The 54,130-nt window shown below is 39.2% G+C and overlaps 3 protein-coding genes across 3 annotated transcripts; 1 reads left to right on the top strand and 2 right to left on the bottom strand.

Moving 5' to 3' along the window:
• Positions 1-9,309: 9,309 nt before the first annotated feature.
• Positions 9,310-10,503, bottom strand: LOC116029768. The gene has a single exon (XM_031271809.1). The coding sequence runs from the start codon at positions 10,501-10,503 to the stop codon at positions 9,310-9,312; it is 1,194 nt and encodes a 397-aa protein (XP_031127669.1).
• A 4,274-nt stretch (positions 10,504-14,777) lies between these two features.
• On the top strand, positions 14,778-22,728 carry LOC116029767. The gene is made up of 4 exons (XM_031271807.1): positions 14,778-15,069; positions 17,700-18,444; positions 18,672-21,791; positions 21,870-22,728. Exons 1-4 carry the CDS (start codon positions 14,778-14,780, stop codon positions 22,726-22,728), a joined length of 5,016 nt encoding a protein of 1,671 aa, XP_031127667.1.
• A 20,159-nt stretch (positions 22,729-42,887) lies between these two features.
• On the bottom strand, positions 42,888-46,930 carry LOC116028555 (putative late blight resistance protein homolog R1A-3). The gene is made up of 4 exons (XM_031270289.1): positions 44,100-46,930; positions 43,841-43,951; positions 43,543-43,696; positions 42,888-43,442 (listed from the first exon to the last, which is right to left on the bottom strand). Exons 1-4 carry the CDS (start codon positions 46,765-46,767, stop codon positions 43,073-43,075), a joined length of 3,303 nt encoding a protein of 1,100 aa, XP_031126149.1. The 5' UTR covers positions 46,768-46,930; the 3' UTR covers positions 42,888-43,072.
• Positions 46,931-54,130: the final 7,200 nt, after the last annotated feature.

Genomic DNA, 54,130 nt, shown 5'->3' with positions numbered 1-54,130 from the left:
TCTCACTTTGATCCTCTCATCTAAATAAAGTTGATAAACATCTCTTGTGATTGTTGTTCTTGAAGGAATGTGAAACATAGGACAAGCCACTTGAACAAATTCCTTCAAACCTTCACTCTCCACAAATCTAAAGGGTAGTTCACACTTCACAATCATATTTGCTAGGGCCTTTCTAATTGCTTCTTGATCGAATTTCCAACTTGAAATAGCCCCTTCCCCTTCATTACCCTTTTTTTGCACAACAATTTGAGATTGTGACTTGTCAACATTATTAGGATTTTGATTACATGCATTCATGTGATATTTTAATGATGTAGTTCCATTTCTCTTGGTATCACAAGCATATTCTTTCCCACAGTGCACACATTTACATGAAGTAACACCAGAAGATGAAGTAACTTTTTTAAAATGAGACCAAACTTCTGACCTAGATTTTGTTACTTTTCTCTTTTTTGAAATTTGACTTGCACCTCCAGTCTCACTTGTTGAAATAGCAACTTCATCTGACGAAGGATCCGTATACAACGGAGAAATTTCTTCCATTGACATCTACAAGCAGCATTAAATCCATTAATGCATCATTTAAAATAGAACATTTGTAGTTAGCATTTGCCATTAACATTTGCAGTGAACATTTGCAATTAACACTCTCAAAACCTAACTAATCACATCTTAGCATATACAATAAAAACGATAACTTCAAAATGCTAATAAAAATAACATATTAGCATATACAATACATACTGCACACTGGAATATGGATCACTGGAAAATGTAAGATTCAAAAATATAAATTTAATTTAACACTCTCAAAACCTAACTAATCAACTAACTGAAAACAAATTTATAAATAAATTCAAAGTAAAAATTGATTATTACCGTATCTTGTCGATGGTGGCCTACTGGCGGTGGCGGACTGAGTGCAGAGATAGTGAGGGCTGGGGTGGCTGACGGAGTGACGGGAAATGGGCGGTGGGATGGTGGCGGACTTGGGCGGTGACCTTTGAGTGAGACAGAGTTGCGCTCGGCGGTAAGGGCTGAGGGGCGGTGGCGGTCTGACCGTGCGAGAGAAACACTGAAGGCTGAGGGGCGGTGGCTCTCTTGCGGTGGCCGGTAGGCGTCTCACGTCTGACGTCTGGGGCTGAGACACAGAGAGGCAAGAGCTGACGAGTTGCGATGGACTGAGTCTGAGAGCGAGAGAAATTAGGGATTAGGGATTTAGGGCTGAGACACAAAGAGGCAGAGAGTGGCTGCTAAGTGCTAAATGCTAATAATCCTAAATTCCTAATATGTTACTCCGTATAAGTGTATAACTTAATATTATATATATATATATTAAAATTTTCGGTTAACCATTTGGTTAATTCGGTTAACCGGCTCTACCGAACCGAATTAACCGTTAACCGAAATTATAGGAATCCTTTAACCGTTCACCGAACCGAATTTTTCGGTTCGGTTACGGTTAACCGAAATTCAGCGGTTCGGTCGGTTAACCGCCAATTGTCCGTGTTTTGCACACCCCTAGCGATGTACGATCAAAAATAAATTTTTGCTGCTATGGGCTAATTTAATTAAATAGGAAATTCAAGAATAATAGTATGGTGCCTAATAATCCATTTCCTAGGAAATCCGAGCTGAAAATTCGTCCTTAAAAATTTTACGGTTCGTGACTGGTACGTAGGTTCGCAGCTTAATAACAACTATACTCACTTATAAAAATCCTTTTGAATTATCGGGAGATCATAACTCATGTATGTCAATACCTTAGGATAAAATAATAATGTTAATAAAATACGGGGTATTACAAGGTCGTTTATGTTTTTTTATTTGATGGCTAGGATTAGTCCTCATAGTCCTCTATAATATATAGTCCTCACGTGAACAAGGGCCTATATATATATATATATATATACACACACACACACACACATATAGTGCAGTGTGCACAACTTCTTATGTGATAAGGAGGATTTTGGTCTAAATGTAGAGTTAGAGATTACCACGGTTCGGTTCCAACCGAACCATGCACTGTTGGAACCAGACCGGAACCAAAACCGTACGAACGGTTCCAGTTAAGAACTGGAACCTATAAGGTTCCGATTTGGAATCGTGTATATATATATATATATATATATATATATATATATATTACTACCTCCGTCCCAAAATGGTTGTCTGGTTCGTTTAACGATGCTTGACTAAAGTAATTTTTAATCCAATTTTTCATAATATTAAGTTTAGCATTAATATATAAAATTTATATATTTAGAAACTACATTAAAAGTACTATTAAACACAAAAAATTAAATTTAAAAATAATAAAAAATTACTAAAAAAAATAAGTAAAGAAGAAAGAGTTGGTTTGACCAATGAATAGTAAATAGGACAGGTAAAATGGGACAGAGGGAGTATATTATATTACATACTTCATAATATGTTAGAGCCTAAAGGACTAGTGCATCAACCCAAATTTAATTAGCTGACGCAACAGTGTATTTTGCGCTGCTGCGTCAGCTCAATTTGCATTATTTGCGCTAATGCGCAAAATAATAACAAGTCCGGTTAGAATCGACGGTTCCAATCAGAACCGCCGATTCTGGAACCGGACTGAAACCGTCCTTTTAAGGTTCCGATTCCGGTTCCGGCTATCTTGGAACCGCGAATCGGAGGTCCAAACCGGAACCGAACTGTGGACGCCTCTTCGTAGAGTGCCCAAAAGCTTTAAGCTGGTCTATTTTACATTTAGAAAATTTATATATGATGTAGTATTTGTATTATGTAACGTTGAATTATAAATATCAAACTGAGTAAATGGAGTAATAAAAACTAGGTAACTAGCATGCATAATATTAATGCCAAACGTTTTCTAAATATAACATGCATAATAATATTGTATTATTTTTTCATTTAAAATTAATAATTGTATTAACTAATTTTAGATATACTAGGTGATGCTATTAAAAAATTATGCAAAGTTGTGTGACACTTTATGCCTGTGTATGTTTGGCAACAATAAGCTATGCAATTGAGTTTTGGCATTGGTTTGGTTTATTTCATTATGTTTTGTTTTGGTTGTTTAGTTGAAGGTTTCTGGTTTTTAAATCGTGATTGGTAGGGCAGTAAGTTAGAGCATATCAAATTTAGGATCAGAACATATCAGAGTATTTAGTTGTGAATCTATTTTATCAGAGCATATCACAGTTGGGCCTTTGCAAGGAAAACCCACTCCCTCTTTCTCTTCCATGTGGCACAAAAGCTTGGAAAAATCATCTAATGGGATGGTTCTACTATTTTTTCAACGAAATTTCGCTAGTTCCGCCAATCCCTCACATACCTATCACTTTCCATACACACTCCACAAGTTCAAAACCATACGTTACTTTCTTTTATATATACTTACAGATTCCTCTAGAAGTAGTGACGAAGCCACTGTGGGAGCAGTGGGGGCTGCTGCCCGCACTCACCCCACCCTCACCCTCACCCCATATATAGCTTTATATGTATATATGTATATATGTATATATAGTACATGTTTTCGATATAAATATATGAAAACAAATATTATAGACAATGGATTAGCTAGATAAGATGGTAATGTTACATTTTGCCGTATGAAAGGTCATGCGTTCGAATCTTGTGTGCAAAGCTATATTGATTATTTAATATATATATAATTTTTTTATATATTAATAATGAGATGTAATTTATAATGTGTTTTCTATTTGAATTAATTTATCAAATTAATTATGTTTCATATTTTGTTATGAATATTTTTATAAAATTTTGATGTGTTTTATTTATCACATAGATTCAATAATATTTATGATTATATTTCTTAAGTATTTCTTTTTTTTTTAACTATCTATTTTATTTTAATACTTCGCCCTCGCTAGAAGAAATTTCTAGCTTCGTCCCTGTTTAGAAGTGCCTACTACTACACCACACTTCACAGTGCTCTACACAGTTACAAACACGACAATAAGAAGCAAACTCGCCTTTCTTTTTTATATGATTTTACTCGTGTTTAATATATATGAAAATTTTATTTGATATATTGAAAAGAAAACTTTTTAATTTTTTGTTTTTGTATTTTAGGGACAAATCGTGTTATATATATTACTTGTTTGTAATAGTGTTTCCTTTCTTTTCTTTTATGAGGTACTCATACATATATATATATATATATATATATATATATATATATATATATATATTATATAGAGAGTGTTATAATAATAATAATAATATTATTATTATAATGTTAAACCAAGTAGTTAGTTAATTTGTTAGGAAAATAATGGGGCAGTATCATGCTTAATAATAGGAATGAGAGGTGTACGTGAGGTGTGTGCTAGGTGGAGTTATGGAGCATTAGTGGTTTGATTCCCTAATTTCTAGCCTTATCATTTACAATAAGTATGTGTGTTTCAAAGCTTTTCATCATCAATTGGAAATCATTTCTATTCCTCTTTCTCTCTTATATATACGTGTATGTATATGTATATATATATATATATATATATATATATATATATATTGATGGTTTCCCGATCTTCAGGCGATCGGCCGGCGGGCCAACACTACCGGAAAATTACAAGAACAATAGGTGTATTTGATATAAATTCTCAAGTTGCTTAGTCTTTCTCACTCCTTCTCCTCAACCTTTTTCAAGGGTAGATAGTCTGCCAGACTCACAAGGATCCGAGGATCGAAATGAGGCTTAGGTTATCTCAACCTAACTCGCTCAAAGGCAGATAGACTGCCCGACTCATAAGGATCCAAGGATCGAAATGAGACTTAGATTATCTCACCCTAACTTACTCAAAGGCAGACAGATCGCCAGACTCATAAGGATCCGAGGATCGAAATGAGATTTAGGTTATCTCAACCTAACTCACTCAAAGGCAGACAGACTGCCAGACTCATAAGGATCCGAGGACCGAAATGAGATTTAGGTTATCTCAACCTAACTCACTCAAAGGCAGACAGACTGCCAGACTCATAAGGATCCAAAGACCGAAATGAGACTTAGGTTATCTCAACCTAACTCACTCAAAGGCAGACAGACTACCAGACTCATAAGGATCCAAGGATCGAAATGAGACTTAGGTTATCTCAACCTAACTCACTCAAAGGCAAACAGACTGCCAGACTCATAAGGATCCGAGGATCGAAATGAGACTTAGGTTATCTCAACCTAACTCACTCAAAGGCAGACAGACTGCCAGACTCATATAACCTAACTCACTCAAAGGCAGACAGACTGCCAGACTCATATGACCTAACTCACTCAAAGGCAGACAGACTGCCAGACTCATATGTCCCCTCAAAACAAGATGTCGTAAAAAAGTGATCACTCTATTAAAATTCATGACTTTCATTACAATCTTTTAAAAGCCTAACCTTCTACTGAAAGAATTCATTACAATCTTTTAAAAGCCTAACCTTCTACTGAAAGAATTTCTTCAGGTGCACCGCATTCCATTTTCTTTCCACAAAGAATTTCTTCAGGTGCACCGCATTCCATTTTCTTTCCACAGCCCGCCTTTCCGGGGTCTCCAAACGGTATGTTCCCGGGCGAATGACTTCTCTGATTCGGTAAGGACCTTCCCATTTGATTGTAAATTTCCCCCTTTGATTAGGTTGACTGGTGTCCCGGTCTCTTAAGACCAGATCTCCCTCCTGAAACTTCTTCTCCTTTACTCTCTTATCATAATAGCGTTTGACCGACTGCTGATATTCGGCCATTCGTCCATACGCCGCGTCCCTCCTTTCTTCAAGGAAGTTCTTCTCTATTTGCAGATTTTCTTCATTTTCATCGTCGTTGTACTGTAACACCCGAAGGGTTGGGGTGGTAATCTCGGTAGGTACCTTGGCCTCGAAGCCATAAGTAAGGGAGAATGGAGTCTCCCCGGTTGCTCTCCGAGGAGTCGTTCGATACGCCCATAGGACTCGATCTAACTCATCAACCCAGGTTCCTCCCAGGTCATTTAACTTTCTTTGGATTCCATCCACAATGGTTCGATTAACATTCTCGACCTGACCATTGGCCTGGGGGTAAGCTACAGAGACCCTGGTGTATCGGATTCCGTACTGTTGGCAAAAGTCTCTAAAGGGTCGGCAATCGAACTGTCTTCCATTGTCACTAACTAGGTGCTCCGGGAGCCCGAATCGACAAATGACCTTCCTCCAAAGGAACTTGCGACATTGAAATTCAGTGATAGTTGCCAAGGGCTCAACTTCTACCCATTTGGTGAAATAATCCACAGCCACCACACAAAATCGTAGCTGTCCAGGTACCTGGGGCAACGGCCCAACGATATCAATTCCCCATTTGGCAAAGGGAATAGCTACCGTAATCGGAGTATAAAAAGAGGTCGGCCGAGTGTCTTTCTTGGCGAAAGACTGACATATCGCACATCTAGCGACTCGGTTGATACAGTCCTTGACCATAGTGGGCCAATAATATCCTTGTAACACTATCTTGCGGGCTAGCGTATGGGCCCCTTGATGAGCTGAACAAATTCCTCGATGCGCCTCCTCCATAACTTGGTTTGCCTCAGAAGGGAACAAACACCTTAGCAACGGTCCCCCGAAGGGCTTCTTGTACATGTGACCGTCTATCAACACATACGCAGGGGATCGTCTATGGATTTTCGCTGCTTCGGCCGGATCGTCAGGGAGGTCCCCTATTTCCTTATAGCTACGAATTTCCTCCATCCAGAATACTTCCGGATGTTCCTCAGAGTCCAGTTCCTCAGTGATACAAACGTCTTCTGGAACGAATTTCGGTTCTATGCTGGGTAGCGAGACTCGTTCATTCTGACAGATTCTGATGAGATGATCCGGTATTCCTCCTAAGGCCATTTTGGACAGAATATCGGCCTCTGTGTTCTCAGCGCAGGGCACGTGCTCTAACTCATAAGCTTCAAATTCACCCAGAAGTCCCTCAGTGACTTTTTTATATCGTCCGAGTCTTTCATTCTTCGCCTCACATGTTCCGGTTACTTGTCCGACCACTAAGCGGGGATCGGTCTTTATCTGGATCTTCTGAACTTTAAGGGCCTTGGCCATCCGCAATCCTCCGATCACGGCCTCATACTCAACTTCATTATTCGAGGCTCTGAACTCATACGCTAATGAATAGTATAAACGGAAACCTTCAGGAGTCGTCAATATGATTCCACCTCCGCAATGGTGTTGACTGGCGGCTCCATCGGCGTGCATTTCCCACCAATCCCCTTCCTCAGGGCCCTTGGCGTTGGGTTCAGGACTCTGAGCGGTGCATTCTACTATAAAATCGGCTAAGGCCTGACCTTTCACCGAGGGGCGAGGGTGATACTCAATCCCATATTGTGTGAGCTCTACGACCCACTTTACCAAACGCCCTGACGAGTTGGGATTTCGCAGAACACCTGCCAGAAGCTGGTCGGTTAAGACTCGGATGGGATGAGCCTGGAGGTACGGTACCAGCTTCCTAGCGGTGATCACCAGAGCGTACACCACCTTTTCCAAGGGGGTATAACGAATCTCCGAGGCCTTTAAGGCTCGACTAACATAATAGACCGGATGCTGTACTCGCTCCTCCTCTCGGATTAACACAGAACTAACAGCCTTTTGGGAGGCGGCTAGATAGAGGAATAACACTTCCCCTTCCTTCGGAGTAGATAGCAGTGGCGGAGTCTGTAAGTATTCTTTTAACTCGTCAAACGACTTCTGGCATTCTTCTGTCCAGCGAAACCCTTCCCTCTTCTTCATAGCTTCGAAAAAAGGTAAGGCCCGGTCTGCTGATTTAGACAGGAATTTGTTTAAGGCTGCGAGTCGCCCCGTTAACCTTTGTAATTCCTTCAAGGTCCCGGGAGGCTGCATATCAAGTATAGCCTTCACCTTTTCAGGGTTGGGCTCGATTCCTTTCCGGGTGACCATATAACCAAGGAACTTTCCTCCTCGTACCGCAAAGGCGCACTTTTTTGGGTTCAATCACAGATTGTATTTTTCCATTATGGCAAAGGTAGCCGCCAAATCCCTCGCGTGAGTTCCTTCATCTTTGCTTTTCACAAGCATGTCATCCACATAGGCTGCCATGGACTTTCCTAGCAAATCTCTGAACAATCGTCCTACCATTCGGGTATAAGTGGCCCCGACATTTTTTAGACCAAAAGGCATTACCCGATAGCAGTATACCCCATCTGGAGTAATAAAAGCAGTCTTCTCTTCGTCAGCGGGGTGCATGAAGATTTGATGATAGCCCCGGAAGGCGTCCATGAAACTCAATAAATCACAGCCAGCCGTCTCGTCCACCAACTGATCGATCCTTGGTAAAGGGAAAGGATCTTTTGGGCAAGCTTGATTAAGATCTGTGTAATCCATGCACATTCGCCAAGCGGGAGGCTTCGGCACAAGCACTACGTTGGCAAGCCAGTCCGGGTACTTTACCTCACGGATATGATGCGCAGCCATCAAGGTTTCCACCTCCTTCTTAACGAATTCTCGTCGATCCGCCAAGAGGTATCTTGTCTTCTGAATTACGAGTTTGTGGTTAGGGTTGACGGCCAGTCGGTGGCAAATGACCGACCGGTCAACTCCCGGCATGTCTTCAGGGCCCCATGCAAATACCTTCTGATATTTTTGCAATTCCTGGATGATTTCTTGTTTGACTTTCTCAGCCAAACCCACTCCGATCTTTACCCGTCTCTCAGGGCGCGAAGGGTCAATCTCAATTTCTTCTAGTTCTACAGCCGGCTCGGGTCGGTCAAGACTCTTTAACTGTTCCTCCCGACTAGTGATAGCGTGAATCCTCAGGTCCTTTTTCCCAATCTCTCGGCAGGACTGTAAATAACAATCCCGAGCTGCCTTCTGGTCGCACCGAGCGACTCCGATCCCATTGGGAGTCTGGAATTTCAGACAAAGATGTTCGAGGGAGATGAGAGCACCCAAATCTTCTAATCCAGGTCGCCCTAGAATCATATTATGGGAGCAGGATAGGTCGACTACCACAAATTCCATGTCTATGCTTCGAAGGTTGGGAAAGGTCCCGATTTCAACCGGCAAACGTATGGATCCCTCTGACTCGATTGAGTCCCCGGTAAAACCGGCCAAAGGTGTTTTCACAGGTTTTAGCTTGTTACGTTGTAACCCCAATCTCTCAAACACCTCTAGATACAAGATGTTCACGCTACTCCCTGTGTCCACTAGGACTCTTCGGACTACCGGGCCATGGACGTCCATGGCGATAACCAAAGCATCCCGATGGGGGTGTTAGCTTCGGGGTACGTCCTCATCGGTAAACAAAATGGGTTCTCGACATACCTATTTTAGACTGTCGTCCCGACCGTAGATGGTCCCCTCATATAGTTGTCGAGCCCAAGCTTTCCGAGAACCGGATGAGTCCCCTCCTTCCGGTCCTCCTACTATCATGTTGATAACAGGTTTGTGCTTCCAATTAGTCTCCTCTTCCTTAGAGGCGGGTTGTTTTCCTCGATCGGAGCGCGAATCTGTTTTATCGGAACGCGGATGTCGCCTCCATTGATTAGGTGGAGGTGGAGCACCCTTCTGTATCATGGCCTCTATTTCTTTGCGCAGGTAAAAACATTCCTCCGTGGTATGTGTAGTCGATCGGTGATATCGACAGTATTTCGACGGGGCCCCTCCCGGAGGTAAGATCTCGGGCTGATCTCCAGGTTTCAGAGGCGGAGGGGGAGGTAAGGTATCTTTTACCTCATGCACGGGTTGGGCCACGGTAAGGCGAGGGGGCGGAGCCCCCACCCTCTCAGCTCCTCGTCGAACCTTAGTGCGACTAGGGCGCTCAGGTTCCGCTCGACTCCTGGACTCAGGTCGTGATCGCTTAGCGCTGGACCCGGCAGCTTCTCGCTGCCGTTTCTGTCTCACAGCCTCTTTTGTGTCTACCTGGCGACTGGCTCTTTGGATAGCCTCCACATACGTCTTTGGGCGATCATTGTGAAGATCAATAAACAATTTGCCCGCTCGGAGCGACTCCATGAAAAAGGTGATAGCTACTTGCTCGTCTAACCCCTCGATAGTTTGTACTTCCTTTTGCCAGCTAGCCAGATACGTGTTCAGAGCTTCTCCCTCATCTTGACTGATTCTGCTCAAGTGGGTAAGATTGCGCTGCAGCTTGATGTTTACGGCGTAATGAGTAAGGAATCGGTCGGCTAAATCATTGAAGCACCGAATGGAACGGCTTGGCAGTGCCAAAAACCATTTTTGGGCGAGTCCCTTGAGAGTAGGGAGGAAAGCCTTGCACATAAGTGGCTCTTCTACCCCTAAGACTTGCATTTTGGCCTGATAACTGACCAGATGTTCTTGGGGATCCCCCGTCCCATCGGAAGTAGCATGTTCCGGGATTTTTAGGTCCGCGGGAGCCCGATAATCCATAATTTCGTCCATGAAGGGTGAGGAGGTTAATAGATTCTCAGCGGAAGGCCTCACCTTGCCTTCAAATTGATCCTGTAGGTTTTGTAACCTGCGCTCGAAGCCTTCCATTTGACTTCGGCGGTACTTAGGTTCCGGGGGAGATTCCGCGCTACTTTCCGATATAGCGGCCTATACCCTCCGCTAAGCCGCCGCGGCTTGACGTTCTTGGTGATTGCCGTTCGGTCGATCCGGGTTCCCGCGGGGTGGGTTTCGCAACGGATTTCCCTGGGGGTCACTTAGACGATCCATAACGGACCGGGCTACCTCCCGACGCCTGCCGTCTTCTCGACGGGGGGCCAGGTGATCCTCCCTGTGATGCCCTTCCTGCTCAATAACTTGATGGTTCGCGGTCCCCTCTCCCGCTGGTCGAACGGGATCGGTCTGATTGTTTGTGCCGAGGTTCTCAAGCCTTCGTCTTTCGACCTCATTGATGACTTGAACTACAATTTGTTCCAACTCCCCGGGTGGAGGTCGGTTACTTATCGTACCTTGACGGGACTCCCTGGTGTGCCGGGAAGTCTGCCGGTTCAAACGCTCCCTCAAGTCTTGGCCGTTTTGTCGTCCCAGTTGTTCTCTTAAATCGGCTCCGCCAGAGGGCGCTCCATTGAGATGCCCTGATATCTGTTCTCTTAAGTCTTGACTGTTAGGTCAAGCTAGTTGTTCTCGCAAATCGCGGCCATTAGACCGGCCCAACTGCTCTCGTAAGTCGTTGGAACGAGGTCGTCCCCCCGCACTGATTGCCTTACTTGCCTCTCTCATTGCTTCACCGGAGATGCTGCACTTTTATTCGATCCCCACAGACGGCGCCAGTGATGGTTTCCCGATCTTCAGGCGATCGGCCGGCGGGCCAACACTACCGAAAAATTACAAGAACAATAGGTGTATTTGATATAAATTCTCAAGTTGCTTAGTCTTTCTCACTCCTTCTCCTCCCCACTCAAAGGGTCCCGTATAGCTATATATCTCACGCACCTGGGCGGTTACACACTTAATCTCCTAATCAATGATATAAATAATAGCTCATAAAAGACATTAAATGCTCATAATGATAGTCGTTCTCTCATGATCGTCCGTTGGTTCTCTCGATCCTTCGTCTTCACCGAGTGTCCTTAGGAGTCCGCCGAAGACCAGCCGACAGCCTTATACACTCAGTCAGCCAGTTCCTCTTCCGACCGACCCCAAAGAGTCGGGACGGACCTCGCATGTTTCAGGGTATTGACGCTTTATGGGCTTTCTTCTCCTACCAACCGACCTCTGAAGGAGTCAAAGCGAGCCTTGCATATCAGTGTTCTATTAGCTTTCTCTTCCTACCGACCGACTCATCTACCCAGTCGCCTTTATATACCATCATATATATATATATATATATATATATATATATATATATATATGTATATCTTACATTTGGTATTAGAGCCTGCTAACCTTCCAACCCCGAGATATTTTCCGTAGTCAAATATGGCCAAAAATTTCAATATTTTATGGTCGGGTCCCAAATTAGATGGGAAACTCGATTACAATTATTGGCAAATTATGATGACCACACATTTTAAAGCTCATAATCTTTGGAGCTATGTTGATCCCGGTCTACAAGAAGGAGCTGATGCAACCGCTATACGGCTAGATCAATTAGCCTTGGGAAAGACTCACTAAGGTGTTGATTACTCAATTTTTGGGCAATTAGCTCGTGCTCAAAAAGCAAAGCAAGCTTGGGACATCCTAATGGTGTCACACAAAGGAGTTGATCGAGCACATAAGTCGAAGTTGCAGTTGTTGAGAAGGTTGTACGATCAATGTGAGATAACCTCTACAGAAACAGTAGATACGTATTTCACTCGTCTTATTGATCAAGTGAATAAGATGAGGTTATATGAAAATATGATTGAAGATGGTGCAGTGGTTGAAAAAGTTCTTCGAACTATGCCGATGAAATATGACTATGTGGTGGCTTCAATAACAGAGTCATACAAAACCAAGGTTGCAAAAATCGCTAGGCGCTCCTAGGCACTTAGGGGGCGCCTAGGCGACCGATTTGTTTTTATTTTTTATTTTTAATTCTTTTTTTTTTTAGTTTTAATGTTTATAGGAATTTTAGCTTCCAGTACTGTTCCCCATATCTGCCTCTTGAAATTCCAAAACCATAATTTCTTTTGTCTTCTCCGCCCACTGAATCTCCAAAACCATTCCAGTACTCAATGATATCACTATTTGTCTTCTCCCCTTATCACTATTTGTTTTCAACTTTTCATCTGTAAAACAACCATCAGAAAATCAGATTTGCCTCTCTTCCTTGAGACCTCAACGCATCAGATCTGCCACTCTGCCTTCTTCGCCCACCAATCGCAACTCTCTTCCTCTTTGCACTCCGCCACTCTCACGGCGGCAGACCTTCCCACCGCCACACTTTTGACACAGCCCTCAGGCCTCAACAGATCGCAGTCGGCTCCATCAACAGATCGTAGTCACAAGCCTCAACAGATCGCAGCCGACTCCACCAACAAAAGGAGTTTTGATAAGTGTTGGTCTGTGTCTATGAAGGCAGTTCTGAGTTCTTCTTCATTCACGAAGAAGAAACCAAAAAAAATAATAATAAAATAAAACTGATCGGGGGAGACGATTTGGCCGGCTAGGCGGTCTAGGCGCCGCCTAGCCGGACGGCCGCGGAGGAGGCCGATCCGGCCTTCCTTGCTGCGACCATCCGGTGCCTAGGCGCGATTTTTACAACACTGCACAAAACTGAGCTCTTTTCAGTTGTAAAGCTGAAAGGTATGATAGAAAGTCATATTGACAGGATTTAGTCAAAATCGGAACCACTTGCAGAAGAAGCTTTGAAGAGTCAAGTCACTCTTAATATGATTGGCCCTAATCAAAGAGGTGGAGGATCTGGTAGAGGTCGTGGAAACGGAAGAGGAGGATCTAGAGGAAGAGGACGTGGTAACTCCAACTAGGGGAGAGGTAGAGGTAATACCAAACAAGGAAAATTTTCATTTCACTGCTACAATTGTGGCAAGTATGGGCACAAGATTGCAGATTGCTGGTACAATAAGGACAATCGTGGAAATCAAGCAAATATTGTTGAAAAGTCCGGTGAGAGTTCTGAAACCTTACTTTTGGCCAGTAATAGTTTTTCTGCAGATGAAAACATATGGTTCTTGGATACTGGGTGTAGTAACCATATGTGTGGGAAGAAAGATTTGTTTTCCGAACTAGATGAATAAGTCCGGTCTGAAGTGATATTTGGCAATAAGTCAAAAGTGCCAATTTTGAGAAAAGGTAAAATCTCTATTTAGTTGAAGGATGGTACTCACAAATTTATATCCGATGTGTTCTATGTTCCTGATCTACACCAAAATTTGTTGAGTATGGGGCAGTTGTCAGAAAAATGATATAAGATAAATATTACACAGGGGTGTTGTACCATTGTAGATGCTAAGGGAATTTTGATTACAAAGGTAAATATGTCCCAAAATCGACTATTTCCTTTAAAAATCAATCATGCACTTCTTGTTTGCTTTAATTATGAAATTTGTGATGATAATTGGTTATGGCATATGCGATTTGGACATTTCCATTTCTCTGGATTAAACTATCTAGCGAAAAATTAACATGCTTTTTATTTACTTGTTGTGAATGCCCCTGATAGTATTTGTGAGATTTGTTTGATTGGGACGAAGCATAGAGATCCCTTCCCCGTGGGCAAGTCAAGGAGAGCCGCAAAACAGTTGGAGATTATTCACTCATACCTGTGTTTTTCGTTGGATGTTCCTTCACATGGAGGTTGTAAGTACTTTGTTACTTTCATTGATGATTTCAGTAGGAAAACACGGGTTTACTTTTTGAAGCAAAAGTCTGATGCATGTGATGTTTTCAAATAATTTAAGACTTTGTTGAAAAGCAAAGTAGTTATGAAATCAAAATCTTGAGAACTGATAGAGGTACAGAATATATTGCTTGTGATGATTTTCTGAAGGAGAAGGGTATTCATCACCAGATGACAGCTAGATACACTCCACAATAAAACGGAGTGGCTGAGAGGAAGAATAGATCTATCATGGATATGGTGAGGTGCATGTTGAAATCTAAAAATCTGCTTAAGCCTTTTTGGGCAGAAGCTGTTGCTTGTGCTGTCTATGTATTGAACAGGTGTCCAACTAAAAGTGTGCGTGATAAGACACCTAAGGAAGCTTGGAGTGGGAGAAAACCCTCTATAAGAAATCTCAAGGTTTTTGGATGTTTGGCATATGCACATGTGTCAGATCAATTGAGAAAGAAGTTGGATGATAAAGGTGAGAAGTGTATATCCATTGGTTATAGTGATACTTCAAAGGCTTATAAATTATACAATGCTGAAATTATTAAGAGATTTGAAATTATTGGCGTTACTCAAAGGCTTTACTGGAAATAACTTGAAGCTAATCTCAGAATTCAGGGAGGCACTCATTAAGAGATTTGAAATTATTGATATGGGCATTATGTGTTACTTTCTTGGCCTTGAGGTTGTTCAGATAGATGGTGAAATCTTTATTTCACTAAAGAAGTATGTAGCTGATATCTTGAAAAAGTTCAAAATGGAAAACTCCAAACCAGTTTTAACTCCGATAGTTGAAAAGTTAAAGGTGTCCAAAGATGAGTCTGGTAAGAATGTGAATGTTACAGCTTATAAAAGCTTAATTGGGAGTTTGAGGTATCTGGTGGAAACAAGGCCGGATATTTCTTTTGGAGTTGGAATACTTAGCACATTCATGGAGGAACCAAAAGAATCACATTGGGCTGCAGCAAAGCGAATTCTAAGATATGTCAAAGGTACGAGTAATGATGGAATTTTTTACTCTACTAATGAAGTTGTGGAACTTGTCAGATACACAGACAGTGATTGGGCTGGAGATGTTGAGACCAGAAAAAGCACATCAGGATATGCCTTCTATCTTGGTTCAACCATATTTTCTTGGTCTTCAAAGAAACAGCAGATTGTAGCACTTTCAACCGTAGAAGCATAATATATTGCAGCAGCAAATTGTGCTACTCAAGCAATTACCTACATACATATTTATTCATTACTATGATTACATTTATTATCATGTTCTTTTACTTATCATCAGCTTCTATCTTTTCTACTTGAATTACTTATTTAAACATAAATTATTTGATTATGCTTAAAATTATACATCATTTACATTATTAAAATTAAAAATTGAAATCTATACCACTTTTCATATTTGGATTGAACTCAATTGATTATTGGTTTGGATATTTTTTAATTATGTTATATTGGATACAAGTTTGGTCCAGATATCGGATATCAAAATTTCACATATATTATTATATTAGAATTCAAAATAAAAATTATATATTATATACATGTCATTCAAATGAATATATCCAAACATATATTAAATATTAGCTCAAAAAATATTAATATTATATAAACTAAATTTTATGTGAACTTAATAAGTTATTGGTTCAAATATATTTTTATTTATGTTATATACAGATATAAATTTGGTTCGGATATCAAATGTAAAATTTTTACATATATTGGACTTAAAATTAAAAATATATATTTATTCTATTTAAACCAAATATATTTTAAAATATTTTAAATATAAGGTCTAAAAAAAACTCGAAATCAAACTTATTGTTAATTTCATAACGTTAATCTAAAAAAATAAATTTGAAAAAATAAGTGTTAGTAAACAAGTTTTCTAAACAGAAAACAGAGAATGAAAAATAGAGAATGAAAATTGGAAAATTAGAAAACAGAAAACAGAAAATTGAAAACAGTTTTCTGTTAGTAAACAAGCCCTTAGAATTTTTACAACACAAGCAGGAAGTACCTACAACTATTTTCTGTGACAACAAATCTGTAATTTCGTTGACCAAGAATCCTGTCTTTCATGGTCGCAGCAAACACATTGATATCAAGTATCACAAAATCAGAGAGTTGGCTGCTGAAAAACAAATCCGCATTAAGTATTATTCACGTGCCAGTCAAGTTGCTGATATCTATACGAAGCCGTTGAAGACAAAGACATTTCTCAAATTGAAGAAGGATATTGGGATGACCAATATATCCAACTTGGTTTAAAGGAGGCAATGTTATAATAATAATAATAATATTATAATGTTAAACCAAGTAGTTAGTTAATTTGTTAGGAAAATAATGAGGCATTATCATGCTTAATAATAGGAATGAGAGGTGTACGTGAGTTGTGTGCTAGGTGGAATCATGGAGCATTAGTGGTTTGATTCCATAATTTCTAGCTTTATCATTTAGTATAAATATGTGTGTTTCAAAGCTTTTCATCATCAATTGGAAATCATTTCTATTCCTCTTTCTCTATTATATATACGCGTATATATAATATATATATATATATATTTAGATCTATTATATTTAATATATCTTATGGAGAGTAACCCAATCAATTGGCAATTAGTTGTTGTTGGCCTTGTCAGCAACTGTTTTGTAAATTTTTTGGTTTATTATGCATACCACTATGGACTTTGAGAATTGAGTTTTAATTTGTAATGATGCACGAATGACCCCTTCGTTGTCCGCACAACCCGTTACTAGCTGAAGCGATGAAGGTTCGAGAAGTGTTATCTTGATCAAAAGATCAAGGTTATTCTAACGTTAGAATCCACTCGGATTATTCAATTATTTGTTTGAATCTTTACCAGTCTTCTTCATTTCGTTCTTATGTTGCTCTTGTTATTCATTCTTATATTTAGCTAGTTAGTTCTTCCAGGTGTTAGCTAAGGCAGGGGGTGTGAGTTCCACTTGTTTTATTTGGAAGGATATTCTTATGTCATTGTTTAACCATTTGGAGCATTAATATATTCACTAGTTTTGTTTGGCTTTAAAAAAAATGCTTGTTTTATTATTATTATTATTATTATTACTATTATTATTATTATTTTGAAATCAAAATACGAAAGTTTATATTAAAACAAATTCTAAATACCAACTGTGATATGCTCTGATATAATAAAATCACAACTAACTACTCTGATATGTTCTAATCCTATCTCTAATATGCTCTGATGAACTGACATATGTGAGTCATTAAGAACAAATTAGTTTATTCTCCAATAATTAATTAAAAAGGATGTATGTAGACGGGGTTTAAAATATTTTAAGATGCGGCTCTCTCTCTAGGGTTTTCTAGAGAGTTTTCTCCCTAACGCTTTTAGGGTTTTTCCTTTTCCTCCGATCTTTGTCGGCTTTTGTTTTCCTTCTGTCTGCTCGTGGTCTCTCTGTCTAGTTCGTGCAATGGATCCTCAGACTCTGGCCGAAAACTATGCTGCTTTGTCCATTGCGGCTGAGGATGAGGGAGGTCTGGATGCGCCCGATGTTGATCAGCCAAGTGGCAGCGTTGTGTACTATGAACTGGTTGGTAAGTTGCTTACGGACCGTCCAGTTAAATTTGAACACATGCAGCAGATCCTAGCGTCGGTATGGCGTCCGCTAATGGGTGTGAGGGTGATTCCTTTGGAGGAAAATCTTTTCTCGTTCCAACTCCCTCATCAGCGAGACATGTTTCGGGTTCTCGACGACGGTCCGTGGTCGTTCGAAAATCAAACTCTCGTCTGCAATCTGGTCCCACCGAGAGTTCGGCCGGAGGAGATTATTCTAGATAGTGTGGATTTCTGGGTTCAGATCCATGATCTTCCTACGGTGTATGCAAACGCAGCTTTTGTCCAGGATATTGGTAACTATGTAGGGGTATTTGTGAAAGTAGATCCCAACAACTTTGGTGGACACTGGAAGAGTTTCTTCCGTATCAGGGTTTCTTTGAAAGTTACAGAGCCCCTCAAACGTCGAATGAAGCTCCGGCTACGCGATGGTTCCTCCTACTGGGTTCTTTTCAAATATGAGCGTCTAAACACTTTCTGCTTCTGTTGTGGTTTACTAGGGCATTCCGACAAGTTTTGTCGCAAAGCCTACTTGGAAGGAATCGAACCGAAGGATTACCCCTATGGTTCGGGTCTTAGGGCAGGTCTCCGAAGGTAAGTAAAACCGATTGGTGCACAATGGTTATTACCGGAGCTTCCAGAAATACCTGTGTGTGTTTCAGCAGCGCCTATGGCCTCATTCTCTCATCCCACTATGTTGGAGGAAAATAATATTGTGCAGGTTGATCATAAGCGTAGACGTGAAGAGGCTGTGGTGGAAGGGCAGTCGTCCATTGATGATGTGAGCATGGTTGACGTTCCAAAAAACTTGTGTTTGGCAGGTCCGGTAGTCCAAGCCCGCCTTGCCCAATGAGTACTTTAAGCTGGAACTGCCGGGGTTTGGGTGGCCCTCAGACAGTTCGGGAACTTCTAGGCTTTGTGTCCAGTCAGCGACCCAATTTTGTTTTTCTTATGGAGACTAAAGCTCAGTCTGCTCAGCTTGAGCGTTTAAAAATTCGATTGGGCTATGAAGGTTTGTTTACAGTTGACAGAGTTGGTTTAGGAGGAGGTTTGGCGTTATTCTGGCATACTTCGGATATGGCTTCTCTTTTGAGTTACTCCGGAAATCATATTGATGTGATCGTGACGTTGGCTGATAAACCCCCTTGGCGCCTCACATGTTTCTACGGCTTCCCAGAAAGGTCTAGGCGGCAACAGTCTTGGGATTTACTTAAAGATCTTAAAGATCGATCAAGTCTTCCCTGGGTTATGATCGGAGATTTCAACGACATTGCAAATCATGGGGAAAAGAGGGGGCATATTCCTCATCCAGATAATCTCATACGTGGGTTTAACGAGACTCTTCAAGACTGTGAGTTATCTGACCTGGTTATGAGGGGTCATGAGTTCACGTGGACTAAGGGTAGAGGCACAGACCACTGGATTGAAGAAAGGCTTGATAGAGCAGTTGTGTCGATGGAGTGGAGAGATTTGTATGATGATGCGTATGTGCAAAACCTGCATGCAGTAACGTCTGACCACAGTGCCATTTTCTTGAGTTTGCATGGTTATCCTACATGGCTGGCTACCAGAAAGTTTAAATTTGAATCGGCATGGCTCTTAGATGCTAATTGTAGACAAGTGGTGGAAGCTTCATGGCATCAGTCAGCGGCTTTTGACTTTCAACAACGTATCATTAATTGTGGTCAGGATTTGTGGCGATGGGGTGCTGATCATTTCCGTAAGTTTGGTAAGAAAATTCAACAGTTGCGAGGCCGTCTTGAAAATTTGAAACGTAGCTCGGTGCTGGCTGATATCACTTGCTTTCATGAGGTGGAAGTTGAGCTACGAACCTTGCTTACCCAGGAGGAAATTTACTGGAGACAGCGCTCAAAGCAGTTATGGTTAAAGGAGGGAGATTCGAACACAAAGTACTTTCACCGATTTGCTAGCCATAGGAGGAAGACTAATCATTTGCAACGCCTCAAGGATTCCACTGGATGTTGGGTGGAAGGTGACGGGATGCACAATGAGATTGTAAGGTATTATGAGGAAATTTTTAAAACTGTTGAGGGTGACCGTGGTATTCTGGTGGATGTCCCCACTCGCCTTTCACAAGCAACGAATGATATCTTACTGCAGCCGGTTGAATCTGACGAAGTGAGAACAGCTCTTTTCTCTATGGCTCCTAACAAAGCTCCGGGTCCAGATGGCATGATGCCCTCATTCTACCAATCTTTCTGGACCATAGTTGGTTATGATCTTACTGCTTTCGTATCCGCTTGCTTTAATAACCGTGCTTTGCCAGTGGGTTTGAATGTCACTAACATGGTTTTAATTTCGAAGAAGAAGATCCCCGAGAGGGTTTCGGATTTGAGGCCGATAGCATTGTGCAACGTGGTGTATAAGGTGCTTGCTAAAGTTGTTGCCAACCGTTTGAAGACTGTTTTAAATGGCATTGTCTCTTCTTCACAGAGTGCTTTCGTCCCTGGCAGGTTAATTTCTGATAATATCATTCTAGCAGGTGAAGTTGGCCACTACCTAAGAACGAAGCGATACGGTAATGTTGGTTGGGCAGCGCTGAAGTTAGATATGGCGAAGGCCTACGATAGAATGGAGTGGGGATATTTAGAAGGAATGTTGCTATCATTAGGGTTTGCACAGCAGTGGGTGGAACTCATTCGTATGTGTGTTACCTCGGTGAGCTATAACATTCTCGTTAACGGGGCTTCAACCGGGATGGTTGTTCCTTCCAGGGGCATTCGACAAGGGGACCCCTTATCGCCCTACCTCTTTATTATTTGTGCTGAAGGATTGTCACTACTCTTTCAACAACAAGAGGCCCGAGGGAATATTCACGGAGTCAGAGTGGCTAGAGGGGCTCCATCGATTTCACATCTTTTCTTCGCCGACGATAGCCTCCTCTTCTTCAAAGCCACTGCAGGTGAAGCCCAGGAAGTGAAAAATTGCCTTCGTTTGTATGGTGATGCTTCTGGCCAATTGGTCAATTTCGACAAATCCAGCGTCACTTTCAGCATGAATACTACGCCAACAGACTGCACCTCTATTGCACGTATCTTCGGGGTAAGGCAAGCAAATGACTTTGGTAAATATATTGGCCTCCCATCCTTCCTTGGTCGTAATAAAACTGCTGTGTTTCGTTATATTGAACAGAGGATCCGTGAAAGAATTAATGGTTGGCAGAAAAAGCTCCTCTCCAGAGCAGGGAAGGAAGTTCTGTTGAAAAGTATTGCCCAGGCCATGCCTCTCTTCTCTATGTCTGTGTTCCTTCTCCCTCTGAATGTGTGCGACTCAATTGAGAAGGTTATGAATGCCTTCTGGTGGAACACAAAATCATCATCCTCTCGAGGAATACACTGGCTGAGTTGGTCACGGTTGGCTATACCTAAAAGTAATGGAGGGTTAGGCTTTAAGAGACTGCATGAATTTAACGTTGCTTTGTTGACAAAACAAGGGTGGCGCTTACTTGTTAATCCTCATGCCCTTGTGAGTCGTGTTCTGAAGGCTAAATATTTCCCCAAGACTTGTTTTCTGGAAGCGAATATTGGCCATAACCCGAGCTACCTTTGGCGCAGCATTTTGGCGGGGCAGAAGGTTCTTCGCAAGGGAGTCATTCGGCGTGTAGGCAACGGGGTTGATACCTTGGTCTGGGGTTGGCCCTGGTTAGCTGACTCGACTGATTCTCGCCTCCATACGCCCTGCATTGAGGAGCTGAAAGACACTCATGTTAGTAATTTGCTGGATAATAATGACTGTTGGGATGAAGATTTGCTCAGGGACATTTTTTACGAACGCGATGTGGTCAGGATCCTCCGTACCCCAACTTCACCGAACTTTATGGATACATGGTGTTGGAAAGGTGATATCAAAGGCTCTTATACTGTTAAACATGGGTACCATATTCAGACTAGTCATCTAACAGTGCATGGTCATGGTCTTGAGTTTGTCGAATAGAAGAAACTATGGGGTTTGCCTGTGCCGCCTAATATTAAAAATTTTTTGTGGCAATGTGTGCGAAGTATTCTACCTGTGCTGGAGATTTTACGATCGAAGGGGGTTGCTATAGGAGGTGGTTGTCCTTTCTGTGCTCATGCGACTGAATCAATTTCGCATATTTTATGTGAATGCCCTTTGGCGGCTGAGTTGTGGGGCGTTTCTGACATTCTCCAAGGGCGCTCGTTTGTTCATTTTGTTGAGGCTGTGCTGCACGCAACAGATGGCACCCAGGTTCTGCTAATGGCTGCGAGGTTCTGGACTACATGGAAGGCTCGTAATGATAAAATTTGGAACGGGAGATTATGGTCTGTTGACTCGCTGAAAAGGCAGGTTGATGCTCTGGTGGCTGCATGGAAACAATATTATCACACTCCCTCTGTTGGGCTTCAGCGTTCTACCCAATCATTGGACTTTTGGATGCCACCCCCATCTGGCAAGTATAAATGCAATGTGGATGCAGCTTTGTTTGCTACTGGAGTGGCTTTTGGTGCCGTGGTTAGAGATTCCAACGGCAAGTTCGTGGCTGCTTGTGGAGGCTCCCTACTCTGTGTTAGTGATCCTTTTGTTGCTGAAGCTATGGCAATAAAGGAGGCACTAACTTGGATAAAAGACCGTGGTATGACTCATGTTATTCTTGAAACAGATTGCTTGAACTTTTGTAATAGTTTCAATTCTATATTGTTAGATCTTTCATATGTTGGTTTAATCATTAAGCAATGTAAGTTGATTGCTAGAGACATCGGGGACATTGTTGTCCACCATGTCAGAAGGTCAGCGAATCAGGTTGCTCATGTCCTGGCTCGGGCGGCTGGTTCTTTCCCTGTCCTTAGTGTGTGGGATTCTTATCCTCCTGATTGTATTTCCAGTTTGGTTGCGTATTAATATATGATGTTAGTTTGTTTTCAAAAAAAAAAAAGAACAAATTAGTTTAGCAGTATAGCGTTTTAATATGTCTAATAACAATATATATATAAAATAAAGTAATACTTTTTAGAATAATGATTCTAAAAATGTCAGGGATCAGGTTGAGAAACCTGAATTTAATTGTTCTCCTTTAGCATTTTATTTTCCAACTTTTTTGGGAAAATGATTATGACATGAATTTCTATATTACTCACACATATCTTTATTATATAGAAATATTTGAGTCCTTAGACTTACTATTATTGTAAAATTATTTTTAGCAACTAATTAAACAACGCACTTAATATTTCAAATAATTTAAATGTTATATAATTTTAAATTAAATTCTTTCTCAAATAAAAATGTTGTAATTTATCATATTCCAAAGTCATTTTCATGAAATTGATAGACAAAACAAGTTAGCATTTCTATGAAATTTGTGGATTATTACATATTTACATATGAGTTGAATTTATACAATACACATGATTAGTACTGTCAAAGCGGATCAGCCCGCCCCATTAAGCACGCTCCACCACCGGCTTAATTTCTGACGGGCTTTTGCGGGCCAACCCGTTAGGCCCGCGGGCTAGGATTCATGCAACCCTAGCCCGCCCCACGCGGATTGGCGGGCCCCGTGGACTTTTCTTCTTTTTTATTTTTTTATTATTATATATTCACAGTACTACGTGAATATTTATTCACGTTCACGTGCACTGTGAATATTATATATTCACTATATATTCAAAAATAAGGCGGGCTTGCTGGCTGGCTCGCAGCTCGCACGGGTTAACCCGCGCGTGTTGCGGGTCTTAGCGGGCTAGGAGAGGGGTTTACAATATTAGAGTTGTACAACGTTGAAAATCAAATGTAATTACTTTTATTAATTCAACATGCACCCTTCTTTATCTAAAAAGCTTTTTGGTTTTGTATTTTTTATAGCCTGTTAAAGTGTTAAGTTTTTATGTTTTTTCGAATAGTATCCTAGCTAGACTAATGAACCCCTTTCTAAACCCATTAGTGTTTGTAAGCCTATGACTTTCAAATTGCAATGGTTTTAAAAGCTTATTATATATTTGTAATGCTAATAATGTTGCTTAACAGAGTAGGACACTCTGGTTGTTGGGGTACCATAGGGTTTGCCCCCCACTTTGATTATTTGATCATCATGTCCACTTAATTCTAGGTTCAGCTCCGATGAATGTGCGACCATATCGCTACCCCCACTTTCAAAAATCTAAGATTGAAAAGATGGTTAGAGATATGCTTGACACATGCCTGCATTATTCGACCAAGTACGAGCCCGTTTTCTTAACTAGTCTTGCTTGTCAAAAAAAAAGATGGTAGCTTTCGGTTTTGTGTGCACTATAAGGCGTTGAATAAGATCACAATTCAAGACCATTTTCCAATTCCCATGGTGGATGAGTTATTTGATGAACTGGGCTTAACACAATTTTTCACCAAACTGGATTTGCGTTCTGGATACCACCACCTTCGAATGGCAGATAATGACATCTTTAAAACGACATTTGGCAATCACGAAGGACATTATGATCGAGTTTTTGGTTATGCCATTTGGATTGTTGAATGCCCCTTCTACTTTTCAGGCTACGATGAATCACTTGTTACGACCATATTTACGCAAGTTCGTTGTAGTATTTTTTTTTTTTACGATATATTGGTTTATAGCCCGACCATGGAACTGCATGTTTAACACTTGGAGATTGTGTTGATAGCATTAGAGAGTCAAAATTTCTTTGTCAAGGTTACCAAATGTTTGTTTTGAAATACTACAGTCGACTACCTGGGTCATATTATTACTAATGGCACAGTGAATCCTGATCTTAAGAAAATTGAAGCGATGGTTGATTGGCCACAACTAGCATCAATTAAGCAACTACGTGGATTATTGGGATTGACGGGCTACTATCAGCATTTCATTCGCCATTACGCCTCAACATCGGCTCCCCTCACAGATTTGTTAAAAATGATTCATTTGTATGGATTGACGAAGCCATGTAGGCCTTTAACACGTTAAAGACGACGATGGTTAATGCCCATGTTCTTTGTTTACCTGACTTTACTTTGCAGTTTGTTTTTTAGACAGATGCCTCTGCGGTTGGGATAGGAGCAGTGTTGATGCAAGAAGGTCATCCCATAGCCCTTTTCAGCAAAAAATTGGGTCCAAAGTTGCAAGTTGCATTTGCATATGTTCGAGACCTATATGCAATTCTAGAGGCTGTTGTGAAGTGAGGCATGGCTTACTTTGCCCCAAAAGAAATGAAATGGACAAGAATATGGATGAATGAAAAGGTGGACAAGAATATCGATGAATTGTACTAATAAGCTTACCTTTTTTGCTTGCTTCAATGTAGTGCATGTCAGGCGTATGTCTGCGTATCTTACATATGTTATAATGAGGAGCGTATAATGAATGTAGATGTTTAATAATTAAATTAATAATATTGTCAAAAAAATAATTTAATTAATAATTTAATTATATGACAGAATTTAATATCATAATTTATAATCTATCTATACTATTAATAAAAACAAAATCCTCCCTTTTAACTTTGTGTCCAAAATACTCATATACTATTAATGTTTTCGTAATATTGTAAAATATGATAATACAATTCCTATTTGTACTACAATTTGTACAAAATCTCCAAATCTATACTATTAATAAAAATAAAATCCACATTTTAACTTCCCGCCCAAAATACTCCTATAATATTAAGTTTTCGTAATATTGTAAAATATGTTAATACAATTCCTATTTGTACTACAATTTGTACAAAATCTCCAAATAATAATATTGAAACAAAATCCTCCATTTTAAATTTCCGTCCAAAACACTCTTATACTATCAAGGTTTTGCATAATATTGTAAAATATGGCAATACAATTCCTATTTGTACTATATAATTGTACAAAATTTCCAAATAATAATATTGATTGAAATTACACTATAAATACTTTTCTAATCGTAATACAATTGTACATGAAACATCCATCCTTATTTCCTCAAATTATGATATTAAAATTGCGATAATTTAGAAATAAGTTACCGTATAAATACTTTCTTATCCATAATACAATTTACTTATTATTTTACAGAATCTTCAAATAATAATATTGATTGGAATTACACTATAAATATTTTCCTAACCTTAATACAGTTGTACGTGAAACATGCATCCTCATTCTGCAAATAATAATATTGAAATTGCAATAATTTAGATCTTCGTCATATCATCATTGGTAGCTACATCTTCGTCAAGTCCAGAAGTCATTTTAGTTGATGAAAGCACTCCTAGCAGCAGTCTTTAAAGAAAATAAACGTGGACGGTTCATCATCTTGAAAGAGTTTAAAAAAGCTTCAGATCGAACCCAATACATTAGCTCATGTTTATAATAATTTATAATATTGCTTAATGGTGGCACTGTGATTTAATATCGTAATTGACAGGGTAATTGGGTACCCGACCCGGAATCACGGGCAGCACCCAAGGACAAAACAATGAAAGGACGTTCAAACTAGCCGTTCAACATTTCACTCCAACGGTACTCCAACAGCTCCTCAGCACTAACACTCCATTATTGCGCATTTAAGATAGGACGTTGCGCTCAAGAATATAAAAGGGTGCTCACAACACTTGCAGGGGGGCAACATTTACTAAGCTGAAGTCACTATTGAGAAAACACTACTATACTAAACTATTTGTACTCTTGCATTCATATTATTAATAAAAGATACTGGTAACACATTATTACCGTCATTGGTGCTTTCATTGAGAGCCGAGATCAGATCTCAGGCAAACTTCACAAAATCACAAAACACCCAGCTCATCTCATCATTGTTGATGGCGCAATCCGGATCCATTAGCTCTCATGGTTCTCGTCAAGTGAACAATGGTCACCCCACGAGTGATCTTCGTGAGCAGCTCAACAGTAACCATGTGGGAGATCGCCTCGAGGGTGATCTTCGCAGCCAAATCAACAGCAACCATGATGAGGGCCGCGCTCCCCTTCTAGTGAATGCTGCTCCCATCCAAGCCGCGGACTTCCAAGCGGCGGCGTAGGTCATCCAACAGGCGGCGGCAACGATGGCCCAACTAGTAGCAGGAATGCAAGGCCAGGCCCCACCACCGCCACCGCCTCCTCCAGAGGTGGAGGTGCGATCTCCAAGACAAGAGAGAACCCAACGACAGGACAGTGACCCTCAGCCGATGGGTCTTGAGCAACGCCCGGCGGCTTCCAAATCTGTCCAAGAAGGGATGGGCGAATCTAGTGGACCGGCTCTGCGTCACTCCACTAGACGCAGAACCCCACAGGAAGACTTGGTTGAAAAACCCCAACGACTTAGAGAGGAAAGTAGAAGCAAGAGAGCATTCACCAGAGCCGGAGGTAAGGATGGCTGCTCCATTCTCTTCGGACATAATGGAGGTACCCCTCCCAAAAGATTTTCGGCTACCCACCATCAAGGCTTACACCGGGACTTCTGACCCGCGTGCCCATATGACAAGATATAAGGCAGCCATGGTGATGACGGGGGCAAGCGACGCCATCATGTGCAGAGCGTTCTTGTCTACGTTGGACGGAGTGGCGCAGGATTGGTCCAATACAATCCCAGACGGATCGATCCATACTTTTGCAAAAAACATGTAATTCGCTGATGGTCCGTCATAATGAAAAAAAAAACTCTTTATTTTGGCCGAGGTCAGCCCTCGGCCAAAGCTTAGCCGAGGTCAGTCCTTGGCCAATCTCGCGCTCAGGGCGCCAAAAAAAAAACCTCAGCTCTATGCTGAGGTGCAACACTTCGGCCCAGCGCTGAGGTGCAAAGCTTCGACACAGTGCTGAGGCGCACCTCAGCTATGTGCCGAGGTGCCAAAAAAAAAACCCAGGTCTGTGCCAAGGTGCAGCACTTCGGCACAGTGCTAGGGCGCACCTCAACTCTGTGCCGAGGTGCAGCACCTCTGCTCAACGCCGAGGTGAAAGCCTCGGCACAGTGCTGGGGCGCACCTCAGCTCTGTGTCGAGGTGCAGCACCTCGGCCCATCAACTATGTGCCGAGGTGAAAAAAAAAATAAATAATAAAAATAAAATCTCAGCTCTGTGCCGTGGTGCTCCTCGGCATAGTGCTGGGGCGCACATCAGCTCTGTGCTGAGGTGTAGCACTTCGGCCCAGCGCTGAGGTGCAAAGCCTCGACATAGTGCTGGGACACCTCATCTCTGTGCCGAGGTGCCAAAAAAAATAAAAAAGAAAGAAAAAAACCCCAGCTCTATGCCGAGGTGCAAAGCCTCGGCACAGTGCTGGGGCGCACCTCGGCCCAACGCCGAGGTGCAAAGCCTCGGCTCAGTGTTGGGGCGCACCTCAACTCTGTGCCGATGTGCAGCACTTCGGCTTAGCGTAGAGGTGCAAAGCCTCGACTCTGTGCCGAGGTGCAAGCCCTCGGCACAGTGTTGGGGCGCACCTCAGCTCTGTGCCGAGGTGTAAAAAAAAAAAAAAAAAAAAAAAACCTCAGCTCTCTACCGAGGTGCAAAGCCTCGGAACAGCGTTGGGGCGCACCTCAGCTCTATGCCGAGGTGCAAAAAAAAAAAAAATATATATATATATATATATATATATATATAGAAATCTATTCAAGTGAGGACACATATATTATTAAGGATGATTAGGACTAATCTAGTACATTGATTTTTAGTAATAGATGGTGTAGATTAATGGTATGTTTTAGAGTATTTATTCATATTTTTTCGCTAGGTGGAGTTTTTTTTATGTTGACATGGGGGTATTTGTGTAACTTTAGTCGTAGAATTATTAATTTATTATGGGTGGCGATTTTTTAGGCTCAAATATTCAATCATACGTTTCCTCACGCAACACTACTTCTCTCTGTCCTTTTTTCAGTTTTGAAAGCTAAAAAGTTGACTTGTTTTCCTTTGTTCTCTGCGACGACGAATACCGATTGTAGGTGGCATGAGCGATCAATGGCGGAGCTAGGAGTTTCCCAGCGGAGTAAACGACCTGGAGATTCAGCGGTGGCTTCGGCACGAGGTTGGTTTGTTCGTCCTTTTCGTTCTTTTTTTTCCTATTGTGGTGATGGGGTTTTCCGTTCGTGTATGGCACACATTTGTGGTTTTCTGGGGGTTTTATGTGTATATAGCACATATATGTTTTAGGAGTTTCCCAGCGGAGTAAACAATTTTTACACACGTCGTTACTCCCAAACCACCTCAACCACTCTCGTTGGCTAGGGAATGGGGGACTGGTGACAGGGTAATTGTGTACCCGACCCGGAACCAGTACCGAGCTATTACTCCTCAGCTACCTCAGCCACTCTCACTAGCTGAAGAGTGGGGGGCTGGTGACATGGTAATTGGGTACCCGACCGGGAACCACGGGCAGCACCCAAGGACAAGACAATGAAATGACGTTCAAACTAGCCATTCAGCATTTCACTCCAACGGTACTCCAACGGCTCCTCAGCACTAACACTCCATTACTGCGCATTTAAGATAAGACGTTGCGCTCAGGAATATAAAAAGGCGCTCACAACACTTGCAGGGGGGCAACAGTACATTTACTAAGTTGAACTCACTACTGAGAAAACACTATTGTACTGAACTATTTGTACTCTTGCATTCATATTATTAATAAAAGATACCGATAACACATTATTACCGTCAGTAATTTATAATATTGCTAATTTAACAATAAAGTTAATGTTTTAATAATAAAATATTTTATGTCAAAGACCTTATGATCTTTGACACTAAGTTGCTCCCTCATATGGGAGGTTGTGGGTTCTTCAAATAGTTACATTTACAAATGAATATGTACTTATTTATAGTTTTCAAAAAAAAATGTACTTATTTATAGGACATTTGATCCTTCATGATCCATAATGGCCACACAATATAAAATATTTACAATAATTCGCAATTTGAAAAGCATTATGGAGCTGATTCATTGATTTGTACAATTTTGCATTGCATACTTTACGTAAATAGATTTGTACAGTTTTGCAAATCTTGCCTTCAATTCGACATATTGCTCCCATTAATATTGATGGAATAATCAGGAGCGGGCGCGGGTCCGAAGCGAAACCAAGAGCCCGGGGTCAGCTGCATGGCCGAGGTCAACCATCGGCCACGGGCTGACCGCGTGTAGCCGAGGGTTACCTCGGCCACGGTCAGCCTCGGCCGAGTGTTGGGGTCTTTTGGTCTCAGGGCGTCCGGGTCTCGCGGCGGCAGTTGTGGTCCAGGGTCGTTGGATGCGATTTCCCTTCGATTTCTCCAAATCTGTTGGACCTAAATCAGTATAAAAGCATGTAATCTTGTCTCATTAAGACATCTACTTTGTCCTAAACACCTTTTGTATTGTTATTACCTGAATCTACTCTTGTAATAGCATTTCCTATTGACTTAATACAAGTTTAATCTCCAAAATTATTATTTAATGTTGTCTTGTTATTATTCCGTTCATTGTTTTATCTTATCTTGTTAACCCCTTTAATCTTATCGGGTTTATTAATTCGGTTTACCCGGATTAAATCCATCAAATATCATTTCTTTCCTCCATTGTCTCAGATAGAGACCAGATTTTCCTCTCTTACTTTTGGAAAGAACTATTCAGATTAAGGCCCTATTTGGTAAATGACTGTTAGCTGATTGGGTTGGCTAGCTGTTTGGGTTAGAATGTATGATTTGTTGATAATATTGGCTTATTGTAGAAAGTTGTTTGATAACTTAGCTGTTAGCTGATAGCTGTTTGGTATAATTTCTTTTCTCAAAAAGCTAATTGAAAAGGCTGCTTTGAGTAGCCTTTTGAATTTTAGCATTTTGAAGTTACAAAAAGCTTATTATTTACCAACTAATAGTGGTCAAATAAGCCAAAATTGGCTGATAGGCTGATTATTTACCAAACAGGGCCTAAGTGGTACATCTCTCCGCCTCAGTACTACTTACCACCCTCAAACAGATGGCCGATCAGAAGTCACCAATAGGCCAGGGGTGTTAAATAGTATTTGGGACCTTTACTCATGCCAAACTAGTGAAGTGGAAAGACATTTCTATGTTGCGCAGAATTTTGTCTTAACATATCTTATCATGATCATCTCAAGACGTCCCTGTTTCGTGCTTTGTATGGCCGTGTGTAATACCCCGTATTTTCCTAACATTATTATAAATATTTTCAAAAAGGGATTATTATTATTATTTTATATAAATCTAACTATTTTGTTATGGGCATTGGGTCAACTTATTTTTTTATTTTACTACTTAAATCCTTAAGCTCAAATGTGATTATTTCGTAATGTTCTGAACCTAACTTTAGCCCAATTCCAAATTAATTATTTTAGCCCAATTTTTTTGGCCCATTTATAATTCTCTAATTTTTCTACCGTAACTATATCTGTTTTAACCCATAACAGTCTAACCAAAGATATTTTCCCTTACCCACCACAAAAATGTGACAAGTGTCACTTTCTATACCACATGTTTTCATCCTTATCTTATAAGATAAGCTTGATCTCCCATATGTCTTTCTCTTCAAGATTTGTCTTCCTTTCCCTTTTGCCTATATATAGAGGGGTTGTGTGGTGAGAAAAATCAGGAGAAGTGAGGAGAGAAATCATATATGTGTGGGAGAAGAATTGGGAAAGTGAAGTAGAAGAGTTGGTTATAGGTAAGATTTATGTTTATCCAAAATTTATTTTTCTACCGTAACTATATCTGTTTTAACCCATAACAGTCTAACCAAAGATATTTTCCCTTACCCACCACAAAAATGTGACAAGTGTCACTTTCTATACCACATGTTTTCATCCTTATCTTATAAGATAAGCTTGATCTCCCATATGTCTTTCTCTTCAAGATTTGTCTTCATTTCCCTTTTGCCTATATATAGAGGGGTTGTGTGGTGAGGAAAAATCAGGAGAAGTGAGGAGAGAAATCATATATGTGTGGGAGAAGAATTGGGCAAGTGAAGTAGAAGAGTTGGTTATAGGTAAGATTTATGTCTATCCAAAATTTATTTTTCTACCGTAACTATATCTGTTTTAACCCATAACAGTCTAACCAAAGATATTTTCCCTTACCCACCACAAAAATGTGACAAGTGTCACTTTCTATACCACATGTTTTCATCCTTATCTTATAAGATAAGCTTGATCTCCCATATGTCTTTCTCTTCAAGATTTGTCTTCCTTTCCCTTTTGCCTATATATAGAGGGGTTGTGTGGTGAGGAAAAATCAGGAGAAGTGAGGAGAGAAATCATATATGTGTGGGAGAAGAATTGGGCAAGTGAAGTAGAAGAGTTGGTTATAGGTAAGATTTATGTCTATCCAAAATTTATTTTACCCCAAACCAAAATATTTAATATGTGCTTATGTGATATTATGTTTAAATGATTTTGTGAAAATGTGAGTACATGTCTTATGAAATTATTTGATGTGAATACATATTGTTTGTTCTTGTGATTGTTAGTGAAATTATTAGGTTTATAGAGATTATGATAAGTAATGAAATTATGATGTTGAAGAGATTTGGTGATGAAATTATTGGTATATGGATTATGAAAAGGAAAATATTGGTATGTGGATATTATGAATATGAAGGTTATAGACATAAGATATGACATTGAATAAGTAATTTTGGGTTATAGATGTAAGATATGATATTTTGAAGGATATGGTTATTTGTATATTTTGTCCCGGGGGTGGTGATACTTGGAGGTTTTGAACTATCCTTTATGACTATTATTATTATGATTATGATTATGATGATGAGAATTGAGATCTCTCTATTTGGTTTTGGCCACCGGTTCATGGAATCGTCCGGTTGGTTTGGATTTGATTTTTGGATTTGGTTTTGGGCCACCGGTTCGTGGATTCGTCCGGTTGGTTTGGAAGATTGAAATTTTCCATTTGGATCCATTCCTCCTTGATATTTTATATAATAACTATTTTTGGATATATGAAAAGTTTAATCAATTATTTGAAGAATTATCTTTGGTGGTTATTGTGAGAGTTTGGATGCTCTCTATTTGGTGGTTATTTTGAGAGATTGAGATTATCTCTTTGGTATTTATTTTGAGATAATGGAATTATGTATTTTGGATTATGAATAAGCAATGACTTTATCTCTTAGAAATGTATAGATATTTTGATATGTATTTTTATACATATTTGGATGTGTGATTTCCTCAAGTTATATTTCTAATGGATTAAAGATTATTGTTTTATGAGATTAAAAATGCCATGTTAAAGGGTTGAAATTTATTATGTGGAAATTTATGTGCTCCAAAGTGCTATGTGCAAAATGTTTTACGGGGTAGAGTATGTCTTACCAGCCGTCGTTCCCTACTTGTTCCGGGTATGTGCGGATCAAGTAATTCGAAGATGTGTTGCGGGGCAAGAGGGATTAGAAATCGTGGGCGATTGTCATGCCGGACCAACCAAAGGTCACTATTCGAGCAATAGAACCGCAAGGAAAGTTCTTGAGGCGGGTTTCTATTGGCCCTCTTTGTTTAGAGATGCTCAAATGTGTGTCAAATTGTGATCGATGTCAAAGAGTTGGAAACATCACAGCAAGGAACGAAATGCCACAAACATACATTTTAGCATGTGAAGTTTTCGACATTTGGGGTATCGATTTCGTAGGACCATTCCCAAGTTCAAAGGGGTTTAAGTACATCCTTGTTGCAATTGATTATTTGTCAAAGTGGGTAGAGGCACAAGCGTTGAGGAACAATGATGCTAGAAGTGTAATTAGTTTTCTAAAGAAATTGTTCACTAGGTTTGGAGTGCCTAGAGTTCTCATTAGCGACCGGGGAACACACTTTAGAAACTCATCTATGGAAAGGATGTTGGCCAAATATGGAGTTCAACATAGGGGGGGAGTTCCATACCACCCCCAAACTAGTGGGCAAGTAGAGAATGCTAACCGGGACATTAAAGCGATATTAGTAAAGACGGTTGGAATCCACCGAAAAGATTGGCCCGATCGCCTAGATGAGGCTCTATGGGCATTTAGGACGGCGTATAAGTCCCCGATTGGAACTACACCCTTTCGACTAGTATATGGGAAAGCATGTCACCTACCCGTTGAAATTGAGCACAAAGCCTATTGGGCCATTAAGAAATTGAATAGCGATATGGACCTTGCCGGGCGTGAAAGGCTATGGCAACTTGATGAATTAGAAGAATGGAGGTTAATGTCATACGAGAATTCCCGTGCCTACAAAGAACGCACAAAGCTATATCATGACAAGCACATCAAAAAGGGGAGAGAATTCCGGGAAGGAGACCAAGTGCTCTTCTCCAATTCAAAATTAAAACTCTTCCCGGGAAAGTTAAAATCAAGATGGTCGGGGCCGTTCACGGTCACCAAAGTTTTTCCTTATGGAACTATCCAAATCAAACATCCAAGCAAAGGAGAGTTTAAAGTGAACGGGCACCAAGTCAAGAGATACTTTGGACGAATGAAACCACGCGAGGTGGATGCCTTACGTTTGATTCGAGTTGAAAATTGAAGCTTTCAAAGTCGTCGGGCTAAAGACGTTAAACGTGGCGCTTCTCGGGAGGCAACCCGAGGTTATTTTCTTTTCTTTTTTTTTTAAATGCTTTATTTTTCATATTTTTACCTTTAGGTTTAGTATGTTTTTGCAGGACCACAACAAGTGAAGGCAAAAAGACCGAAGAAGATTGAGAAAGATCGAATTTTGCAAAGGAACAGAGCTTGGACGCCAGGCTGGACGCGCGTCCAGCCCGCGTCCAGTGGCCCCAGACCAAAAATTCAGAAAGCTGTCTGATAGACGCACAGGCGGTCGCACACGTCCGACCCGCGTCCATCAGAAGCCGAAGCAGGTTCAGAGACCGTAATTTCGGACGCCTCGCGGACGCACGCGTCCGAGGTGCGTCCGTCAAAAGCCGAAGCGAAGATCAGAGAGGTCAAAATCGGACGCCGGTCGGACGCCCGCGTCCGATGTTACGGCAAGATAGAGAAAATAAAATCCCTCTGCTGGACGCAAGGCCGGACGCGCGTCCGGCTCGCGTCCAGCGGTTCGGGCAAACCAATTCACGGACGCGAAGTTGAGTTTAAAGCAGATTTCTTCCTCTTCTTCTTCATTCTTGCGGACGAAACACACACCAAAAATTCACTCAAGTAAGTTTTCAAGCTCCAAAGCTATTCTAAGGCAAAAGTTCCAAGCTTTCATCATTATACACCCATTCTACAACCAAACTCAAGGTATGTGCATCTTCTTCAACTCTATTTTCAAGCTTTCACCATTATTATGAACTTAAAATAGGATTTCTTGCTTTGACCATTGCTTTGCTTGTTTGTTGCTAGAATTTAATTCCCTAAGTTGTAATGAACATTCTCATGAGGATTAATTGCAAATTGTATGGTTAAACATGAACTTGATTGTTGAAAAAAAGCTTGAAACCCTACTTTAATGGTGGAAAATTTTGGGTTTGTCAATTTGTGCTTTATTGTTGCATTTGATGATTGATAAATGAAATTAGATGCTAATCAAGAGTTTATACGGAACCAATTTGTGATCCTTGACATTGCATTATGCTTAATTGAAAATGTTGGTTTACTACTTTCACAAAATTTGGGGATTTTTGAATATTAACATGAAATTGTGATATATGATAGGATTAGCATTGTATTGTTGATGTAGAATGGTTATGGAGTTATTTTGATTGATAGATGATGGAATTGTGTACTACATTGTGTGATTTGAGAATGAAAACTTCTTAAAGGTTGAAATTTTGAGAATTTTTGGAGTTATGCTATGAATGTGTATGCATGAGTAACTAGAAGCTTATTAGAGATACATGCTATCTTTTGTTATCTCCTTAGTATAAACACTTGTAGTAGTGATATGCTTAAATGACAATACTTTCCTTTTGTCTAGCCAATTTTAATTGTGGAAGGAAATGGTTAAGTGTGATAATAATGATGATATTGTTGCAATAAGTTTTGCCTTTGTATGGAAAGTCAATCAAGCATGGTGCATGGCTTTACTTTCTCGAAAGCTTTTAAAAGTGTTTATTTGAAATAACATTGTCTTGATATATCATAAATGCTTGATTGATTACCTAAGTGCTAAGCATTGACTATGATTATGGCTCACTTGTTTTATGATTGTAATAGATGCCTCCAAGATCTAGAAACAAGGAACGTGCCAAGAAACGAAAGTACGATGTTGGATCAAGTTCGGGGGCAGTACAAGGTGAAAGTGACTTGTTGATACCTGGGGGCCGAAGCCTTAGACACCTCAATGGCACTCAAATAGCAAGGGTCGAGGAGCTACAAACAAAAGGAGCTTCGAGAGGTTTTTACTTCGACTTTCCACTACTCGACGCATATGGGTGTCGAGTAGAGGTGGAGAGCATGGCGGGGCAACGGTATTGGGAGAATTTTTTCAGCTGGAGAGATGATACGTACGAACCGGTAGTCCATGAATTCATTGCTACATTCGAGCCCGTACCCTCAAACCACATGAGCACTCCCTCGATGAAGTTCAAACTATTTGGGCGGGAGTACCAGTCTCATTGATCCAGTTGGGGGAATATCTTGGATTTTACACCTCCGAGGACATTCATACAGACGAGTGGCGCAACCTCCCCTCAGACTTCGACTCCGATGCTACAGCAGAGGCCTATTGGCACATGATTACTGGAGGTGATGGAGGAAGGTTCACCGTGACGAAACCGAACACCTCAAAAATCCTTAGCCCATATTTGAAGGTTATGAAGCTCCTGCTCAACCTAACATTTGGAGGGAGGAACAAGAACCTCCACAAGGTGTACAGGGTTGACCTCTTCCGCCTTTGGAGCCTCGAAATGAATGTGCCAATCCAGATGGCATGCTTAGTGCAACAATTGTTCCACTCCCAGGTCAACCCGAAGTGCCCATACGTTTGGATAGGGCCAGTCGTTACGCGGCTGTGCCAAGGGCTTGGTCTGCAAAGAGAGCTGGCAAGGGAGAAGAGTATAGCCACTATGCGACCATTGGGGGTTGAGCAGCTTAATCGAAGTTATGCTCCAAGGATAGGGGATGTGCCTGTGCACCCACAAGGTGAGCCTCAGCAAGGGCAGGAGCCTGTAATCGAGGGAGGGCCGGATGTGCCTCCTGAGTATGCAGAATACCCTCCAGTGTACGATTGGGCGTCCATGAGGGCTCTTTAGCTTCAGTTACATACTCATTCCATGGACACCTTCAACAGGAGGATGGACCTACAGCACGAGGAATTGATGAGGCAGAATGAGGCCATCGTAAGGCAAAATAAGGCGTACACTAGGCAAGAGGAACGACAAGAGCAACAGTTCCAAGTGATCGAGCAGCTGCGCTTATGGATGGAGCACCGATTCCCCCTCCTCTCACAGGGTGGGGACGGGCCTTTTGGACGTTGCTTGGTTGATAGGTTGATGTGTTAATGTGGTCCGGCCAAAACTCTAGGTACCCCGTGCATGGGGTGCCGACTTTATTTTTCTTTTATTTTCGTTATTTGGTTTGTTTAATTTCGAGTTTTATTACTTCTCTCTCTACATTAGCTTTAAATAGTACATTTTGGATTATGTTGTTTTTCTTGGTAGCTTTTAATTTTGAAGCTTAGGTTTTTACTTCCAATGATTTCAAAAAGTTCCAAAAATATTTGTTAGTTTTGTTCTTAAGCTTAACACGACAGGGGGCACGAAGGAAACACATATAGGCAAAGTTTCGGGGGAAGAAACACACAAAACCAAAGAAGAAATCAAGCAAAGAGGCAAAAAATCGAGGCTGGACGCACGGCGGACGCGCGCGTCCGCCCGGCGTCCAGCGGCAAACTGAAGCAGAACAGAGCAGATTCAGAGAGGCCTCTGCTGGACGCGCCTCTGGACGCGCGTCCAGCAGGGCGTCCGCGCGACGAAATAAATAACACCGAGGGTTTTTTCAGCTCGATTCTTCTTCTCCCACTCCAAGTTTCCTCCCTATCACTCCCCACTCTCAAAAGATGATGAACATAGGTAACCTTTTCTCTTCTCCTTTGTCAAGCATTTGTGGATCACCTCCCCCGAGTCCAAAGGTAATTTTCTTAACAATTCTTCTTTCTTCTACTTGGATTATTAGGATTTTGATCTAATCTCTACTCAATTCTAGTAAGATCCTACTTGATCCTTTACTTTTGTGAGCTTTGGGTGATGATATAATTGTACCATTGTACTCTATAGTGTGTAGATCATACATATTTCATACATTTGTGCTTTTTGCTAACTTTGCATACCATGTGTTCGATAATATGTCACTAAAAGTGTATGGTGCAAATTTTGCTTCAAGTAGATCACAATGTTTGAATTGAGAATCTAATGCTTGAATTGATATGTAGGGGATCCCGAGGGCCGAAATGATGGTCCCTAGACACACCCTTGAAAGGGGTGAATCTAGTAGGGTAGCCTATGAAGATACGTCAAGCGAGGAAGAGGAAACGCCTAATGGGGAGTTTGCTAACCGAGGACTCATGATTGAGGTTGAGGATCTCTTTAGATATAGACATTTCCGGGATAAGGAAATAGTTGAATGGAATTACATAGACACCCCGATCCTAGACATTCTAGGCATCCAAGAAGAGTTCGAAAGGATCACATCCCAACCGTTTTGGAGAAATATTTGTAGTTGGAGGGATGCAACATACACCCCTATCGTTAGGGAGTTTATTTCTACTCTAGAGGTCAATGAAGGGATGCACAACCGCCAACAACCGAGCATCAAGTTCAAAATATTCCATAGACAATACGAAATCTTGACGGATGAACTTGGTAACTTGCTAGGGTTCTATACTCTAAATGACCAAAGCCAAAGGTGGTATGCTAATCTCGTTGACAGCTTCATAAATGAGCATCAACCCAAACTCTTTTGGTGGGGGATAGCTAGACCGGGGATAGCATGGAGAGCCTCATACACGAGTGCCAAATATATCAAACTTCCGGAGCTTAAGATCATGTGGCATATTATCGCAAGGTCATGGTTAGGAAGGCAAACACCGAATGATAATGTTACAAGGAGAGAACTCTTCATGCTATGGAGCATGTACACGGAGACCCCGGTCCACATGGGTGAGCTATGTAAGACATTCCTAAAGAGGCAAAGCTATGAGGATAGTGAAAGTATCTTCATTGGACCATTGATTAGTAGGCTATGTGAAGCCTTAGGATTTGGGGAAGCGCTTGCAAATGAGGTAGTAGCAACCACAATGACACCATTGGATATAGGAGATTTCATCCAATATGGAGTGATACCCGATGAGCATAGTGAGGATGAGGCTAGCGAAGGAGAAAGAGAGTTGTGGGGAACTATTGGACGACTTGAAAATCGAGTTGATATGCTTGAACTTGAAGTAAGAAGGCTCATACTTGATCGCCATGAAGAGGAGTCTGACGGGGGGATTGAGTGACCATGTGCACCCCGATGATCATATTTGTTTAGTTGTAGTGGTTTTTAGTTTTTAGCACTTGTTCCTTTTATGCACACTTTCTTTATTGTTAATTCATATTTTGTTTGCAGTATTGTTTTGGTTTTTACTTTTAATGTTGGTTCTTTATCTCGATTGATGATCTCTTAAGTTTAGCTAATCAAATATGGATGAATGTGTTTGGAAGCTTATGTTGTGCAGGGAATATCAAGAAAAAGAGAGATGACATGTACACAACCATGTAGAGCTTTAATGACGTAGGGGAGTCTCTTTTTCTCCCTTACCTATTTCTTTTACCTATATGCTTTCGTTATAAAGTGTGGAAACCGGGAGTTGATGGCATGATATTTGCATTGCATATTTTGAATCCTTCATAAAAGCAGTTTGTGTGATCCTATAGCCCATAGCACACTTTTAAAGTGTGGAAAGGGGCATAGTTGTGTTGAGACCTTTTTAGCTTTCCCACCTTATGCTTAGTGTGAACATCGAGGACGACGTTCGTTTTAAAGTGTGGAAAGAGAAGCACCTTTGTGCTTGAAAACTTTGATTTACAAAAGTGATGCTTAGCATAGAATGGCGGATATGTTTGAATGAATGCAATGCTTAATCTATCGTGGAAAATGTGTGTTTTGAAGGAACATTTGATTCTCAATTAGGAATATCCCTTGAAAGAAAATTCTTATACTTTTGTTTAACTTGTTGATATTTGCATGCTTGTGTGATGTTCACCCCTCATTTAAACCGGACCATAGTCAAGGAGGTAACGAAGTGGGAGTGCGCACCTACCAACCCTAGTAATATAATGTTTACTAAGCCCGGAAATGAAATTAATTTTCTTTGTTTTTGCTCTCCCGAAGGTGGCGTGTGGGGTTGTGAAGGTGATGCTTTGCTTTATTTTGTTTAAAAGAACCCAATGAGGCCAAAACCCCAAAAGAGCCCAATGTGGCAACCTTAAGATATGAAAAAGATGAACCGTCTCGCTAGGACAAATTGGGGCAACCATTGCACCGCCTTCGAAAAAGCGTAGAGCTCTATGTGAAGTCGGTTGCCCCGATACGAGGTCTTGGGAGATGAGAAAATTGAAGAGAGTCATTCCGCTAAGATTCGGGCACCCATTGCACCGTCTTCGAAAAAGCATGGAGATCCATGTGAAGTCGGGTAGCCCGATGAGGTTATCTTGGGGAATGAGAAAAGGAGAGATCTATCCAATTAGGACCGGGCACCTATTGCACAGTTCTCGAAAAAGCATGTAGCTCCATGTGAGATCGGGTAGCCCGATGGTTGGTCCTGAGGGGTAGTAGACAACCTTGAAGCCTTTTTGTTAATCACGCTAGAATCTAGGGGGCTTGAGGTTATAAGGGTGGTCAGATAGGGTTGGTTTGTGCACATTGGTCCCACTAGTTGGCTCGGCTAGTGGCCCGCTTTAAATGATTGGTGAACCCATTATTGGATTGCATGCTTGAAATCGTATGAAAATGAAAGTTAATCAAATTGCTTTATTGTGGCCAAAGGGTTTTGTTCTTGGGATATTCGTTATTGAGAATCAAAAGTTTGTTTGAAAGCACATTTTTCATGATAGCTTGAGGATTGTATTGATTTTGAATGTGTGCATCATTCTTATGTTTTAGCTTGCTTGCATATCAAAGTTGTGGCATCATTTGCACTTAGGTATTGCTTGGTCAATGATAGCTTGCTTGAGGACAAACAAGTTCTAAAGTGTGGAAATTTTGATAAGCGCAAAAGATGCTACACTTATAAGGTCGTTCTTGGGTCACGTTGCACACAATCGCTAGCTTTTATGATTGATTTGAGCTTGAATTGCGTTAAAATGCTTGTTATTGCCATTGGACCCTAGTCCACACTTGGTTAATCATTTTGTAGGTAAAATGTTGTGCAAAAAGGTGGAAAAGGCATGGATGTCAAAGATTGATTCACGGGCGAAAATTGGAAGCAAAGAACAGGCACGGACGCGCCTTGGACGCACGTCCGCCCAGGCGTCCACGTCCCACGACGCTGAAGTTCGAAGCAGTCTGCTGCGGACGCCTGGTGGACGCAACCCGGACGCCCGCGTCCAAAATTCGGCTCTCTGAAGTTTGGAACGTCTGCTGTGGACGCGGGTCAGACGCCCGCGTCCGAATTTCACCTCTCTGAAGTTGGTTCGGCTCTGCTGTGGACGTGGGTCGGACGCGGGTCGGACGCCCGCGTCCGATTATTACCTCTATGAAGTTTTGGCGCTGAGCAGAAGAAATCCCGCTGGACGCGCCTCGGACGCGCGTCCAGTCGGGCGTCCACAGCGTATCATTTTGGCGGTTTAGGCGAGATTTAAATAGAGATCGGGGCATTTTTCTCAGGGGGATCCCACTCATTTTTCCATCTTAGTCTAGTCTAGAATTTCTCTCTCTAGAATTAGGTTAAAATTCTCTCCAAATTCCACTTCAATTCCAATCACATTTCAATTCAAGTAGCTAGATTTGAAGAAGATTGTGCACCTCAACTTTCAATTGATCAAGAGTGTTAGAAGAATTCCATTTCAATACAAGTAATATTTCAATTTCCACTCTTTTTATTCAATTTTTAGTTTGTGAATTGATTTGTTGAATTGATTTGTATTTTGATTTGTGATTTGATTTCAATCCTTATAGCTTAGATTTGCTCAATTGCTTTGATGATGCCTAGTTTAGAGATGTGTAGCTAGTTACTTTGTGGATTTGGACTAGTTGAACATGCATGTGTTTCTTGAGCTCTCATATCATATATCTAGGGTATATATATATATATGATAGACATTACCAAAAATTGTAACAATCAAAACCACATTCTTATCTCATTAATATTATTCTATCATAATAATTACCATAATTACTAATAACCTATTATAATCAATTATAATTAATATTATTCTATCATTAATATTATTCTATAATAATAATAATTAATATTATTAACATTTAATAATAATATTATTATTATTATTATAATTACCATATTACTAAAATACCCCTTCGTTTGGGCGGGAAAATTCTAGAGGAGGATAATGCTTTTATATATAGTATAGATAGATTGCATTGCAGAGAAATATATGTACTGTATTATTACGATTAGTAATTTTAATCTAAAATTGTTTTACGAATAGAAACGTAGATAAGAATATATTTTATTAGGAATTGTATTATCATATTTTATAATATTACGCAAACCTTAATAGTAGATGAGGGTTTTGGGCGGGAAGTTAAAATTGAAGATTTTATTTTTATTAATAGTATAGATAGTATAGATATAGATTACATTGCAGAGAAATATATGTTCTGTATTATTACAAATAGTAATTTTAATATAAATTTGTATTACGAATAGGAACGTAAAAAAAAATATATTTTATTAGGAATTTTATTCCCATATGTACAATTGTATTACAAATAAGAATTATATTATCATATTTTATAACATTACGCAAACCTTAATAGTAGAGTGTTTTGGGCGGGAAGTTAAAATTGAAGATTTTTTTTTTATTTATAGTATAGATTATGTCTTATTTTTATTATTATTATTAAATAATAATAATAATATGAATTACATTATATGTTAATTTACATTTAATTAAATAAGAGTAAACAATTAATTTACCACACGTTTTTATAATTGGCTAATACTATCAGTTGATCAGAACAACTAACATAATCTGGTATCACATTAACATATGACGAATCATGGACAAGCAAAAAGTATTTTAGTTTACTTTAATTTGAAAAATAAGATTTTAAAATATTCTAATTATGCAAAAATTTTAGCTTTTGTTTATGGTCTAGGGTAGTATTTATTTAAGAAATTAAGTAAACTAAATATTCCCGGCCACTGTCATTTTGGTCGAACCTCAATGGCCTTAATGACGAGTCCCGACTTCCAATTTTCAGTATTCCACAGCCGAATTTCAACAACACCTTCATTTCCATCGCGGACATTAAACTCTCCCAGCATAATCTCCAACCATTCATCATTGGAGTCTACATAGGACCTCATCCCTGCTAAAAATACCTGGTTCTCACTGTTACTGTTATTGTCATTCACATATCTCAACGATGATCGTGCTGGGCCGATCCCATAATGCCCGGGTTTAGTCTTGTAGAGGAGGTATGCGGAGTAACAAGTCATCTTGTGTAAGCGCCGGGTGTCCACCGTTCCACGGATGTCAAGCCAACACACTCGCAAAAGCTCTGCAACTTCGTATCTGTAGACATGCATATATAATTGTACAGGTTGATATTATGTGCACGTTTAGTTCAAACATTGGAATCAGAATGATAATTACTACATACTACTGTACGTACCCGGAGTTCTGAGTCCAAGTCCAATACCTGGGATCATCCACCCATGAAATCCCTAGGCTTCTTGCTTCTATCCGTAGACTTTGCACAACACAAACTATACCTCGTGTCAGGTCTTCCTCGTACTTTTGCTCCTCAAAGGCTTCATCAATCTCTTCTGCAAATTAAAGTGGATTAAACGAGTGACACATAGAGAGATAGAGAGACCTGATTGAATGTGGAACATATATACAGTATATATATATAATATAATTCAAGAATCTCGATCAAAAACACATTCTTCCCCAGAGATCGAACTCACGTTGCTTTCCTTCAATGCCTTCTGCATCATTTATACTCTTCTCATTCTCTTCCATCTCCTCATCAGCACTATGGCTATTCTTTTCATCCTCATCTTTTTCAGCTAGGTCCTCTATTATTATTTAACAAGAATAAAGATTTAAATAGGGTGATACAAAATGCCACATTCATTATATTTAATCAATTTGGAAAATAACAACTGAAACCAATTATATATTACTACGATACGTAATTAAGAGAGGAAGACGAGAGAGAGAGACCTGATTGAGTACTGTGGAATTCAAGAATCTGAAATCCATATTCTTCCCCGTAGCACTCACGCTGCTCTTCTTCAATCATCCTGGCAGAAGACACAAGGGAAGCATGGCATTGCTCCAACTGAACTGACTTCAGATTAATGCTAAGGTTTTCAATCCAACTTGGCATCTCTTTCATCTCAAAGCAATTTCTCAATACCAAGCGCTCAAGCTTTTGGAAAGGATGATCATCAATATCATCAGCCAGCAACCAATGCTTCAAATCCATAAAAGAAATTAGCAAAAGCTTCAATTCAGGGAAGCCCCTCTCTACAGTTAGTTTCCACTCTTGTCCCACACAGGCATGATTCTTGAGTTTTAGCACCTCAAGCTTGGGCAGCATACTGATAACGTTCATAGCTTCCCAGGGCATGAGAGTTTTTGCAAAGGTAATCTCCTTGAGGTTTTGTGGAAAAGTATAAGGCCTCAGTTTTATGGGACAATAGGCGCCCTGAACTTTTAGCTTCTCCAGCTTTTTTAAGCAGTTAAGATCATCTAAACAACGGTGGCATCTGCATCCTTGGGCGATTATTCCCAACTCTTTAACATTTGGAATCCTCAAAAACACTTGCTTTGTGCACTGAAAGCTCTTCAACCAATACACAGTCTGTAGATTTAGTTGAACCACTTTTGGAGTACACATTGGAATTAGCTGATGGTATAACTCAAGGTGCCTTAATTGTGGCAACTCCCATATTCCACGAGGTAGCTGACGGACGCCATTGATATCTTCACAAATAATAAGTGTTTGCAGATTCCGATTCTTCCACAAAGGTATGGAGGTAAGAAGCCTATTTGAGGTTAAAGCTAGATATCTGAGAAGAACTACTTCTATAATATCTGAAGGTATACTTCCATTGTAGTCAAGTACAGTTAAGTCCATCACTCTTAGCATCTTAAAAGAGTTGGTTGTCATCTTAGCACTACTGGCTAGCGAATTTAAAAACCAATCAGCATCATTCCATTCACCCATATCAAAGCATAAAATGGAGCGGGATTTGTTCAAAGCAATGCTAAACTGATAAAGATGAGATGCTATTTTAAGACTTAACCAACGATTTCCATCAGAACGAACAAATTTATTATGATGACGAAGTTCACTGCCTTCTCTGGTGCACAGAAGTTTCTGCTTTTTAGCCTTGCTTGCACACAGGTCATGTAATAGATCATGCATCTTACATGATTCAACTTTGCCAGTATTACTGCTTCTCCCACTTTTCATAATCAGGCTTCTATTCATAAGATCCTCCAAATATTCTTCACCTGATTCTTCTAGCGTCTTTTGACTCACTTCTTTAATGAATCCCTCAGCAATCCATAATCTAACCACTTTCTTAATTTCAATCTCACTATCTTCAGGAAAAGCTCCTAAATATAGAAAACAACACTTCAAATGGCAAGGCAAGTTGTTGTAACTCAAACTGAGTATTCTGGAAAATTGTTGAGGCAGATCAAAATTCACCAATGAGTTTAACGTTGATTCAACACTCTTCCACTCATCTACTGCCATATTGGCGGATAGATGCCCTGCTAGCACCACAACTGTAAGTGGTAATCCTCTACAATTCTCAACAATCTTCCTCCCTATTGTTTCAAATCCTTTGTTCAGGCTTTCTTTTATCAGAAGCTTTTGACAAAATAAATTCCAACTTTCATCACAATTTAAGAATCGCATCTCATAAATAAATGACTTACTGGAACAAGCATAGCTAGCTACGTCTTGGAGTCTTGTAGTCAATAATATTCTACTGCTAGTGTTGTTCTCAGGGAAACATCTTTGGACATTATCCCATGCTTCAGTGCTCCATATGTCATCCACGATAATGAGATATCTCCGTCCCTTTAAACTTTTCTGCAGTTGTTCGGCTAGCTCACCATCGTTCTTAGTGTTAAGGTCATCGCGCATTGGCATGACGGAACGACAAAGATCTAGGAGCACTTGCCTGTTATTCAGATCTTGAGACATAGTTGCCCAACCACAACAGTCAAAATAAGACTTAACAGCAGACTCATCATAAATTCTCCTTGCAAATGTTGTCTTGCCAATACCTCCCATGCCGACAAGTCCCATAACTTGTCGTTGTTCATTTGAGGACCGAAGGAGCTGACCCTTAAACTCGTCGAATTCTTTGGCGTGTCCTACCATTATTGCGTCCTCAAGTTTTGGACTACGTTTCAAGGGTGATTGACCACCAGAAGATGATGATGGAGGCTCCATCAGATCTCGAATTTGCAAATGGTCTGCATTCTTAGTCATCTCCATCAGCTGTTCAACGTATTCAAGTACGCGCCGTAAGGTCTGATCAACTGTCATCTCCATCAGCCGTTCAACATCTTCAAGTACGCGCCGTAAGGTCTGATCAACTGTCTCATGATGAATCTCCTCTATTAGCTCTGCTTCAATGTCATATTCTGCTTTCACTGCTACTTCTCTAATTTTTGCTGTCACCTCATTCAGCTCCTCATTATACTCGCCTTTCTTGTCAGATTCGTCAAGAAACATCTGCAAAAGCCCAAGCTTTTCATGGAGGGACTTGATATGTTGTCTGTCCTGGAAAAACAGACGTGGATTGGATTGCAGGAACTCAAGCTCTATTGTTCGCATCAAAGAAGTTATAGCAACACAAGCCATCGACTTGATACTTCTGTATTGTTTTCAATCTCTTTCTGTGTTTGTGTTGAGGCCAACGAGATTGAGATTGCTGAGCTTAGAATAGGCCGCAGAGTGTTGTGATAAAGTCAAAAACTTACAATGGGGGGAGAAAGTGGGAGAGAAAATGGTAGCACAAAGGAGGAGCAAATAGTTGCAGGGGAGAGTAGTGGGGCGTGAACAACAAGGGTGGTGGGGCAGCTGTTCCACCCCTCCACATTTATTGTTTTAATTTTTTGTTTTAATACTACTGAGTCTGTTACAATACAGTCTATGTTTATCGGGTGTCACTAGACCACAAAGTTTTGGTGTTTTATCCTACTCATAAGCACAAATAGTTAATGTCTCATGATAATTGCCTAAATGTTCATATTTTTACCTTGCATTTAACCTTATTTCACTTGTCATTTGTTATAATTTTGCTCAAAAGTATTTTTCATTTGATTCATTTGTGTATTTAGATTTAATTTTTGATGATTTAGATTAAATAAATGATTTTTGAAGCATTTCGGATTATGTAGAGTCAATGGGAGTCAATGAGAAGCTATGAAGATGGGGCAACAGTGCAACACCTAGAGAGCCAAGTTATGGTGCTTTCAATGGTCTTGGTCATTTGGACAAACAAAGGCAAAAGTGGAACAAAAGAGCAAGAAGTTGAAATTCTCACACAAACGCTAATTCAAATGTTTTAGGGATGAAAAATAGCCTAAAAGTCAAAGATGTTACATAGAATTTCTCCCTGCAGGTAGCCAGGGGACTGGCCACACTTGTGGCCATTCCCGTGGGCACGCGTTTCTGGCCACGAGATCGGTCACAACCATAGCCATGCCACTATGCCAGTGGCTAGCCTACTTTGCTTGTATTTAACTCCGTTTTCAGCCATTTCAACACGGTTCTGACCCATTTTAGAACCCTAGCTAGCTTCTCTCTTTCATTTTCTTTCATATTTTAGAATTAGATTAGACTTATATTTAGGTTATTAAACATTTTGGGAGCTTGTAAACTTAAATTTGAAGCTTGGATTTCATCATTTCACTTTCATTTCCATAGATAAGTTCTACTTCTTTTATCTCTATTTCCACTTTGTTATTTACTTTCTTACTTTATTGCTTTGATCTTTATCTTGTGCTTGTTATGGAATTATTTGTTGATTTTGAATCTTATGCTATTTTCATTATGGTTATGTGTGATTAGTTCGCATCAAAGAAGTTACAGCAACACAAGCCATCGACTTGATATTTCTATTGTATTGTTTTCAATCTCTTTCTGTGTTTGAGGTGAGGCCAACGAGATTGAGATTGAGATTGCTGAGCTTAGAATAGGCCGTAGGGTGTTGTGATAAAGTCATCAAAACACTTACAACCAGCGTCCTAAGTTATTTCACTGCTGGGGCTAACGTTAATACGTAATGAACAATAATTTCAACTACACAGCAGCTAATTAATTTTACATGCATGGTGGGGCTAACGTTAGTAATGCACAATCATTTCTACACCAGAGTCTCTGGTATATTTGATTGCTTAATAGGCTGGGGTCATGATTTTTATATTGTTTAATATATTGGGGTCTTGATTTTCATTCATTATTTTTTTTTTCTTTCTTGTAAAAGTTGAGAGTAAATTTTTAGAGTAATAGTATTTTTTTTTTCTGTATTGCTCTCAATCTCTGTGTTTGTGTTGAGGCCAACGAGACTGACGTTGACATTGCTAAACATAGAATTGAATAGGCCGCGCAAGGTGCTTTGATCAAGTCAAAAGACTTACAATTTGCGTCCAAATTTATGTCACAGGTGGGGCTAACGTTGTTACTTGTTACAAGTCAGATCAGTAGTGGCGTAAATGCACAATAAATTCAACACCGCAATTACATTGATGATTGACCTACCAGAAGCAGCTAATTCTGTACTTCACCTTTGGGTTGTTTTATTTGAAAAAAGAAAAAGAAGAAAAAATATGCTCATGATCATTTTCACTCAGTAAAATAACTACATAATTTAATGATGATGATAATAAGTATTATTCATATGAAAATAAAATTATAAATTAAAATTTATATATATTAATAAGTACAATAAAAGACGTAATAAATAAATTAACTTTTAACTTGATATAATAAAAATCAATATATAAGTTGATAAATATAATAATTTTAAACTGAGAACTGAAGAAAGATTTATATTTTTTTAAATATGCGCTCAGTTAGACCAAGAATTTTATTATTTGGATCAGCCCAACTCGACTTCATATTTAAGGCAAATTATATCGTGGACCAGGGTGTACAATGCAGTACCAAAATGTTAGGAGATGAGTTCTGTGTATTCTAGGCAATCGTTCTGTATATTCTAGACAATCATTCTATGTATTCTAGGCAATTGTTCTGTGTATTCATGTTAGTAACACAGGCTGTGATGTGTTTGTGCATTTGAATGTTTAGGATGATGAGGTCTGTGTATTTTGTGTCAATATTCTGTGTATTCTAGGCAATCGTTCTGTATATTCATGTTATAAACACAGGTTGTGATGTGTTTGTGCATTCGAATGTTAAGAGGATGAGTTCTGTGTATTTTGTGTTAATATTCTGTGTATTCTAGGCAAACGTTCTGTGTATTCTAGTCAACCGTTCTGTGTATTCTAGGCAACCATTCTGTGTATTCATGTTAGTAACATTCGAATGTTATGAATATGAGTTCTGTGTATTTTGTGTCAATATTCTGTGCATTCTAGGCAACCGTTCTGTGTATTAATGTTAGTAACACAGGTTGTGATGTGTTTGTGCATTCGAATGTTAAGATACACATAATATAAGCACAAGTATTATCTCTTATGTTCCATGTTTTTCAATTTTCACAATGTTGTTTAAATATTCACCTTTTGTCGTGTGTGTTTTTGTGATCTGATGAACTTGTCTGTTTTTTGTTCTTGCTTCTTCGTCACTGTTTTTGTTGTTGTTCAAATTACAGTTATATTTTAATTTTTTTTAAAAACAAAAAACAAAAAAAACTGTAAAACGATCCGCAGAGCATAGCAGAATTGTGACCAAGGTCCACGGTATAACGACCCCATATTTAATCAATCGTTATAACGTGGACCAGGGTCCTCAGTGTATTGTGGACCTTGGTCCTATACGACGTCGTTTTGAACTTTATATTTTTAACGACGACAGTTTGTTGTTCAATTCGTGTCACAAAGGTTTTTTTTTTTTACTATAAACCATGTTTATGTACCTTGTGTTATGCGTTTATGTACCTCATATTACAAAATTTTGTAACTTAAGCATAAGGATTCTGTAAGTGAAATTGATTAGTTGTTGTATAACACAAAAAGACTAATACTATATCTATTTCTACTTTCTACTCTATTTTTTACTCTTTGGTGATGTGTCACGTTCTAATTGATCTAAAAATATAATGAGTCACTGATTTTAATCCCTTCACTTTTTTTTATCCAATAAAATTTATACACATAACAAAAATTATACTCCATAAAAATACATTTATCATTTTCCCAACAAAAAATAGACAAAGTAATACTACCTCCGTCCCATTTTGGTTGTCTGATTCGTTTAACGAGGCTTGACTGAAGTTATTTTTAATTTAATTTTTCATAATATTAAATTTAACATTAATATATAAAATTTATATATATTTAGAAACTACATTAAAAGTACTATTAAACACAAAAATTTAAATTTAAAAATATTAAAAAATTACTAAAAAAAATAAACAAAAAAAAATTAATTTGACTAATGAATAATAAAAATGGAATGGAGAGATTATTACTGATCAATTAATAAGACTGGATGTCATGCACAAACTTGCAAAACATTCTGACATGTGAATTGAATACTTAGACTTGTACAAAATAATGTACTCCCTCCGTCCCTAAATGGGTGTCTCATTTACTTTTTGCACGCTTTTTAAGAAATTAAAGTAAAGGTAATGTGTTTTCCAATAATATCCTTCACTTTTTAACTTTTAGAAATAAAAGCAATAAAGAATGCAAAAGTCATAAGGGTAAATTGGGAAAAGTAAAATGATGGTGATGTTCAATTTTGGAAAGAAGACAACATTTTGGGACAAACGAAAAAGGAAAGTAAGACAGGTAAAATGGGACAGAGGGAATACAAAATTTGTTTTCAAAAAAAAGACTTGTACAAAATAATGTATTTGTCCAACTTGCACGTTAAGTTGTCAACATAACTGTACCAGTGGGACTCACCAGTCACGTTAACTATACGTACATGACAAAATTGCAAGATCGAGGAGTGAAAAAGCATGAGAATTAGTATTACTGTCACACATTATATTGTGGCAGTATAAGGGGGCGTTGAGCTCCCCTTTCCATCTTCTTTATTGTTTCACTTTTTCGATGTTGGATCAAAATTTGATCCCACATAACTTTTTTTTTTTAAATTTTATTATTACTACCGGAGTTTTATATTATTATTATTATTATTTATTATTATTGTTATATAATTATTATTATTATTGTTGTTGTTGTTACTATTATTATTATTATTATTATTATTATTATTATTATTATTATTATTATTACTACCTGGATGAGCATGTAGAAGATGAAACTTTATAGACTAAGGATCCGTTTGGAAAGCAGAAAATGACTTCCGAAAAATGTTTTTTGAAATAATGAGTCATTTTTCCGGAAAACATTTTTCTTTCCAGTGTTTGGTTGCATTATTTGAAAATTTTCTTGGTGTGTTTGGTTCATTTTGGCCGAGAACATGCAAAACGGTCATTTTGGCCATTCCGGAAAACAACTTACGGAAAAAAATTCCGTAAGTCATTTTCCGAAAAAAATGAACTGATTTCCCTTGGTCAACGGAAAATATTTTTCATGACCGCATTTTCCGGACGTTGCCAAACACCGAAAACTCAGAAGTCATTTTCCGGGTTACCAAACACACCCTAAATTTTTATTTATTACGTATAATATTTTTATATTATATATTTGATACAACCATCTTGTACAAAAATTGTACTAAGAGGATAACTCTTAATGAACAAATAATGTGGTTAGGAGTAATAATTCAATTAATTTGATTAATTTTGAAACAAACTATTTGAATTTTTATTTTGAGAAATTGTTACTTAATCAACCAAACTAAATTATACTTTAACTAATTCAATGAATTGGTCCATGACCAAATTTTTATTATATATAATTTAGAGATAAAGACACTACATTGATAGAAGAACAATCAATCCCTAAGAATGACATTCTTAGTAACAACTAATTACTCGGCACAATTATCATAAATTAGTGACAAAACTTGAAATCAACACAACTATTGCCACAATTTAGTAATTTTCGTTAAGTAATTATAGAGTGTCACAAGTATTTGTAACAATTTCATCACAAAAAATGATAATATTAGTGATAATAGTTTTTTTTTTCTCACAATTGTTTATCATTTATAAAGGCACTAACCAATTGTATTTTTATTGACAAAATATGTTGTCACAAATATTATAAACACACACACTCACATACTCTCACACGTGCGCACACACAAATAAACTAGTATATTATATGTGTGATGCGTGAAAATGCATGCCCAATATTAATACTCAATGTTAAAATATAAATGACACCTATAAGTGCACAGTTGCATAGTTAGTGAAATGAACAGTTGCACAGTTGGTGAAATCTAAGTCATTAATCTCAAGCATTCAATGACCCAAATCTGTCCACACAAACTCATGAGAAAGGGTGGACTCATTTTTATCATGAGTCTATAAATAAATAAATAAATATATATATATATATACACACTAATTTTTCACGTGTATTGAGCGAATAAGATAATGTCCAATGTTTATTTTTAAATAAGAACTTCAAAGTATATCAATACAAGATTATATATGAGATGTTCAAAGTATATGAATGCAAGATAATATATGAGAGGTTGATTATAATTATTACTAAAATAAATATTTGCAATTTTGTAAAATCGATATACTTAGTCTAAAAATGATAGTATAAATAAATACTACTTTTGGTAATAAAAATTTATACATTTTAAATCATATTAATAAAGAAATACGATTTATCTTTAAATTGAACAACTATGATGTAATCCAAAAAATATTACAAGGTAGTTTCCGCTTCAATTTTTAAAAACTTTTGAAAAGTCTAAATCGAATACCTATATCTCTATACCAACGATCTCCGATCCGCCTTTGATATTTTTAGCAAAACTAACACATCTGCCAATTTTTTTTTTAAAGATGTATGTTTATCTACCTTTCTCTCTCTTTTCGACAAAAAGACTAATACTATATCTACCTCCACTTTCTACTCTATTTTTTTACTCTTTGGTGATGTGTCATGTTCTAATTGATCAAAAATATAATGAGTCACTGGTGTTAATCCCTTCACTTTTCTTTATCCAATAAAATTTATACACATAATAAAAATTATACTCCATAAAAATACATTTATCATTTTCCCAACAAAAAATAGACAAAGTAATATTACTGATCGATTAATAAGACAGGATGTCATGCACCAACTTGCAAAACATTCTGACATGTGAATTGAATACTTAGACTTGTACAAAATAATGTATTTGCCCAACTTGCACGTTAAGTTGTCAACATAACTGTACCAGTGGGACTCACCAGTCACGTTAACTATACGTACATGACAAAATTGCAAGATCGAGGAGTGAAAAAGCATGAGAATTAGTATTACTGTCACACATTATATTGTATTGTGGATCCTTATATTATAATGTAAATGGCTGATAAATATTTACTTTTCATATATTGAAATATATTAACAATAATTCAAAATATATAAACAAATAATTTCAAATATATTAAAATAATTATTTTCAACTCACAAAATTCAAAAATTAAAATAATATTTCAAAAAATATACAAAAACTCACCATGTAGGAAGTGGTGGTGCGACAAACGACGGTGGTGGTGAGAGGAGAAGAAGGCCACGGCACCGGAAGTAGTGATGGCGGTAAGGAGAAGAAGAAAAAGGAGGAGGGAGAAGACGTGGCAGCAACTGACTGTCGCGACGGCATGGTTGGGCAATGGAGGAGAGAAGAAAAAGATGGTGGATACGACAAATAGAAGAAGATGGTATGGTAGGGCGTCGGTTTGTAAGAGAAGTAGAAGGAGAAGCCCGCACAGACTTAGCTCACTAGTTAAGTAGACAGTATTTAAGAAAAGAAACCAATGTTCGAAGCTCGGCAACGGTAGTGTGAGGATTATGCTCAAAGTGGGCAGATCCCTTGTGCGCAACGATATTTGGCTATGTCTATTGAGCCATTGAGTCAACTTGATTAACATCCTCCCAAATGCTCTGTTGGG

This window comes from Ipomoea triloba, chromosome 9, assembly GCF_003576645.1.
Source record: "Ipomoea triloba cultivar NCNSP0323 chromosome 9, ASM357664v1".
NCBI classification, from domain to species: domain Eukaryota; kingdom Viridiplantae; phylum Streptophyta; class Magnoliopsida; order Solanales; family Convolvulaceae; genus Ipomoea; species Ipomoea triloba.
This window is presented reverse-complemented; position numbering and strand designations above follow the sequence as displayed.

What these genes read in the sequence shown, in the direction of transcription:
- LOC116029768 (XM_031271809.1), bottom strand. Translation starts at nt 10,503, where the DNA reads ATGGAAGGCTTCGAGCGCAGGTTACAAAACCTACAGGATCAATTTGAA.
- LOC116029767 (XM_031271807.1), top strand. Translation starts at nt 14,778, where the DNA reads ATGCTGAAATTATTAAGAGATTTGAAATTATTGGCGTTACTCAAAGGC. An exon ending in CTTAGGGCAGGTCTCCGAAG is followed by an intron (nt 18,445 to 18,671) that starts GTAAGTAAAACC and finishes TGTGTTTGGCAG; the next exon opens with GTCCGGTAGTCCAAGCCCGC. An exon ending in GTGCATGGTCATGGTCTTGA is followed by an intron (nt 21,792 to 21,869) that starts GTTTGTCGAATA and finishes ATGTGTGCGAAG; the next exon opens with TATTCTACCTGTGCTGGAGA.
- LOC116028555 (XM_031270289.1), bottom strand. Translation starts at nt 46,767, where the DNA reads ATGGCTTGTGTTGCTATAACTTCTTTGATGCGAACAATAGAGCTTGAG. An exon ending in ATTCCACAGTACTCAATCAG is followed by an intron (nt 43,952 to 44,099) that starts GTCTCTCTCTCT and finishes AAATAATAATAG; the next exon opens with AGGACCTAGCTGAAAAAGAT. An exon ending in AGGCATTGAAGGAAAGCAAC is followed by an intron (nt 43,697 to 43,840) that starts GTGAGTTCGATC and finishes TTTAATTTGCAG; the next exon opens with AAGAGATTGATGAAGCCTTT.